We start from the raw sequence: 60948 nt of genomic DNA, 5'->3' as shown, positions 1-60948 counted from the left end.
AGCTTTCCTTACAGACTTGGTGACTAGCTGACTTTGTGAGAATGAGTCATTATGTGGGAAGAGCAGAGTATGGCCCCTGGTCTGTGGAGGTGGTGATCTCTGGACATTCCTTTCTGGCTAATGCATAATGGACCCATTTGTATGTTTGGTTTTCTTCTTCCTGCCTAGGTTTACAGATGAAGCATAGGGCTTCTTGTTTGAGTACTCTTAACAACAAGACAACAGCTCCCAAATGGAGTTGCTTATGTGAACTAAAAAATTATTCATAACCTAAAAGTTGAGAGTTATGTTTTAATTGGCTTGAAATTTTTAGGACTTCAAGCCTGGAAGGCAGCATCTCAAGTAACCCCCAGAGAACTGCTCTGAGGAGATGAGGGGATAGTTAGGACACATAGGAGTTTTGCAACAAAGAGTAGGTAGTAGTGTTACTGAAAGTGGGGGTCTGGCTGCTCACTGCTCAAAAGCCAATGAAGAGGCAGGTTTGATGGAAAAAGAAGTTTGCTTTATTTTGGATGCCGGCAAGCAGGAGTAAGGGGGATGGGAGGGTGGACTCCTGTCCAAAGGCCAACTAACCGCCCCCGCCCCCCCACCCCCACCCACTAACAGTCAGTGGCAAGAGATTTAATACACAAAGGGATAGGGCTCCATGCAGAAGTAGCACAGTCAGCTTTGACAGTCAGCTTGAAATCATCAGTGGGCTGATCAGTGTCATCTTGATTGTTTTATGTACAATTACTCTTTGGTTCCAGGGTTAGTTTGTTCCCATTTCCTTGAGGCCAGTTCTTGGGATTGTGGAAGCTTATGTCATGGCTACAGCCTGGTCATCATGTAGTTAACTTTTTCCACTTAGTGGGGGTTTCAGTATCTATCAGACAGCTCACATGATATGGCTCAGAATATTAGCTATAGCCCTTTGTTAGGGGACCCACTGACTGAAACCACCTGCCCTGGCCAGGCACCATAATGACCACTTGCACAAGTTATCTTAAACAAGAGGTCCTGGTAAGGAATGCAAAACTAACAATTGGCCAGAGACAACCCAGAAACTAACCCCGTTACCATAAAACCTAAGACTGCAAGCCACGTGGCAGAGCAGTTCTCCTGGGTTCCCTTAGTCTGCTGTTCTCCACCCGTGCGCCCCTTCTCAATAAGTCTCTTGCTTTGTTAGCCCATGTGTCTCTTCAGACAGTTCATTTCTGAGTATTAGACAGGAGCCCACTGTTTTTGTGGGGGGCCTGGAAGGAGTCGCTGTTTTCCTGTAACAGTTGGAAGAGAAAGCCTCTCCATCACTGTCTGACTGCTTCCCCCTTGGCATCTGTCTGCTTCTTCTTGCCGTGTCTCTCCAGTTCCTTTTTCCTGCTCAGATCAGCGCAGAGAAGAGCAGCAGATTGAGGCACATGCAAACATGTAACTGGGGGGAATCGATGAGACAGCAGCGTGGAGGAATGTAATAGCATTCTCCATGTAGGCTGAGAACCCCCTACTCTAGCTTCTTTCCCTCCACCAATTCTCATAGACCAGTGCTATCCAATAGAACTATATGCAATACTGGAAATAATTCTACTTGTGTGCTGTCCAATGCAGTAGCACTGACTCCATGTGGCTATTGAGTGCAAGCAATATAGTTAGTGCAACTGAGGAGCTGAAAAAATTTTATTATATTTAATTTTAATTAATTTACATTTAAGTAAATTTACGTTTAAGTAGCTGCCTGTGGCTGGTAGTTACCATATTACGCAGCACAGTCGCCTGTTGGGGGTGGGATGACCACTACCACATAAAGTTGGCTTAACCACCTCTTATAATGGTTCTTCAAGATGTGTCTGGAGGCTGTGGTTAAGTAGTCTTTAGACTTCGGGTTTGCTTTTGTTTTTGTTTTATTTCAGAGACAAGAAATAAAACTTCCAGTTACCATCCTGGTATCCATCAGATGGATACGAATAGTTGTCCATTCTTCAATCTCAGGCAATTCGCAACTTACACAATGGTCTCCTTCCCCCCTTGCAATGAATAAATACTATTGAACTTTCCTTTCCCAATTATGCCCTCTTTTGTTCATTCTTTACTGAGTTCTCTTGACCATACCCATGCTGCATTGTCTCTTGTCCTTTAAAACATCTTATCTTGACCTCATTTGCCCCATTTCTCTGCTCTTTATAGTAAAACTACTCCCAAAGAGTGGTCTATTTCCCTCCATTTGCTCAGTTTCTGTTTGTCTTTGAACCTACTCTGACTGGGCTTTGACTCTCCCTAGAATCATACTTGGAGAAGGAAATGGCAACCCACTCCAGTGTTCTTGCCTAGAGAATCCCGTGGACAGAGGAGCCTGGTGGACTGCTGTCTATGGGGTCGCACAGTCGGACACGACTGAGGCAACTTAGCATGCCTGCATGCATTCATTGGAGAAGGAAACCGCAACCCACTCCAGTGTTCTTGCCTGGAGAATCCCAGGGACGGAGGAGCCTGATGGGCTGCCATCTGTGGGGTCGCACAGAGTTGGACACAATTGAAGTGACTTAGCAGCAGCAGCAGCAGAATCATACTAAAGCCTCCTATTACCAAACCCAGTGACCAGGTCCCAAGTCTCACCATGCTCACAGCAGTGTTTGACATGGCTGATCACACTGTCCTTGAAATATGTTTTCCCTTTGTTTGTAGTTCACTATCCATTCACTGAATGACTATTTATTGAATGTTACTTGATAAAATTGGGAAAGACTTTGACATGGAAAGGGAAGTTCTAGAGTGTTCTTCCAGAAATAGTTTGAGTTGTCTCTGCCTATCATTGATTTTTAACTAGTTTATAACTCTGTAATTCGTGGAAAACTGATAACAAAGCAGGGCTTCCTGCTTTGGTGGGTCAGTGGTAAAAAAAACCCTCCTGCTAATGCAGGAGACCTAAGAGATTTGGATTGATCCCTGGGTCAGGAAGATCCCCTGAAGTTACTTGATGGCAGTGGGTCAGTGGTAAAAAACCCTCCTGCTAATGCAGGAGACCTAAGAGATTTGGATTGATCCCTGGGTCAGGAAGATCCCCTGAAGTTACTTGATGGCAAGTAACTTGGCATCCCATTGGCAACTCACTCCAGGATTCTTGCCTGGAAAATCCCATGGACCAAGGAGCCTGGCATGCTACAGTCCATGGGGTCACAAAGACTCAGACACGACTTAGTGAGTAAACAACAAATGGTTGTTTTAGTTTCAGGAGTATTACATGGTGACTTAACATTTGTATATATTGTGGAATGATCACCACAATAAGTCTAGTATTCGTCCGTCCCTATATAAATTAGTAAAATATTAGTGACCATATTCCTTATGTTGTATAATACATTCTCGTGGCTTATTTATTTTATAATTGGAGGTTTGTGCCTCTTAATCCTTCATCCATTTCCCCCCACACCCCATTCCCTTGGGTTCTGTTGGTCCTTTAATGGACCAGAACCTGGTGGTCCGGAGTTGATGAGAGAATGAAAGAAGTAAAGAGGCTAATATTCCCTGGGTTATGCAGCCAGCTTCTGTGCTGCAGGGAATCAGTCAGAAATAGAGAGAGACAGAGAAAAAAAGAAAGAAAGAAAGACACGGGGACCAAAGCTCTGATGGAGCAAAGGTGTTTTAATCAACATGGAGTGGGCATATATACTGTAGTTATTCTCAGCAAAGATGAAGATTAAAATTCCAGACTTACAAAACACAAGGCGATCCCTATTAAAGAGAGAAGAGGGTACTTACCACCATAATGAGAAACTAACAAAGGAAGTGCCTGGATTCCTCAGCCCTGGGAGAGGCGTGCCTCTCCTCTTAATTAAATTAATAAGGGCCAAACGTTTCCTGACAGATCCATAAACAGCACACGAGAAGCCTCCCGTTAAATGCTTCCTGACAATTCCCCCTGTTTTATTATATTTGTAAAAAAGGTCCTGACCAAATGAGTTTGGTTAGTATTAACCAACCTTATAGAAAGGCAACGTTAAACAATACAATTATCAAGACAGTCACCAAAGTTACAGTTCTAGACCCGATGCTGTGGGTAATACTTTGAAACCATCCTTGTGGGTTTAGCCCAGATAATTTGTTCAGCTAAAGTTTCCAAATTAGTGGAAGAGGGCAGACGTTTAGAAAAAGTTTCAAAGATTTTCTTTTGCAGTAATTGTACATTCAGAGAGGTATTATGTTCCCAGTTGTAAGTACTATGATTGAATTGAACAGGAGTAACACAAAATTGGCAATTAATACAACTTACAGATTAAATTGTAAGTGGGACATAGGCCTGTATAAAATATGACTAATTATAGCGAAAGAAATAGTTACTATGACCACGACTGGTCCCTGTGAAATGTCCGGTCCGAGTCCCAAGTTCTCTGGTGTTGGCAGCAAGTTTTTATGTTTTATATATGTCTCATAGTTCAGGCCCAATTTGTCTATCAAGGATGATTCCAGGAGGAGGAGGAGGGTGTCATTCCACTGTCAAGCATGTTTTTTGTTCTTTCCCTAAAGTTTCAGTAGTATAAATATGGTTCACAGACAGAGAAAGGGCAGCAATGTCCGAAATGTTTCTTTTGGAGGTGGGATGAAAGCCCAAGTTTGTCAGCTGATGTTTTTGGTTTTGTTTTTTTTTTTTTTTTCAGCTGACTTTTATGCATAATTTTCCTGGGCCCAGGCAATGAAAGGACTTCATAGCCTAAAGAAATGTTAGTTTTCTCTCCTCCCCAGGGTGTGAGGGTTCCAGGGAAGGGGCATATGGGTGGAGTCGTTGGTTGATATGATCAGTCTATTTTCTGACCTGTAATAAAGGGTGGTTGGGTAAGTAAGCCCAGTTAAGTCCGGGAGACACAGGCTAGCAGGAAAATGTATTCAGGACTCTGAGGCATTCTCTGTTGAGAGACCAAATTTTCAGCTTCATTAGTAAGTGTTTTTATCTGTCCCCAGGAGGGGAGGTCATAGGGTTGATGCCGCCAAGGGCAGTGCTTTCTGGAGATCTTTAGAGCCACCATGGCCCGTATTGGAATTTTCTTCCTCCCGGGGTTCTTGTTGTTTTGTCTCCATTTTGAATGTCGGGGGACCCCTTGGATCGAATATTCCGAGGAAAAAGTTTGTTGCATCCATCTGGGGAAATATAAGCATATCCCTTTCCCTGTAAGATTAATTTCCCAGATTTCTATTTATTATTGAACCCGTCTTTGTACCAAATGGGCAGAGGAAGAGAAGAGTCCTTCAGTGCCTCGAAATGTCTTTCTGCTCTTGTTAAAATATTTCCCTGTGGTAGGTTTAAAAAAATTAAAACAAACAAAGCTGTATTAGCAATAGTTATATGTTTTAGAAAATATCTTATGTTGGAATCTAGTAAAGCCTGCTTTGGATAAGGAAGACAGTAGTATATCTGTGTATTCCCCCTCCTTTAATTTTTTATTTGTAACTTTAGTGTGTGATGTATTCGTTTGACTATGTCTTGTGTCTGGATTATAAGGGATATCTGTAATATGTTTAATAGAAAAAGATCGTAAAAATTGTTTAAAGTGTCTAGAAATATAGGCAGGGCTGTTGTCTGTTTTAATAGAACTAGGAATTTATGGTGGAGGTTTCTATATTTTTTTAAATTTTTTCTATATTTTTTAACATAAAAACAATATATAGAGTCAGAGACTATATTAATGGGGTAAGGATATAGGCAAATAACTTGAATCAGTTCAGTTCAGTCGCTCAGTCGTGTCCGACTCTTTGCGACCCCATGAATCGCAGCGCACCAGGCCTCCCTGTCCATCACAAACTCCCAGAGTTTACTCAAACTCATGCCCATCAAGTCGGTGATGCCATCCAGCCATCTCATCCTCTGTTGCCCCCTTCTCCTCCTGTCCCCAATCCCTCTCAACATCAGGGTCTTTTCCAATGAGTCAACTCTTCGCATGAGGCGGCCAAAGTATTGAAGTTTCAGCTTCAACATCAGTCCTTTCAATGAACACCCAGGACTGATCTCCTTCAGGATGAACTGGTTGGATCTCCTTGCAGTCCAAGGGACTCCCAAGAGTCTTCTCCAACACCACAGTTCAAAAACATCAATTTTTCGGCGCTCAGCTTTCTTCACAGTCCAACTCTCACATCCATACATGACCACTGGAAAAACCATAGCCTTGACCCGACGGACTTTTGTTGGCAAAGTAATGTCTCTGCTTTTTAATATGCGATCTAGGTTGGTCATAACTTTCCTTCCAAGAAGTAAGCGTCTTTTAATTTCATGGCTGCAGTCACCATCTGCAGTGATTTTGGAGCCCCCAAAATAAAATCTGCCACTGTTTCCACTGTCTCCCCATCTATTTCCCATGAGGTGATGGGACCAGATGCCATGATCTTAGTTTTCTGAATGTTGAGCTTTAAGCCAACTTTTTCACTCTCTTTCACTTTCATCAAAAGGCTTTTTAGTTCCTCTTCAATTTCTGCCATAAGGGTGGTGTCATCTGCATATCTGAGGTTATTGATATTTCTCCCGGCAATCTTGATTCCAGCTTGTGCTTCTTCCAGCCCAGCATTTCTCATGATGTACTCTGCATATAAGTTAAATGAACAGGGTGACAATACACACCCTTGGCCTACTCCTTTTCCTATTTGGAACCAGTCTATTGTTCCATGTCTAGTTCTAACTGTTACTTCCTGACCTGCATACAGTTTTCTCAAGAGGCAGGTCAGGTGGTCTGGTATTCCCATCTCCTTCAAAATTTTCCACAGTTTATTGTGATCCACACAGTCAAAGGCTTTGGCGTAGTCAATAAGGCAGAAATATATGTTTTTGAATAAGAGCATATAATTCATTTTGTTGAACAGAATGAAATTTAGTAAAAGATTTTATGTTTTTTAAGACACCAGAGTGAAGCTTTGGCGTTTTTAGTCCCATCTATATAAAAGAAATGCGAGAAATAATAAATTCAGTGTTTTTTAAGAAATCCCACAGCTTACCAGAAGGATAATGAAATGAAATTTCTCTAAAATATTTTAGAAAAGTTAACTGGAAATTGGTAGAAGTTTGTAATGTGTTCTCAAATTGAATAAAGTTTTATTAAAGTATAAGGGAGATAGAGAAAGCTTCTGACATAGGCATCAGAAGGGGGCAGAAAGAGTGCCCCCCTGCTAGTCTTTAGCCAGCAGTCTGCTTAATTAGAGAAAGGAAATGTCTCAAAACTGAAGAGAATAGCACCAGGCCCCTCACCCACAACATGCATTTTGAGATAACCTTGGCACCAGGTGAGTTGTCCCGGGCCACAAAATGATTGAAATGAATCTTGAAGAAAGGCAGGTTTCCAAGCAAATAGTTTCATTAACATAGCTTAAGAGAACATTTGCATGAGTAGCACATTAAGATAGCTTAAGACAAACATTTCCATGAGAAAAATGCATTGGTTAGCTCAAGGTTTGAGAAAAGTTAAGTTCAGGTGGAACCAGGTGTTGTTATGGCAACACAGTATTTTAAGAGAAACCTCCTTTTAAATTTGTATAGAGAAGAAAAAAAAAAAAAAAAAAAAAGAAATATCACTCGTTTGTTTCCTCCTGCCGCTTAAGAGAGATAAAAATGTCTGACACTTGCAGCCTACTTTCTCCATTTGGAGACCCCTGGCCTTCCTGCCTGTTAAGTCAAACTAGATTGGCCAAGTGAAAGACCGAAGGTTTGTGGGGGCAGAGGCCCAAAAAGTTCGGTAGGTATTCTAGAGGGGACTGCTTGAGGATAAAGGAGAAAGTCATTTAGGGCTGGTATATCGACGGCAGCACTGCTGGATGTTGAGGGTTTGAGGGAAAAGATGGAATTTGCCCCTGGTTTTTGTTGAAGGGGACCTGGGGGATCTCCTGCTTGGAGTTTCCTGGGATAGGTTTCCCTTCAATATCAAATTTAGATTTACACTCTTTAGCCCAATGCATTCCTCTACAGCAGTGGGGGCAGATTTTTTTTTTTTTTTTTTAGCTTTCTTAGGGCAGTCCCTTTTTAAATGGTACTTATCTCCACATGTAAAACATCCTTCATTTTCCTTTTCTTAAGGCAGCAACCATTGTTTTAGCTAGCATTTGCATCTTTTGAGTTTCTGATCCTAGTTTGCGACAAGCCTTCAAATAATAAAAAAAGTCCATGTATCACGAATTGAGGCTATAGCCCTTTGACATTCCTGATTTGCATTATCATAAGCAAGTAATTTCTCTAGTTGCCTTTTATCTTCTTTTCCAATTCCTGTACGGGAAATAGCAGTTTCTAATCTAGCTAAGAAATCAGCATACATTTCATTAGGTCCCTGCAATATTTTAATGTAGCTACCTGTAGGCTCCCCTTGAGGAGGAATTCGATCCCAAGCTTCAAGGGCCACTGTTTTTAGTTGATCATGCAACAAAGGAGGGCATCATATTTGAGTTTCTATAGCGTCAAATTGTCTGGTGCCAGTTAACATTCCAAAAGTAATTTGATTTTGGGGAGCGCCAGCTCAAGCATTTCTGTTAGCATGATCTCTGGCTATATCTTGAAACCACATTGTCCATTGAAGAAACTCTCCTGGTTTAAGGAGAGCTTTTATTAAAATTTGCCAATCATAGGGAATAAAGGTTCCAATAGAAGACAACCATAGCATTTAGAATCAGTCTAGTAAAAGGCGAATGTGGGCCATACATAGTTATAGCCTTTTTCATTAGTTGCATATGAAGAAAGTTAATACCTTCATATTGAGGTGTTATTTGCCCTTGAGCATCAACATTTCTTAAAACTGGAAAGGCAGAAAAACCATGGCTTCAGAGACTTGTAATTGCAAAGCCAGCAATTCAGAGAGCCTCTGTTCCAAGGGAGTAGATTATTGTTATTCAGAAAGGTGTTGTCGGTTTTAATGTTAAAAGGTGTCTTAAGGGAGTTGTTGTCAGAATCATTAGGTTTTATCATGGGGGAGACTTTGGGATATGTGCCCTCTGGCAGGGGAGGAGCGCTTGGAGCAACCGGATAGGGTTGGTAGGAAAATCTTGAAATATCTTTTGTTGTTTTAATTGGGCCTTTTGTAAGGTATCATCGTCTAATTTATATTCATGTAATAAGTGTTCTGCCTGTTGCCGAATATCATGAGAGCTAGAATTACCCTGAAATGGCAGAATCACAGCTTCAATGAGAGCCCATAGGGGCCAGAAATCTATCGGAACTACCTTCATTAGGGAACCGAGGGTTACATTCAACCACTGTCTGAAGGCAAACCTCTGTTCTCTGGCGTGAAACCTAAAATCCCTGAACTTTAAATAAGTGCTGATGTGAAGTAGAAAAGTGAGGGGACTTTCCAATCGATTGACCCATGTCTTAGTACTTACCGGCCTCAATAGGCCCTTGGGGTCACTCCGTCTGAATCTTGCCACGTGTACCAGAGTCCCTGTTTCTGGGCGCCATTTGTTGGTCCTTTAATGGATCGGAACCTGGTGGTCCGGAGTCAACGATGAGAGAGTGAAAGAAGTAAAGAAGCTAATATTCCCTGGGTTACGCAGCCAGCTTCCGGGCTCCAGGGAATCAGCCAGAAATAGAGATAGAGAGAGAGAAAAAAGAAAGAAAGACACAGGGACCAAAGCTCTGATGGAGCAAAGGTGTTTTAATTAACATGGCGTGGGCATATCTACTGTAGTTATTCTCAGCAAAGATAAAGATTAAAATTTCAGACTTGCAAAACACAAGGCGATCCCTATTAAAGAGAGAAGAGGGTACTTACCACCATAATGAGAAACTAACAAAGGAAATGCCTGGATTCCTCAGCCCCTGGAAAGGCGTGCCTCTCCTCTTAATTCATGAATATTCAGGAATTAATAAGGGCCAAAGGTTTCCTGACAGATCCATAACAGCACACAAGAAGCCTCCTGTTAAATGCTTCCTGACAGGTTCTTTTCTTCTCCCACCATTATTTTCTATATTTCTTTTTTGGCTGCACTCTGCAGCCTGCAGGATCTTAGTTCCCTGACCAGGGATCAAACCTTGGTCCAAGGCAGTGAAAGCATGGAATCTTAACCTCTGGACTGCCAGGGAACTCCCCCACCATTATTTTCTTAGGGCCTAAAGAGTACCTGGCACACACAGTAGGTGTTCAATCAATATTGTGCTCCAAAAAATACTTTGGAGTCACCAACTTAATAAAGGGCATCAATGAAAAACTCACAGCTAACATCATGCTCTATGGTGGATAAAATGCATGCTTTCCCCCTAAGATCAGGAAAAAGACAAATATTATCTACTCTCACCACTTCTATTTAACATGTACTGGAAGTTCTAACCAGTGCAATTTGGCAAGAAAAATAAAAGGCATATCCAGATTAGAAAAAAGTAAAACTATCTCTTTTTGCAGAAGATATAATCTTATATATAGAAAACATTTCTTAAAAATTCATGAAAAAACTGTTTGAACTAAAAATGAATTTGGCAAGTTGCAGGACATATGATCAATATATAAAATCAATTTTATTTACTTGCAATGAGCAAACCAAAAATTATGAGAATGATTCCATTTATAGTAGCATCAAAAACAACAGATACTTAGGAATAAATTTATCCCAGAACTGCAAGAACTTTACATTGAAATTATGAGATTTTGTCTAAAGGAATTAAAGAAAAACTCCATAAATGGGAAAACTCATGGTCAAGAATTGAAAAAATTTAATATTCTTAAGATGGCAATTCTCCAAAAATTGATCTATAGATCCCATTTAATTCCTTCAAAATTCTGACTGCCTTTTCTTTTTCTTTGCAGAAATAAACTAACCCTAAATTTTATATGAAATTGTAAGATAACCCAAATAGCTAAAATAATCTTGAAAAAAGAAGAACAAAGTTGGAGGACTCAGACTTCCTGATTTCAAAATTCACTGTAAAGATGCTAATCAAAACTGTGTTGCTGGCATAAAGATAGATACACAGATCAATGGAGTAAAATTGAGAGTTCAGAAATAAAACTCATCCATCTATGATGGATCCATCTATGGTCACTTGACTTCCAATAAAAGTGCCAAGATTATTCAATGGGGGAAATAATATTATTTTCAACAAATGTTTCTGGGGCAACTGAATAGCCACATGCAAAAGAATAAATTTGGACTTCTAGCTCACACTAAAAGTTGTGGGAGGAAATTGTGCTGGAACCCAATTTGTGTTAAGGATACACAGATCGCAGGCTTCACTGGTGGCTCAGTGGTAAAGAATCTGCCTGCTAATGCAGGGTACACGGTTCAATCCCTGGTCTAGGAAGATCCCACCTGCCACGGCGCCACAACTATTGAGCCTGTGCTCGGGAACCTGGGAGCGCCACAACTATTGAGCCTGTGCTCAGGAACCTGGGAACCCCAACTCCTGAGCCCTGAGCCACCTCTACTGAAGCCCCTGGGTCCTAGCGCCTGTGCTCTGTAGCAAGAGAAGCCCCCTACTGAGAAGCCCGTGCACTGCAACCAGCGTAGCACCCAATCCCTGCAACTAGAGAGAAGCCCAAGCAGAGAGCGAGAACCAGCACCGCCAAAAATAAATAAATAAATAAAATTTATTTATTTGTTTGTTTACATGGAAATACATAGACCGTGACCTGCTGAACAAGGAGGCACAAAGTGGGTTGGCAAGTAGCTCCCTCAGCATCCAGGTACCCATTCTGAGGACGTGAAAACCCCAGGGTCATTTTGATTGAAAACACAGTGTCAATATACTCACATAAAGAAAGTAAAGTTACAAGATTTATTACTTACAAATCCCAGAAATGGGGCCAGGGACACAATGAACTAGGGGAAGGGCAGTCTCCCACTTGAGTCAGAATTAGAGAGCAGGGCAGCCAGCACTTGTTACTTACAAACTGGTTGTGATGGAAGTAACAGACTTTTCTCTGGCTCAACTCTAAGCGGTCATTTTAAATAATTTTCCCAGAAAAGGAAAGTGGTAAATTGAAATATTATTTCATATGCAAATACAAAAATAATAGCAATAGTAAGTATTGGAAAGGATGAAGAGAAATTGGAATCCTAGTACATTGCTAGTGAGAAAGTTAAATGATACATCTCTTGTGAAAAATATTTTGACTGTTCCTCAAAAAGTTATAGTATTACTATAAAACCCAGCAATTCCACTATGTTTGTACCTAAGAGAAATGAAAACATGTTCCACCAGTGAATGTTAATACTATCATTATTCATAATAGCCCCAAGGTGGAAACAATCTAAATGTCTATTAACTAATCCACAAATAGACAAAATGTGGTATAACTGCACAATGGGAGATCATGCAACCTGTAAAAGAAATGAAATACGTATATATGCTGTAACACTGATGGACCTTGGAAATATCAAGTGAAAAAACCAGACCAAAAAATGCTACATATTATACAATTTCATTTATAGAAAATGTCCAAAATAGGCAAATCCGTAGAGGCACAGAGCAGATTAGTGTTTGCCAAAGGCTGGGGGCAGGGCAAAATGGGAAGTTACTGCTTAATTGGTACAGGGTATCTTTTTGGTTATGGTTGTACAACATTGTGAATATACTAAAAAAACAAAAAAAAAACACCTCGAATTGTACACTTTAAAATGATTATTAAAACTGGATTTTAAGTGGTACAAATTTTTACTTCAGTTAAAAAAGAAGAGAAGGAAAATGAATATGGCATAGAGAAGAAAACTGTTAAGGAGACAATTGTGTGGCCCGTCTCCACAGCTACGCTGAGATTAGATGGAGGACGGGAAGGGCACGGGTCCCACAGGTTTACAACAGGAGCCTTCATCCTGAGTGGTCTGTATGCTGCTACGATTTAGGAACTTGCTACTGAAGGAAGGAGAACACAGATCTAGGGAATCAGCTGGTGGTCTCTCTCAAATAGCCCTTCACTGCTTTATCTTTAATTTTTTCTTGATAAAGCCACCAACAAGGAAACTAAACCCAGGATCATTAAAAGGCTGAGGTTGGCATTTCTGTCAATCATTCCAGTAAGGAAACACTTCATGCCAAGTTGAGGCTTTGTTAAGACCCGGAACTTTGCCTTCATTTGGATCAGCTCATGCATTTGGTAAACCCTGTCTCTTTGGGTACATTCTCTGTCATGAGAGAGATTTGAGCAACTCTTGCAAGCATTACCACTCAGAGCAATGGAGGAAGGAGGGCTCACTATTTCTGTGTAACAACCCTCTCTTTAAAAAAAAAAATTTTTTTTTTAAAGATTTACTTATTTATTTGCTGGCTGTGGTGGGTCTTCGTTGCTGTGTGAGGGCTTCCTCTAGTTGCAGCGAGCAGGGGCTCCTCTTCATTGCGGTGTGTGGGTTTCTCATTGCAGTGGCTTCTCTTGTTGTGGACACGAGCTCTGGGCATTTGGGCTTCAGTAGTTGCAGGGCATGGGCTCAGTAGTTGTGCCTCTCTGGCTCTAGAGTTTGGGCTCCGTAGTGGTGACACACAGGCTTAGTTGCTCGTGGCATGTGGGATCCTCCTGGACTGGGGATCGAACCAGTGTCCCATGCATTGCAAGGCAGATTCTTAACTACTGGACCAGCAGGGAAGTCCCAACAGCCCACTCTTAAACTTCGTGGTCCAAAACAACATTTTGCTTGCCCATAAGTCTGCAGTTGGGGAAGCACATCTCTGCGTTTGAGTCCCTAGATCAGCTCAAAGGCTGGGGGCTGGAATTCTCTGAAACCTTGCTCATACACATGGCTGCCGCTGCTGATACTGATGTTGGGTGGTCAAGGCTGGGTTTGTGGCCTTTGCATGTGACTGGTAACAGGATTCCCAGGTCAAGGATCCCAAATGGGCCAGTGAAAGCACTGTTGCTCATTATGACCTATTTTTGGAAGTCACATAGCATCCTTCCACCACCTGGATGCAAAGTGAAGGAGGAACAGAGACCCACCCCTTGATGGAGGAGAATCTATGTCCATTGAAAGAAGAGTATGCAGAGCAAGTGGGACATGATCATGGAACCATGTTTGGAAAATACAATCCTTCACTGAAGGTATGAGAGTTAGATTATTCCTACCAACTGCCCATATCGTGTGTGTGTGTGTGTGTGTGTGTGTGTGTGTGTGTGTGTACTGTGTTTTTCCTTTAACCTACTCATATCCATGGCTCCCTGCTGTCTGGAGTCTGACCTTGGAAAAAGCCCCTTATCTCTACATATTCTGGGCCATGGGACACCTTGGGAGAGTGTCAGGCTTTATTTAGCACTTTTTAATGAAATCTGCAGAGCTCCCAGGGTTATAAATCATGTGCCGAAAGTTTGGGCTTTGTGCTTAATGGCAAAGCTAAGACGAAATGCCTTCCTCTTGGGTTTCCAGCACCTTATTAACTGGCTTAGAAATATTACCACTCAGCCATTTCCAAAGTTTTCTTTCTAATAACCCTTTCATCCTGTTAGTACATTTAATGGATCTCTTCCCTTTTTTTCAGAATGAAGAAACCTGTTATCTTTCTCTGATCACCCTAAAGTACTTACTTATTCCAAGATTCTTTATAATTCTTTATTTCCATCAAGCAGCCTGCTCAATCCCCTTCCTTTAGCCCACATGCCAAAGTTGTCACAAAGCTCAAGTGAGCTTGCATCACGCACATAGCAGAGTCCTAGCAATGCTATTTACTTGCTTATTTTAGTTTTGGCTACACTGGGTCTTCATTGTTTTTGTGCGGGCTCTCTCTAGTTGCAGTGAGCAGGGTCTAATCTTCGTTAAGGTCTGCAGGCTTCTCTTGTTGCGAAGCACAGGCTTTAGGTGCGAGGGCTTCAGTAGTTGCCGCATTTGCGGGCTCAGTAGTTGTGGCACAGGGGCTTAGTTGCTCCATGGCATGTGGGATCTCCCTGGACCAGGGATAAAACCTGTGTCCCCTCCACTGGCAGGTGGATTCTTACCCACTGTGCCACCAGGAAAGTCCAGCAGTGCTTATTAGTTACAGATTCATCAGGCTGCAGATAACCAAACTCCCAGTAGCTTATCGGATAGTGATTTGTCTATTTCACATGAAAAGTCCACAGATGATTCCTGCTTCTAGCAGTGATAGACTGGCTTATTGCTCACCAACACTCTCACCAAGAACAACCAGAAGAGCTGCAGAAAATATATGGAATATGTCTGAGCTATCAGAGAGCCAATGAGGCAGTGGGGACTTAAGAGCCAGATCCCAGAAAGAAGGGAAGTGCAGAGAGGGGAGTCCCGCTAAATTTGTGCCGCAGCCCTCAGAAGGGAGCAGAGTCCTGAGGACAGATCCGGTTCTGGGTATTAAATTTGTAACTATTGGAGGTCCTGGTGACCCCAGGGGAGGAGCTGTGAGGGGAGGGTGGCCATGAAAGGACATTCAAAGAGCTTCAGGGCAGCGACTGCACACCAACCAGTAAAAGTATTTCAGGCTTCCCTGATGGCTCAGTGATAAAGAATCCTCCTGCAATGCAGGAGATGCAGAGGGCTCAGGTTCGATCCCTGGGTCTGGAAGTTCGCCTGGAGGAGGGCCTGGCAGCCCACTCCAGGATTCTTGCCTGGAGAATCCCATGGACTGAGGAGCCCAGCGGGCTATCGTCCATGAGATCACAAAGAGTCAGACATGACTGAGCACAGCAAAGCACAAAGCAGTGTTTCAAAAATTTAACGAGCACCAGTGAATCTAGGAAAAATTAACTGCCCACCATAAATCTCAGAGAGGCAAAACCATTTGTTAAATCCAGGTATGTCAGAACATCATTTTTATAACAGGTAACAAGTCCAACAAGTTTCTGCACAGCTTTGATTAAATCAGGTGAAGATGAGAAGAGGTGCTGGAACTTCCTGTTGTGGAGAGTGTGGTCAGAGGCTCAGGAAAGCGCCACACAGCATCCCGGCCTCTTCTTTCCCTTGGTCCTTGGACAAATGTGTATTGTGACTGCTTCAAGGCTTGGTGATGTATCATACTTGACACTAAGAAAACCGGAGTTTCTCACACCTGGGTGTCTTCCCCTGCAAGCGGCTAGCCATTCCTTCCTCGGGCAGAAAAGCACCTGTGCTAATATACCTGTGAAATGTCAGGTTTCTGGCCCATAACAGGTTTAAGAGCGGCTGCTCTAATCCCCAGTCCACCTGTCCCCTGGGGAAATAGGACCCAGGTCTGGCAATCTGGAACTGGGAACAGGTGCCGTGAAGGAGCAGGGAACTTAGCTGGGTTGTGCTGGGAAGGGGGCCTTGGGAGCTTTTTTCCTGTTTAAATTTGAGGCTGTGCCGAGGACCAGTCTAACTGCACTCCTTCAGTTACACTTTCATCTTTGAGAATAATTGCATTTCTAAAACAGACACTTGCACTTTTGAGACTTTGACAGAAGAAACAGATGTCCACTTAAAACCAGTCTTCTCCCCCTACTTTTTTTTTTTAAATACCTGTTTCAAGCTGTTTTTATCTTTCTCATTATATTTTGGTTTGCCCTTTAAGTAAAGACCTTTCTTAACCTAGTGGCCATTTTATTCAGCTTCCCGACCTGAGAAAATGTTCCCTGCTTGTGGAGTACTAGGGCGTTAAGCCAGTGTTTGCCTAACCTTTGCTTCAAGCATCATCTTACCTTTTAATAAAACACACTCCAAAGGCTTCACTACAGGTTTTTCGTAGCTCAGAATCGTGTTCATACAAGGAAGAGGAGAAATTAAAGAACTATCTTGTTTGAATAGTAAGTCCTACCATGATGAATCTGAAAGTGATGCGGGTCTGGAAGTCAAATAGTATTCTGTCTTCCCTGCAGGGATGGGAGCTTATGGGGAGTTCTGACCATGGACAGCTTAGAATGCTTGCCCTTCTGAAGTGGGAATAGCTTGGGACAAACCTGAGCTGTTGGGAGGGGAAGCTATTTTGGCTTTTCTCTGTTTAGGAGTGGGCTGGGCTGGAACCTGAAGGGAAGAATCCCAACCTTCTACCACCCTGTCTTCCGCCATCTCTCCTTGGTGGAGGAATTGTAAATCTGAGTGTCAGTTGGCAAGACCCTCACTGCGCTAAGCCCTACTTCTACATGAGGACCGCTGGGCTTATAAGACATATGGCTCTGCCAGCTCCTTCTTTTTCATCTCCTGCATCTTTGCATGCCAGGCTTTCTTACATTCAGTTTTGCTTCCGGCTTCTCTGGAGAGGGTGTGCCTGTTGAGGATGGAACTGGTTGTCTATCCTTTTTGTCTTGGTTTTGGTTTCCCCAAGAAACAGACCCAGAAACAAGGATAGGAATAGAAGTAATTTCTTAGAGAGATGATTCCAGGGATCAAGATAGGGGAGTGGGAAAGTGACAGGGGAGAAGAAGAGACAGCCACGAAGTGTGTGTTATCAAGGCAGTCATCCCTGTAGGCACCTGGACCTCAGTTTCACTCGGAACCTCTGGCAGATACAGCTAGGAGTTATCCCCTCCAAGGGTGAGGTGCTGATACACCAACGCTTTCAGTCACTGGTTAAGGGATCCTTCGATGGGCCTGCGTGCTAATTTGATTCAGTCATTTCCGATTCTTTACGACCCTATGGACTATGGCCCACCAGGTTCCCTTGTCCATTGGATTCTCCAGGCAAGAATATTAGTGTGGGTTCCCATGCCCTCCTCCAGGGGATCTGCCCAACGCAGGGACTGAACCTGCGTCTCCTGCATTGCAGGTGAATTCTTTACCACTGAACTGCCAGGGAAGCCCAAGGGATCCTTCTAAGGGGTGTCAAGCCTCTGGTACATCCAGACTGCCTGGAAGTGTAGAGCAAATTCAGCTGACCAAAAAGGCCATCATGCAAAGAGATGCAGATGTCACAGAGTAGGTGTCAGGAGTACCTGCTCTTCTTCCTGTCTAATGTTGTGACTTCTCCATCGAAGTTGAGGGGGCTCCACCATTTGTCCACACAGTCAGTTGAATCCTGTGCCACAGACTCAGGCAACCAGGACTCGAGGAAGCAAGAATGTGGAAACCTGGCTGCCCATCTGAGCCTCGCTCTTCAACCCTGCCTATGATACAGAAGCCCTGTATGAGGAGATGCGGGCATCACTGGATGCTTGAAAGTAAGAAAGTGATAGTGTTAGTTGCTCAGTCGTGCCCGACTCTTTGCGACCCCGTGGACTGCAGCCCACCAGGCTCCTCCATCCATGGGGTTTTACAGGCAAGAATACTGGAGTGGGTTGCCATTTCCTTCTCCAGCCTTTGGATGCTTGCCCAGTGGTTAACTGAGCTGATATTTTGCCACTCACTTGGTTCTTTCACCTTGTGGATGCCCCTCCCTTGACAGGAATCTCAGGAGGGGAGAAGGCACGAGAGTATAGGATTTGGAGGACCCAAACCCAAATTCTAGCTCCTAGTGTGTATTTCAGCCATCTTTTGCTTTCCTTCTTTTCAGATTGTCAATTTTAAAAATTGTAATACTCTGTCATATGAAAGCAGGAGCTTTTACAGAGATGGGCAGGACTGTTTTCCTTCTTTTAAATTTAAATTCAATAGCAACTTCAAAAAAAAAAAAATCACACCAGCCCCTTCAAGCCATGAGCCAAGACAAGCAGAGGTTAAGTTTGAATTTTGTTCAAAAGTCTACATTTGTATATACTTCCACTATGAGATAAAGTAACCAATTTCAAATTGCTGCTAAGTCGCTTTGATCATGTCCGACTGTGCGACCCCATAGACGGCAGCCCACCAGGCTCCCCTGTCCCTGGGATTCTCCAGGCAAGAATAATGGAGTGGGTTGCCATTTCCTTCTCCAATGCATGAAAGTGAAAAGTGAAAGTAGGTCTCCAATTGCATATCATTTTTTTTTCTTTTTTTTTTTTTTTATTATTAGTTGGAGTGCATATCATTTTTAAACAAACCCACAATTCTAACAGATGAGAGCTGCATGGTGTATCTTTCTCCCCTTCTCAGCTTGGATAGTCCCTTGCACATTTAGTTATTAATGTTTAAGTAAATTCCTCCTCTAAGGAATGAGAAATGTCAACATTAAGCTAAATGTTCACTGTTTAAATTTTAATTGTATCCACAAGTGTACAGAGACTCTGTAAATATAATTGTGTGCCTAGGAAGCTCTCCCCAGAAAGGTTAAACAGGCTGACAACAGCAAAGGAGGGGAAATAAAGGGGAAAGGAGATCCATGTCAGGTAAAGGCAGCTAGCGCTGTTGAAATTGACAGTACGTATATTACCGAGGGGTAAGGGAGTGCTGTTTTTGCTTGAAAAATAATAGAACATTGTAATCATCTTTTGGAAGAAGCTGTAAAGCTAGGAGGACATAATAGCTGTTTGAAAAGTAATCAGGCAGTCTCCTAGTCCTCCAGGAGTGAAAATAAGTGCTGGAAGAAACGCAGACAGCCTGCAGCCCTCCTCATGCCTCAGCCCTTCACTAGCCCTGAGCCCTTCCCGAGCTGATGAAGGCATTTGGCGGAATGTTACACGGGGAGCTGGGGCGCGCATAGCTAGCTGCATGAAGCAGAAGGGCTGTGTTTAAAATCATTGAGAAAGGAATCTGCTGACGGTCATCTGTAACAGGCGCATTGCAAAACGGAGGTTCTCTGTGCTGTGTCCTTTCGCTGGAAGGCGTGTAGGGATAAGCCCGCACAGACCCATTTCTCAGGTATCCAGCTCTACCCAATGGTTGCTTAGGAAAAAAAAAAAAAACGCCTGGCTGAACTCGGACCAGATCATTGCTTAGGCTTTCCTAGGATTTACTGTTCTTTCAACGTTCATTTACTGATGAATATCACCCCTTACAGTAGACTTTCTTAACCTGGACGCTATTGCCCTTTGGCTCTGGCTCCCTCTCCGCTGGGGCTTTCTTGAGTCTAATGGGATGTTTAGCAGCGTTGCTGGCCTCTACCCACTAGAGGCCAGTCGTGTCCATCCACTTGTGACAATCAAAAATGTCTCTGGATACAAATCAACTTACAGAGACAGACTCACACAGAACAGACTCACATAGTTCCCAAATGGAGAAGTGGGTGGGGAAAGGACAAACTAGGAGTTTGGGATTAGCAGATACAAACTACTCTATATAAAACAGATAAAATGTACAGCACAGGGAACTCTGCTCAATGTTATGTGGCAGTCTGGGTGGGAGGGGACTTTGGGGGAGAAGGGATACATGTATATGTGTGGCCGACTCCCTTGCCTGTTCACCTGAAATTTTCACAACTTTGTTAACTGGCTATACCCCAATACAAAATATAAAGTTTGGAAAAAATATCCTACTCTATAGCACACAGAACTACACTCAATGTCTTGTAATGACCTATTAATGTAATGGAAAAGAATCTGAAAATTTACATATATATTTATGTAACTGAATCATTTTGCCCTACACCTGAAACTAACACAGCATTGTAAATCAACTGTGCTTCAGTAAAAAGAAAAATGTCTCCAGACATCGCCAAGTGTCTCCAAGATTGAGGTATGGGGTCAAAATGCGCTCAGTAGAGAACTGCCCTATTAGCTCAAGTAGAAATCTAGACTTTTTTCTTTTCTTTGATCATATTCCTGTGTGATGTTGTGGACAGCTTGTTACTTGAATCCAGGGTGTCTAACTGCTTTCCCCGCCCCCACACTTTATTAAAAAAGTGATCTTGGACATTGAGTCCTATGCCTTCAGCCACCCCCATGACGCCTCTGCTGGGGAGTGGGTGTCATGTTAACTGTTTTCTAGAGAAGCGTCTACTCTCTGAGCTCAAGGTGCTATTCCTGCTTTCCTACAAATGAATTAAATCAACTAAAACAATTTATAAACTATGCAGGGCTCCATCATTAAGGCAAACATACAAAATGAGTCAAAGTGAAAAGTCAGCTTTCCCCTAAAGTGTGACTTTTTAAATTAGTTGAACTGATTACAAGGTCAGCAATAATGGCGTATTAACACCACTCTGATCCATGCTGTGTGACAGGCAGATTTTAAGAGTGTGGGTGGTGGAGGGGAGGGTGGAGTGTGTAGTCGAGTCCATTCCAGGAGGTGATTCTGGACGCTGTGAAGGAGACTCACACCCTGACTTGCAGACTCAAGTTCAGCAATTTCTCTCTGTATGCCAGACCCCACGTCCACCACTAGATGTCACCCTGGTCCCACCAAAGTCTCACTAACGCACATCATAGTTTCAGGGTCCATGGAAGCCGTGGAGAAGGAAATCAAAGGCCTGATTCGCTGCCTCTTGCCCACAAAGGATGCCGTAGGTACAGGATGCTTTCCGAGGATGAAATGAAATGGAGCACACGGTGCGGAGCTGGGCTGCAGCAGATAAAGTCGGTGCTCGCCCCAAGCGCCCTGAAAGTCCCTGTAAGGGTTGTCGTGTACCTCAGCTCCCAAATGCAGAGAGAACCAGAACTGCCTCGAGGTGACATCCCCCCACTGCAACCTTTAATGAAGATCAGTGGGCCAGAAGAACATTCAGCTTCTCGACTGGGTCCCCATGGCCCCTAAGACGTCACTTTCTGCACCTGAGCCCCAGGTGGGACGGGGCAGAAGCCAGGGCTACAAGGCGTTGCTGGGTTTGCTCCTTGTTGAACTCCTGCCCTGTCCTGCTGCCCCTCTCTCCCTCACCTGCTTCTCCTGGGAGTCATTCTTCCTTCAGTCACTGTCCATGAACCCTCATCTCAGGGTCAGCTTCTGGGGAACCTCCTATAAGATACTGGTTTACAGTCGATATGCAAAATAGTTGGTTCCTTTCCCCACGATCATCTATCTGTCTGCTTCAGGTAACAGTGGGCTTTGTAAACTCAATTACCCAGGGTGGTCCCAGCACCCCCTGCCTTTTTGTGCAGGAAGACCAGCATTGCCAGTCTATCCGGGTGACCCACTTTACGTCTACTGTCCCCCGAGCACAGCTGAGGCTGGCTCTGGGAACCAATGTGTCTCTTGTGTCTTTGGGAGTCAAGGCTCAGGCTTTTGTCTGTTGATCGGTTTGTGCTGGCACTGATACCAGTACCTTCCGGCTCAGGGAAAGATCCAGAAGCAGATTATATGATCCTTAAGTCATTCTGGAAGCAAGAGGGACAAGAGGGAGGAGAAACAGCAGGAGAGCATTAACGAGGGCTGAGTGGCTGCGGGTCCAGGGACCACGACTCAGGTTTCCGCCTTGGGTTTGTGGGAATCTAAAAGCTGGCATGGGATTGTTTTAAAAAGTAATTTTATTTCATTCAGTTTATTGGCCACACCACAGGGCTTGTGGGATCTTAGTTCCCTTACCAGGGATTGAACCCATACCCCTGGCATTGGAAGCGTGGAGTTTTAACCACGAGGGAAGTCCATGATTTTTTTTTCCCAGCTTGACATAGGATGGCTCAAACAAATTAACATTCCCATCTCAACTGGTTCATTTGGCCAGAATAAACTCACGTGCTGCAACAAATAGGGAGAAGGAAGAGGGAAGGTAAGAAGAAATGGGGTGGGGGAGAAGGGGGGGTAGATTTAACAGCTCAAGCTCATTTTTTATCTCCCAACCATACTGACTTTAGTGTAGCTTACTCTTGAGAAAAATGATTAAAACAATTGCTCACAGGTGATAGAAAAGTCATTTCCATTTAGAAAAATATTTAAATCATGGTTTGGGGAACGTTCCCTGTCTTTGTTAATAATGGGTTAGAGGGTAGGTTATATAAAGCATGTGGATCAATAGATCATTTTCCTGATTAAATTACCTCTACACTGTGGTTTTTGTAGGTGATATAGCTGAGAAGACACCATACCGTGGAAAGGCCTTTAAGTCATAAAAATTCTATTTCAAGGGTACAACATGGAATAGATAGTATTAGTTTGTGTGATTTCCCTTCTCTTTGCCGCGCCCCCCCTCCCCCCATCAGCATTCAGATATATAAGGCTGCTTGTTGAAGAAATGAGATTTTTTTTTTCTTTGTAGTGCTTGGTCCTATGTCTTCTCTCCATACGGAGCTGAAATACCCACTCCCTCCAGAGATTTGTTTACATGCGACATGAATGAAGCTTCCTACTTCCCTGTATGGAATTGGGGGCACGGCCGATAAACTTGAGAAACAATAAATGCCCACACTTATCAAGGGTCAGGAGCCCATGATGCTGAGTGCTGGCATCTTCAATTTACCTCTTTTCTAAGCGTATGAAATATGCTAGGGTTTTCTAAAACTTGACTGTGCAAAAACCACTGCTGAATTTAACCACACTGTGAACATTGAATGAAGTCAACTGTGACTCAAGTATTTTTTGCACAAACTGTGTCTACCAAAATCATCAGGGCAGGGAAGGAGGTGGGGACCCTAATAATCTGGATTTTCTGGTAGAAGTTGACTGGAGGCTTGATTATCCTGACAGTCACATCAGTTACTCTGTTTCACTTTGCCATTTCACATAGCAAGTCAGAAAAAAAAAAAAATTACTAGGACTGGTGGGGAAAGGGTTTTAAGAATTCACAGCTGGGAATTGAAAAACTGGGTCTCTATTCTTAAAATCTGATTGAGATTCTGATTTACCTTCTGCAGGTTTGCAGAGAGCAAAAGCAGCTTGCCCAACCACAGGCCCCTTGAACAAGAGATACGACTTTTAACAAAAAGGAATGCACAAGACAAGTGCTCGGGCCTGGTGCGCTGGGAAGACCCAGAGGAATCAGGTGGAGAGGGAGGTGGGAGGGGGGATCGGGATGGGGAATACTTGTAAATCCATGGCTGATTCATGTCAATGTATGACAAAAACCACTACAATAGTGTAAAGTAGTTAGCCTCCAACTAATAAAAATAAATGAAAAAAAATTAAAAAAAAGAATGGTATTACAGCAGAATGTGCTGCCCAACGGCAGGAAGAGATGAGCTCATGGTGTTTTCAGCAGGTAATGAAAGTGGTGCCTTAAATTGCCCTTTCTTACCATTTGCTGAATGTTTGTTCCAGGGAAATAGCCAAGAAAGGGAATTCTACAGCCTGTTCTCTGAAAATGAGGTGCCTCACAGATCTATGGGCTCATTAATTAGGTCAGTCTTTGATAGTTTCTGCAGGACAGCAAGGGATTTACTCTGAAAGACCTCTAGCCACTTCTTTATTAGCCATCCCAAGGATATGTCACAACTTCAAGCACTCAGAAGGAGCGGCTAAAATCAAGCAAAGTCGCTCTTGGCTGGACATCAGATAGCGGGAGAGTCTGATGGCCGCCTGCCATTGGCAATATCCTTTGAGGACACGGGAGGGTGACAGCGGGAAGGACTCTAAGAAAGAGGGCATTGAGGCTTATAAGGGAACAGTATCTCCCTGGTGCCCAGGTGTTTTTCAACATCTCTTTGACAGAGCACCAGAAACATTTCCCCGGTAATGAAGGTAGGAAAGAAGTGCCATCCCAGACGTTAAATATAACATTTGTCAGGCTTGTGTATGTGTGTGTCTGCATCTTCATGCTAAGTATTTGCAGAATGCCTTGCAAACAACTTCCAAAAACCTATGGAGAAAGACGGAAGTGTTCTGGAAATAAAAGATGTGCAAGATATACTTTTGATTCACTTAGAAAAATCTGTAGTTCTTCCAAGGTTTCAGAATGTTTTATGCTTTAAAAAAAAAAAAAAGTATTTATTTGGCTGTGTCCAGCCTTAGTTGCGGCGTGTGGGATCTTTGTTGCAGCATGCAGGATCTTTGTTGCAGCATGCAGGATCTTTCGTGGGGCGCACAGACTCTCTAGTTGTGGGGCAGGCGCTCAGTAGTTCTGGCCTACAGGCTTAGTTGCTCCTCAGCATGTGGGATCTCGGCTCCCAGACCAAGGATGGAAGCCATGTCTCCTGCATTACAAGGCAGATTCTTAAGACCTGGACCACCAGGGAAGTCCCTCAAAAAGATTTTAAAAGCCTCTCATTTTGAAGTTAATTTTACTAATGTCTATTACACACCTCCTGTGTACTGTGCACTGTGCTGGGTGATTTTACAAACAGTATCTCACTTAATTTAATCCCCTTAATCACCCCCACAGTTAGTTACTGTTATCTTCAAAGGCATTGTTATTCCCATGTGTAGATGAGTAAAATGGGAAGCAAGAGTTTCAATGACACTAACCTGGTGACAAACAGCAGAAGTCTGAGCCAGCGTCCCACGATCCATGTGATAAGGTAGAGGCTCGAGGGGTCTGAAATCTACGACAATTCCATTGCAGAAGTTCCACTGGCTTTGACATAACATGAGGAACCAGCCAAATGCAGCCTGTTAGATTACTCGTATTAACTGTATTTGCGGTGACAAAGATGTATCACATATAACGTTATGCATCCTAGTAATCTACCCAGAATAACCTCCTCCTTAGTATGCATTCATGCCTTTTTAGAAAGTGAGTGGAAACCACAGTACCTCAGTCTCCACGTGGGTCCCTGTTGTGTTCCGAGGAGGGGTTCTCTCTCCCCAGTGGCCCCTGGGCTGTCGTGAGCTTTGGATCCTATACAGGGCTTTCAACAGAAGGAGGGTCAGAATGTCTGGCCAGGGACTTGAGCTTCCCACCTCCAGAGAGCAGAGGGACAGCCTACGGCCCGGCAGATACAGCGACTGCCCTCAAGCTGTGGACCCCAGGGACTCACGCTCTGGCGGGGCACCCCTCCCCCACCATGAGGTGGATTTCCCAAGAGGCGCTGCTGTTTACACCCCTGCTAGGATGGAGATACACAAATGAGACAACCCTAGTATGATTAGTTTACACGCGGACACTTACCTGACTCTAGGTCTCACGGTGAGCCATACGCATACACATACATGCTGATCTTTCTAAGATGTGGCGACCTTACATGCTGATGCTGCTGAATGGCTGTGACCAGAATTGGGACCTCAAATCTAAATTATACATGCAATATGTGAAAGTACATGTGGCAGAGTTAAATAAACAAAAAATAGTCTTAAAAAAATTATACGCACATATTTCATACCATGTCCCTGAATGGCTGGTGAAATGACTTGGGACTGTCAGACAATTTTAGGTGATTTTTTTTTTAATTAAACTACAAAAAGTATGCAATCTGGAAAGTGTTCCAAATATCTTTGCTGTAGACGTTCCAGATGGCCCGATGGGGAAGTGCAGTGTCTGATCAGTGAAGCATCTGGTAGGGTACAGCACAAGTGTAGGAGTGGAGGGCATTGTCCATGGAAATCCTCTGGGGTCAGCTCATGGTGACTGTCGCTTGGGGGTCCTACCGGGTGCAGACCCTGTGCACACATTGTATTTAAACCTTGCCGCAACTCAGCCACGAAGTTGTCATTAATCCCTTTTATTATTTATTTTGTATTTATTTTTGAAAACCTTTTTATTTTATATTCCAGTATAGTCAGTTAGCAAGGTTGTGATAGCTTCAGGCGGACAGCAAAGGGACTCGGCCATACACATACATATACCCCTTCTCCCTCATGCTCCCCTCCCATCCAGGCTGCCAGATAACATGAGCAGAATCCCCTGCGCTGTACAGCAGGACCTTGTTGGTCTTCCATTTAAAATACAGCAGTGTTCATATGTTGATCCCAAGCTCCTTAACTGCCCCTTCCTCCCATCCTTCCCCACTGGCAACCCTAAGTTTGTTCTCTAAGTCTGCATTTATTATTATTATTATTATTATTATTTTTGCTACACCATGTGGCATGTGGGATCTTAGTTCCCCAACCAGCAATTGAACTCATTGATCCTGTCTTGGAAGCATGGGGTCTTAACCACTAGGCTGCCAGGGAAGTCTGTAACCCCTCATAGCCAAGAAAATGGAGGTTCCTCGAGGTTAGAACCTTACTCAAGCACATGCACAGCTAGGAAACAGCAGCACGAAGCTGTGCGGCCCACACTCTCCCTGGGTGCCCTGGGCTCTGCTTTCATCACTCAGCTTTTCTGAGCCACCAATTCCACACATCCTTTGAAAAATATTTCAAGTTTTTGCCTGCCAGCACCCACCGTTCCCTGACTCTTCTCACCTTCAAGGGCTTTCTGTTCTGGCCTCATCCTGAACTGGTACCCACTTTAAAAAAAAAAAAAAATTAATTTTATAGTTTCAATTAAAAAATTTTTTAAATTTATTTGGCTGCACTGGGTCTTAGTTGTGGCATAAAGAATCTTTTTTAGTTGAGATCTATGTGATTTATGTGAGATCAGTTCCCTGAGTAGGGCTCAAATATGGGCCTCTTGCATTAGGAGCATGCAGTCTTAGCCACCAGATCACCAGGGAAGTCCCTCACTTGCACTGGTACCCACTGCCCTGCCCTAGGCCATCTCCCACTCTCCCTAAGTGGGCTCATGGAACCGAATTGTCTGTGCTACCCATGTCCAAGTCTCATCTTATTTCCTTATCCTTCCATAAATCTTATGAATTAAATGTGTATGCTTTTTTCCTGTTCACCTATCCTACAAGTTTTAACTCAGGTCCAGCCACAGAGTCGAGAAGGGTAGAAAGAAGTTTTTCCCTTCCTACGATGTGTCCGTGAATCCCCGAGGGTCTTGTTAAGATGCTGGTTTTGATTCAGAAGGCCCACGGTGGGCCCTGAGACTCCACTTCTAACCAGCTCCCAGGTGAGGCCCTACCCCTGCTGGTTCAGGGATGACTTTTTGCTGTCCCAGACCCTGGATGGTATTTAAAGTTCCTGCAAGAGCTTTCCTTCTTTTCCAGCAGGTAAGCCCCCAGGAGATTTGAATCAGTCAATGAGCTCCGAATTTCTGGATGAGACCAGTCCTGGGGGTGGGAGCAGATTTGGGCCAGGAGGGAACCTAGAGCTGGAGGCCCTGTACCTGCGGAGTGAGGCTGGATGCCTGAGACTGGGCGGATGCGGGTTCTGGGTGGACTGAGCGCACACTGGGGATGCTGGATGTCTTGAGAGGTGATGGGTATCTGGAAAAGGGGAGGGGGGGCAGTAAGTAAGAGGCAGATAGAAACAGAGGTTGGCTAAATGCCTCTTACCTTAAAATTGTGTTGAGAGATCTAGATGCTGCCTGAAACATTTTATGAATAAAGTGAGATAGAAAAAAAAAAAGGTTTGGGTTTAAGAGTCTTTTTCTTGGGGGGATACCATTTTATTTGCCTGACCTCCATAAAAGTTTGGCAAAAACATATTCACCCAAAGTCACAGTGGACACACCTGTAAAATCACCCTGGGGTCCAAGTCTCCAACCTGTCCTAAAAATCCTCCTCTCTATGCCTGTGGGATGATCAGACCCCAGAAAACGGGGACAAACCTCATTCCCAACTCCCACCTCCCAGACTTTCTATTCCTCAAGCTGAAAGTGTTTTTAAACATTTTTGACTCAGAAATTGTGAAAAATTTTGAGTGTAGCACAGGCATTTTAATTACATGTAAAACAAACAAAAGCTCATGGCTACATCAAAAGAATTACATTAGTAACACACAATCAAAGCTGATTTCCAGTTAACTGTGGAAAAACTTGTGGGTCCATCAGGATCACCAAATCTGTATCCCCTCACCAGATCTCTTAACATATTACCTTTGACTTAGGGAAGAGGATATTCAAAGTTGAAATAGAAGTGGAGAAAATAACCCACAGACTTTTTAAAATTTTTTGATTTGAAGCTTGAATAATATCCAGTAATAGCACATAATAAGGGGAAATTATTATATTACAAATATTTCATAAAGTACCCCACCATCACTTAAACTAATTTAAAATTTAAAAGTTTAATTTAAATTTAAAATTATTTAAACTTTATTAAAATTAAAATTTTACATGATTTAAAATTTTGGGAGAGGTAAATTTGTTGTTTAGAAGGTAAAGTTATTGAACTGAAATAATTTGTGAGACCTTTTTAAAAAAGAAATTTAGAAGCATAGTCCAAACAGTTCTTTTTCTCCTCCAGCAGCTTCACATCCCAAAGGCATCAAATATTAAAAGTAACAACAATCCTAGAATACTCCTTGATGACATAGTCCATTGGGGTACATTATAATACTGCAGTTGGCCAGAGAAACTAGTAGAAGACATCATGTCCAAAAAAAAAAGAATCATGACCTTAAGTTTATTCAAGGATCCAAAGAGCTGGGAAAAATTACTATTTAGACATAACTATAAATGAACCATCTTCTAGTTGATCCCCTTGTAAGAAGAGGCTCTAGGCTGAAAAAATAATTCTCTGCTTTCAACTCACCCACTTGAGGCAAATATCATCCAGTTCCAGGTAGCCTGGAAGATCAGACCTGGAGAACATTCCCCCTCCTGTTTTCCTTTCCTTCTTCCTCCTCCACCCTCTCCTCTCCCCTCCCCTTCATCTGCCATCTCCAGCCCCAAGTCAAACCCTTGAAACAAAAGTCAGAAATTAGTGACATGTATTTTTTGGTTGTTTTTGTTTTTTTCTTTATTTCTGATGTTTCCTTTCTATTGGCGAATTTGTCTAACTTCTTACTCGCAAAAGAAGTCAATATCCTAGGGGGGAAAAAAAGCGAAAAAAGACTGAGCTGAACATGCAGGACCAAAAAGCAGATGTAGATTCTTTATTTAAAACCATACATAATCAAAGGGAAATTTGGATTTAAAATAAGTAAAGCTTGAACCCCGAGAGTATGACACAAGTTTTACTTTAACTCAAAAACTACTTAAAATGAAGATTCTCAAATACACTTCTAATTTATGATTCTTTGACACATTCAAGTTCAATGCTAAGACATGATGACAAATGAGTTGCATTTGTGTAGGTTGGTCAAAGTTTTAAAGTTATTTCGCACAGCGATTAGCTCCAGGAGAATCATTTCAAAATAACCACCTTGCAAAATCACTCAAAAAGGATCTTTTATTTCTGTTCTGGTTATATAAGACCCCAGGGCATTAGGAAAAGTACAATTCTTTTTCATACATAAGTAGAGTCTCTCTATCACAAAAACAGGCATTCAAATTTTTTCCAGAATGTTTTGATTTTATTAAATTAATAATAAATACAGGTGCTGATATTTTTCTCAGCCTGTCTTTAGTTGATAAGTGAGCCTGTCAGTAAGAGTCAGTTAATACTATTTTGGCTTCTTTCTTTGTGACATGGAGTCATTTTCAAAATAACTTGCAACTGAAACACTTTCTCTAGTGATAGAGAGGGTTCACTAAACTTTCAACATTGATAGTAGCTATAAATGCTCCCCCAAGTCTTGTTGTCTAGAGATATCACCCTTGGAAGTGGGGGGCTTTACTTGATGCAGCTTGTAAGTTGCATGATGCATCTTTTTACACCTGCCTACATCTACATTCTGAGTCCTTCTTTCCCCTCTCCCCAGCCCCAGAGATGCTTACCGTGGTAGGAACTTCCTTAGTGGCTTCTTGGTACACATGTTGTTCCTGGACCAAGTTGCTGGGAAAATAACCCACGGTTCCCATTTCATCCTCAGACTGATTGCCATAGACCTGAGTGCCCAGAAATGTAACAGAGAGGGGAAAGCAGGTGTGATACTCCTTTAGAAACCCTCAGGCATCCTCTTTGCTGTCCCCGAGAATCATATAACTACCAATGCCTTGCTTCTCAGCCTGGATTCTGGGGGGCACAGACCCAAATCTGAAGTTCACCCACAGCAACTAAGTCAACCCACAGAAACTTGTGTGTCTGTTCTTTTGTGGCCCACTCTCACTGGCCCCCCTACTTTAGCCTTTCTTTGTGCAATCTGTGAGCTGCCCAGAAATCTCTTTTGGAACCCATAAATGAAGTCTGTATCCTTTTTTTTTTTTAAGTAAATAGACACTGTTATTTTAAAGAACTTGTAAAGGACGCTCCCCATTTTTTAAAACTCAAATAACCAGATTCTTGAGTGCATTTCAGATTTAATTCTTGGTTACTTGCAAATATATCTCTGGAGCTGGAGCTGCAGTGGAGGACAGTAAATCAGTTCAGCTTCATCCCTCCCCAGGGCCCATCCCTGCATGTTTTAACTGAAGAAAGCAGATTCTTTGGAGTGAAAGAGGGTGCTAAAGTTTCCTTAAAAATATTGAAATGTAGCCTGACTGCCAGCACACATGCCTTTTACTTGGCAAATCCACTCAAGTATTTTTGAATAAGGTTCAAACTCTTTGGGATGTTCACGCCCCCATGTGTTTGACTAGATTTTCTTGCCAAAACAGCAAATAAACCTACAATGGGTTTTGTGATGAAATTTTCTTTGTTTCTTTAAAATGCAATAAAAGCAAATATACATGAAGTTTTGCATAGCCACAGCTTCTCTATTGTTCTTAACAGCTAGTTTTAAATATTAAAAGGCATCAAAGATAGGTAACAGAGGAAAAGTTAAGGGCAACACATGTCAAGATATTTTATATATTTTAAATAATCTCATCTTACGCTGCCAGCCCAGAATTCTCCAGCTTCATTTTCTTTTACCAGTTTTGAGTAAACATAGATCCGCTGCCCCTTTTTAACATTAATGAATCTACAGTCTGGAGCATTGTAATCTTCTTGAGCTCTGGCCAGAGAAATAGTATCTGGAAGAAAAAACCATGAAATAGCATCTAGAAGAAGAAAGCATTGACTCCTGAGTTTTAAAACAGTAAAAACCTCAGAGCATATCAGAAGACTAGGAAATCACAGTGACTAACACCTCCTGGTTTATCACTCACATTCAATTCCAGAAGATAGCTAAGGTTATTAAGCAGCATCCAACAGAATCTTAGCCAAGTGAATTCTTCATGCTGAGACACAAAACGCACAGACCCGGAGAAAGGACGCTAATCGCATGCACATTCACTTCCAAATGCAATTAGATTCTATGCTATTAGTGGATATTTCTTTTTCAATTATATAATAGAAAGGTAATAAAAGGCGTAAAAAAAGTCCTTACAGACACACTCATCATCTGCACACAGCTTCTTGGAAGCAAGTCTGTCCATAAATATTCCATGCACGGCACATATGGCCACAAGACCTGGGAGGAAAAGTAGCAACAGTCTTGCCATCTTCCTCCTTTGCTGTTTTTGCTTTCGCCCTTTGAGTGGAAGTGGAGACTGACTTCAGTGCTTCCTGTCTTTTATGTGAAAGCCAGACATCTGGGCGAGTCCCCTGCAGCCAATGGGGAGGTGGCTGCCCATGCCTCAGCCTCCAAAGCAGTGACTGGGCTCTAGGGGTTATTTAGCATCAGATTTTCTAGAGGGTCTCAAATGCTGTGTCTTTTTTTACACACAAGTGCTATCCAAAATAGTCCACTATTTTAAAAACACTTTTTATTTTATAGTGAAGTATAGCCGATTAACAATTTTGTGATAGCTTCAGGTGGGCAACAAAGGGGCTCGGTCATACACACACATGTATCCCTTCTCCCCCAGACTCTTCTCCCATCCAGGCTGCCACATAACATTGAGCAGAGTTCCCTGTGCTGTACAGTACGTCCTTGTTGGTTATCCATTTTAAATTCATTCTCGAAGTCTGTAGACCTATATCTGTTTTGTAAATAAGCTCATTTGTATCATTTCTTTTTAGATCCTTCACATAAAGGATGTCATACAATATTTCTCCTTCTCTGCCTGACATACTTCACTCAGTATGACAATCCTCCACCCTTGTTAGACTCACTTTTGCTGTGGTTTATTGCATCAGGAAGACATGGTTGAAAGAACTATGAGAATCTTAAGTCATTCAAAAAATCTCTTTAGTTCACTCATCATATTCTTTCAATGTATGAGAAGATGTACTAATCGTAGAAAACTGTTGAAAATGTGATGTCTATATCCTTAATACAAATTATTTCGATTAAGCATCTAATAACATCTGGATTTATATAATAGATAAGTAGAGGATGCTTACATTGAAAATCATTCATGATGGGATCCTTAGGAGTCATGTATATCAGGTCAGACATGGATTGTACCAAGTTCAAGACCCTAGTAATGGAGGGAGATGGGGTAGGTGGTTTGGGAAAATGGAGCTGACTTTTTTCTGCCTCCTGTCTTGGAGAGTTTTGAAATTCAGTCTCCAATGTTCATGGCTAATAGAGAAGGGGCTAAAGCTGGAGGTTTGTGTTTCTCCCTGAACCCCATCCCTGCCTGGCCTACTTCCAGGCATCTTTCCTGTGGGAAGAGGGGCAGTGCTATGAGTCATCAAAGCTGAAGCGCTAATACTTGGCTCCATGCATTCAACAGCTATTTCCTGAGCACCTGCTCTGTGCCAGGTGCTGTTGTAGGCACTAGTGATAGGGAGAATTTAAAAAGACCCAGTCCCTAGGGTTTACTGTCGGGAGAAAGACACAATCGGCTGCTGCTTGTTGGAGGATGTCTGGGGCCACTTCTCTCTCTTAAAGTGCCCCTCCCCCATTATTTCCAGGTTTTTTATTTTTGGCTGCACCATACAGTTTGTGCCACCTTAGTTCCCTGACCAGAGATCAAACCTGCACCCTCAGCAGCGAAAGCCTGGAGTCCCAACCACTGGACTGCCAGGGAATTCCCTAGAAATCATCTTTGAAAGCAGAAGGCCAGTGCGGTTTTCCTTTCTATAATCTAGAGGCCTGAGAGGATCTCGGGGAAAATGAAAGCATTGATCAAACCCTCGTAATACTGATCCGGCAGCTGTTTCACAGACTGTAACAGTCTCCAGCCAGCCCTTGACACAGGCGAGTTCAAAGACAATTGCCATTTAAGAGGCACTTTCTGGAATGAGGACTACACAAACTCAGCCAGGCCCCCTCAAAGCAGAGTGAAACATTGAATAAAGCCACCTCTGAGTCACAAATAAGCCAACTAAGCTGAGGCTCAGAAGCCACCATGGGCTGTTCAAACGCAAAGAACTAAGAAAAGAGAGATGCCAGCCTCCCGAGGGTCACTTGAGCAGGCCTGGGATGTCCCAGAGTTCTGCAGTAGGAAGAGATGGGGTGGAAACTAGAAGCTTCTCTGTAAAAGTTTACTCACAAATAGGAATTCAAATTACAACTCAGCAAGCTATTGTGAGTTGGGATCTGGTGGGGTGGGGGTAGGGTGGGGCTGGAGGTCCAGAGATGGACTGTGCCCTGAACTTCCTTCCCTCCTTCTTCTGGATTTTCAAATGGACTCTCTGAACCTTTAATCCCCCAAAGACATTTTATTTTTTTCTTTAGTTCCTAAATTAGCTTCTCAGTCTGGGGTTCTTAAAATGGAGGCTGTGGCTCCTTTAGGATGCAAAAATAGGCTTGGACAAGTGGATGGGATGCAGGCAGCCTCCTTGCCATGGTGTCCAAGGCCCTGCAGGATTTGTCCACCTCCCTCCGCCCTCCGGAATCAACTTCTGTCACTGTCCCTCCCCGGCTCTGTTCCTGCCACACCAGCCACTCTGTATTTTGAAAACGCGAAGCTCATGTCTACTTCATGCCTTTTGGGCTTATTGCCTTTTCCTCCAGATACTGGCCTTCAGGCCTCTGATGGTCAAGATGGCTCAACAGACAGACCAGTTTAACAGAGACACTTGCATTCCCCCAACCCAATCTGTCCATCACGCAAAACCGTGGACCCTGTCCTAATACGTTTCACTACCTGACTTGGCTTGTTCACTTACTTGGTGGCTGTTTGTCCCCTGATGCCACAGTGAACACTCCACAAGGTGGGGACCTTTTCCATCTTGTCCATTGTTCTACTTTTAGCACCCAGAAAAATACTCAGTATTCATAAATTGGTATTCATTGAAAGCATGCATGATTCCCCCCAAATTGTATGCTTAGGTGTGTACGTGCATGTATACTCTCCCCCCACCCCACCCCTTATAAAGTCTCTCAGACCCTACCCCAGACCTGCTAAATTGCAAACTACTTTTTACATGATACAGAAGTGATTTGTATGGACATTAAAGTTTGAGAAGTGCTGCTTGAGGGCAATCAAATATGGCACAGATTTTTAGCCAGGATTTCACATTCACTATTATGCGTTTGCTGGATTCATTTTCAAAAGACAAAAATGCCTATTAAATACCCTAACAGAAAATACTTTAACTAATAAGAACCTACTGTATAGCATAGGAAACTCTGTAATGACCTGTATGGGAAAAGAATCTAAAAGAGTGGATATACATAAAACTGATTCACTTTGCTGTATAGCAGAAACTAACACAACATAGTAAATCAACCATACTCTAATAAAAATTAATTTAAAAAACTTACATCCACACAGAAACCTGCTCAAAAATCCTTTAAGCCTTTAAATTCAGTGTTTGTTGCAGCGGGCAGGATATTTGATCTTCATTGCAGCATATGGAATCTTTAGTCGTGCGTGCAAACTCTGAGTTGTAGCGTGTGGAACCTAGTTCCCCAACCAATGACCAAGCCCAGGGTCCCTGCACTGGAGGCGTGGAGCCACTGGGTCACCAGAGAAGCCCCAAGCCTTTAAGTTTAAAATGGAGATAGCAGGGGGAGGAGAGGGTAGGACCAACCGAGAGAGCAGCGCTGAAATACACACACTACCACGTGTGACGTAGACAGCTGATGGAAGCCGCTGTGTAGCGCTGGGAGCTCAGCCTGGGGCTCTGTGACCTGGAGGGGAGGGATGGGGGCGGCGGGAGGGAGGTCCAAGAGGGAGGGGGACATGTATACTTACGGCTGATTCGTGTTGTTGTGTGGCGAAAACCAGCAGAACATTGTAAAGCAATTATCCTCCAATTAAGAAAAATGGAGATGTGAGCCTCTCACAATAGTTTCCATTTTGACACTATCTTCTATTTATCAATAGACTGCATTTAAATCTAATCATATAACCTACTTCATAAAGGTAGAAATCTGCTTTGTTAATTCTTAACATTGACTCAGGTTAGAATTACGCAGAATTCTCAGAGCTTGAGAAATACTGACGACTGGGTTTCACTCCTGGAGGCTGGGATTTAGTTGATGTGGTTGTAGGTTACAGTTGTTCTTAGGTCATGTCTGACTCTTTGGGGACTCCATGGCTGTTGCCCGCCAGGCTCCTCTGTCCACGGGATTTCCCAGGCAAGAATACTGCAGTGGGTTGCTACTTCCTTCTCTAGATCCTCCCCGACCCAGGGATTGAACCCGCACCTGCTACATTGGCAGGCGGATTCTTTACTGCTGAGCCACCTGGGAAACCCAGTTGTAGGTTAGGTCTGAGTATTTGCAAATATCTTGCAGATGATTCTAATATGCAGCCAAAGTTGAAAGTTAAATTCAAGTTGAAAACCACTATATTTAATGATGACAACATCTGCTCTCTTCAGACATTCTGTACAGCTCCCACAGATGAGTAAGGTAAGGACGGTCAGAAGATCCTTGTTTGATTGAATCATCTTCAAAATATAGCTAATAAATACAGGAAGATTAATGGGCCTGGAGGAGAAGAATAGGTTACAAATAAGGAGATGGGGAAGGCGAGAATAAACCCGGTGCCATGGGGTTGCAGCCAGAGGTACTGTTGCAAATGCATTACTGTTTAATATAATTAAATAGATATATCCATAGACATATAGTTGTGATATCACTATAAAATTAGGATCCTGAAAGGCTTAGGACAGGCTGAGGAACTGACAGGAGACTAAAAGAGACATGACAACTACACTCAACACATGATCCTGGATTTGATTCTTGGGTCATGATTGGGACATCAATAAATCCATCCATCAATAAATGAATGCTATTTCTTGATGTTGCTAGTCATCTTGGAGTTATGTTAGGGAGTAGTCTTGTACTTAGAAAATACACCCTGAAGGATTAGGGTGACGAACAACTAGGTTCACACACTCTCAGATGGTTCTGCTAGGGTGCAGGAGGGCTCCCCAAGTAAGCCACAATGGTATAGTGATTAGTTTGAATTAGTTACTTAAAACACAAGCAGCAAGAGTGACACTCTGACCCTCATTTCTGTCCCCCAGAAAGCAGAAAATAAATCTCTCATGAGAAAGGTGTACCATCCAGGGGTAAGACACCCTTTTCACCAGAGAGAGGGAATTCAGGTCAAGAAACGTATAATCCTTATTACTTCTTGAATTTACTACCAGGGACAAACTGCTTAGATTCCTCACTATTTGAGCACCGAAGACCCAGGTTTCTTTGTCCTGTCAATTCATCTCTACTTTATTGTTTCTTTCTCTAAAAAGGTATAAAGTTGCCTGCTTTCAATTTTTTAATAGCTTAAGTTACAAAGGTAATGCTAAGACATATATATTATATACAATTTGTTGAAAAATCAAGAAGGGAAAATACTATGGATCATCTGTAAAGTAATAACAATGATTTCTGAAGCTGACTTAAAAGTTGCCAAAATTAAATTTAGCATTTGCCACTAATTTAAGACAAATACTGTAATTTATAGAAAAAAAAATATTGAAAAAATAAAAAAGTTTGCTTTGGCCACTATTTAGGTTTTCACTTCTATGGGACCTCTGTGCACATGAATTAACATTTGTATTTTCTCCTGTTAATCTGTTTTGTGTCAATTTTATTATTAGTCCAGCTAGAAGAATTCAGGAGGGGTGGCTGGGAAATTTTCCCTTCTTGACAGTTCAAAAACATTTATGGGAATTCTGTGTACTTTTTTGGCTACTTTCATATAAATTGGAATTTTTTTCAAAATAAACAGCTTTCAAAAGTAATCAGATGTCACTTCTCTGCTTGAACTCTCTCACAGAACTTATGTCCCAGAGACTTGCATGTGAATGTTCAGAGTCACTTTATTCACAATGGTCCCAAACTGGAAAGAACTCAAAATGCCCATCCACTTGCAGAACAAACTGCTGATCCATGCAATAGAGATAAACCTCAAAAGCATTCTAGGGGACTCCCTTGGAGATGCAGTAGATGGGAATTCACCTGCTCATGTGTTGGCACAGGTTTGATCCCTGGTCTGGGAGAATTCTGCATGCAGAGGAGCACCTTAGCCTATGTGCCACAACTCCTGACGCCCATGTGCCTAGAGCCTGCGCTCAAGAGAAGCCACCACAATGGAAGCCTGGCGCACCTCAACCAGGAGGAGCCCCCACTCGCCACAACCAGAGAAAGCCCATGCGCGGCAACCAAGATCCAGCACAACTAAAAAGAATAGCAATGATAATAATAATAAAAACATTCTACGAACTTCCCTGGTGGTTCAGGGTTTAAGACTTCACACTTCCACTGCAGGGGGTGGGGTTCAATCCTTGGTTAGGCAACTAGGATCCCACGTGCTGCCCAGTGAGGCCAAAATGTTAAATAAAAGCATTCCAGACAGGGCACAGTTGCAGCGACAGAAAGCAGATGGGTGGTTGCCTAGGGTCGGGATGGGGACACTGACTGCAAAGGAGCACAAGGGAGGCGTGACGGAATGCTCTGTATCTTGATTATGACCTTCGAACAGCTGTATACAACTGCCAAAACTCACCAAACACTAACATGGGTGAATGCTCACTGTAACTCAGTTTACAAAATCCTGTAATAGTTCCCCACTTCGGAGTGTAAGCATGCCCTTAAAATGGCCTACACAATCCCCTTTTCCATCCACCCTCTCCTTCCCTCCGACACCAACCACTGTGGCCAAGCTCCCCTTAAACAGCCACTCAGAGCAGGGCCAGCCTGTGTTCTGAGACTGAGTACAGTTACCCGGAGCAAGCAGGAAGAAAATGTACTAGCAACTGGGACTGCTGTCAGCATACAAGAGCAGTCTTTTTTTCGAGAAGCTCACTGTTAATATATTTTATGGACGTACATGAATTTGACAACTAAAAAGTTTTTCATAAGAGTCAGACTCTGCAAGTGGTGAAGTTTAAGGAATAAAAACTATTTTGCTTTTTCCTTACATACACATGTGGTAAAAATCTACATAAGCCTAACAGTGGTCTTAACATATATTCCACAAATACATTAAAAAAAAAAATCTAAATGATAAGAAGTCTTGTTTCACAAAATATTAAAACAGGAACACAAAGTGACCAATAGTGTCACTTTACCATGTGCTATACATAAAAAATTGTCCACTTCTAAAGACACCCATGGTTTTGCTAGCAGGGGATTGAACTGATAGCCTTAAGTAGAAATCAAACACTACAGAAAATGAACTTTGGAAATACCTGAGTATTAGTGTTTAAGAAGCACAATGAGGCAGCAAGGTTAGGATTGGCAACCGTTGGTTTAGACTGCTAGTCTTCAAAAAGATTAAACATCTTTCCTTTGGAGATCTTTCAATCAAGAGGTATTAACTGAGTAGGTATTCCTTAGGAAACACCCTATCTCAAGAGGGTAAGAAGACAAGATGTGAAGTTTGAAGACAATATTCCCTTTTTCTCTGTTTTCCCAGAAAACATTTAATAGTTACTCTTAAATGGTCTTTATTAAAGTAAAAAATGAATGAAAAGATTTGTGAAATGCCTACGACTGGCTCATTTGACTCTGAAGATGAAATTCAGATCCTGCCCAGGTCTCATTTTCTTCTAATACGCAGGATGATCATCATTGCTATTAGTACAAGAGTAACAAAGGGACTTCCCTGGTGGTGAGGAGGCTGACTCTGTGCTCCCGAAGCAGCAGGGCCCAGGTTCGATTCATTCTCAGGGAACTGGATCCTACATGCCACAACCAAAGATCCCACATGCTGCTAAGAATCAGTGCAGCCAAATACATACATACATGAATGAATAAATATTAAACACAAAAAACTGAACTCCAGGATGGCAGTTCATATGCATAAAAAATAATAGAAAATCTAATCAAGTGCTTGATCTAATTCTTTTACTTTTATTAAAGTGTCTCTACCATTAAAGTTTCTCTACCATTAGCTGCTCCAAGATAACAGTAGAAAAGCATCCAATTACAGTTTTATATACCTTAAGATGTGTTCTCAACTAGCACCAGCATTTGATGACAGGGCAATGGGCCGATAAATGAAATACTAGGTAAGGAATACAAATAAAAATTTTATTGTACAAAATTAAGGCCTTCACAGTTCACTAAGGCTAAACAGAGACTAGATAATCTTTTAAATCCTTTACAAAAAGTTCACATACACTTCCCCTTTCCCAACTATTAAAATGAACTGACCAAATGTTATCAAAACAAAAGCTATAAATAACAGAGTCCTTTAAAGACAGCTATCCCAAATGTTATTTTTTGGCATAGGTGATCTTCATGGCATGGGACGGTGTGATCTTAAATCCCTGCAGAGCATCCCTGGCAGCCCCAGCCTGTCCATCATTTTCAAATTCAACAAAAGCGATGTCATGCCTCCCAGGTACCAAACGTACTTCCTTGAAACCAGGGAACCTATAACGAATTAAAACAATGCTTACATATGTAAACAATTTCTATATATGCAAATATAGAAATGACATCAAATAAAAAATGTCTATTCTGTATTTAAATTTGTTAAGCAACATCATGATATATGTCCAGGAAAATGATCACATCCCACCAAGAATCCTGAGAGGGATGGAAGAGCCTGAAATATAATTAATACCTGAAAAGAACTACAGAAATCATGTAAGCTATTTCTATTTCTGTCACTTCATCAAAGGTTTTGTCTCCTATTATACTTATCAACTAGAATTAGTAATTCAAATGTTAGAGGTAATTTAGCTTTTTATTTGCTTAATCTGCATACTGGTTTCAATTCATAATTAATCCTGGAGCAAATCAATGAAGCCATAAGGAATTATTGTGTGATATACAAATGGATTCAACCCAGGGAGGTGCTATCTGTCCTGTCGGGAGGCTCTCAGAACACAGACTTGTTTATGAAAACACTTACTGATTAAACAGCATGGATAGCATCATCTCATTAGTCTCTTCTGGTAAATTATTAAGGAATAAAATATAGTTTGGAGGGTAATCAGGGACCTATTAAAAAGAAAAGGCCAAGTTAACTTATAAGTATAAAAAATACAGTAAGCCATTTTGGTTCTTACATTTAAATATAAACTTCAGAGAATTACATTCCACAGTTTAAGGCTTATGAAATCTTACCACATCAAGCACTAAAGGTGAAAAACAGTGACACCAGAGAAGTAAACAAAACCTAACAGTAATTACGATCATAAATCTTATTAATAGTTTTTAAGTATTTAATTAACAGTATTTAAATAATATTTAAGTTTTAAGCATCTGGAGGCAGCTGGAATAGAAGGGTTTTGTCATCTGGATTACATAACTGGTTCTAACAAAACCAGATTCGGCATTGGTGTCACCCGTCCTCAGCTGCTTAACCGTCACATACTCAATCCTACTGCATACTACCTCCTAGTATGTGAGAAAATTTTGAAAAATAAAAATTTCCACTTAGTGCTACAACTTTGGAGCCATGCTCTGCAACAAGAGAAGCCACTGCAATGAGAAGCCTGCACACCGCAGCTTGAGAATACCCCCACTCACCACAACTAGAGAAAGTTTGTGCATAGCAATGGAGACCCAACGTAGCCAATAATAAATAAATTAAAAAGCAAAATTTAAAAAGAAAAAGAGAAAGATTTCCATGTAGAACCTATATTTGGCAATTTTTAATGTTTTTTCCAAGTAAATGAGAGTAAATTTCATGGGAGAAAAAAGATGAAATGTAAAGAACTTAGGGCTTAGAGAATTATGTGCTGGACTATAACTGCTGAAAGTCTTCAAAGTAGTAGAAAATGCAAGTAACTTAAAAATCAGAGGAGGAAAACCTCAGCGGTGCAAGGAATTCCCTGGATGCAAGGATCCTGTCAGACCCTAGTACATAAGGGACCAAGTGGGAAACCATTAGTGTATAACTCAAGCTTTCTGAGGCCTTTATTGGGAAGACTTGGTAGAGTCTTCTGATAAATCTATATTGTGCTAAGTTGCTTCAGTTGTGTTCGATTCTGCGCCCACATGGACTATAGTCGCCAGGGTCCTCGGCCCATGGAATTCTCCAGGCAAGAATACTGGAGTGGTTGGCCAATTCCCCCTCCAGGGGATCTTCCCAATCTTGGGATTGAATCCAAGTCTCCTGCAGTTCCTGCACTGCAGGCGGATTCTATACCGTGGAGTCACTGGGTAAAGATCTGTATCAGGAGACTTAAATATATATATACTGAGGAAATAAGAACAAAGGTAACTATAGAACAACTTTGCTCTTTGAGAAAAGATGGGTTAGTGCTTCAGTCAATGGGAATGGATTCCAAGCAACAAGCCTGGAAAGCTCTGGGCCACATCATGTGAAGAAAACAACCATTCTGCTTCTTGTCTTCATAGGGCTTAGAATATACCATTTAATCCTGTCATTGATCACTTTGGGAAGCAAGGAGTAAAGACAGGTTTTGTTTTCTTCTTCTTAAAGAAAAATAAAATGTTTTGAAGAAGAAGGTTCCACATTATTGTGGCTTATAAATGGAATCATTTTCAGTTTTTGGAGACATGAGGGTTGTTGTACATTACTACTATTGTTTTGTAATTTTATTTTAAAGTATCACATGGGAAAAAAATTACCTGAGGATTTTGTGTTGCATTTCCTTGGGTATTAGCTGAATTTGGTGTTCCCTAAATGAAAAAAAGTGAGAAACGGTTAAAACTTCCAATCCCTCTAAAAAAGTAGCAAGTGTTTAAAATTACTGAACTAAAAATAAGGTTAACAAAGATTTTTTTACTCATTTTCTTTGCGAATTTACATCTTAAAACTCTGACTCAAACATTTATGGTATTTATAACGTCAAATATTTTTGAAAGGTCTATATCATAAAAGTCAACCTCTTAAGTTTCAAAAATATGGAGAAATATATAGGAGAAAAATAAAGGACCAGTCTTTCTCACTTTTCTTTTTTAAAACAACTAGAAAAAAAAAGTCAAGCATTATACTTGTTAAAACTGATTTCGAATTACTTTCAATCCCAAAGTAACTAGTTTTTGGATAATTTCACCTTTATCTGGAATTTTCAAATTAGATTTTGAATTTATGAACTGTTCAAAGGCTGATTTCAGTGGAATACTAATAAAGATAAAAACTACAGTATTATTTATATACAGAACTTGAAAAATAAGCCAATAGATATTAACATATTTTGGAAAATGATGGAGTTAAACATCATGCAAATTCAAATAAAACTGTCTGATATACAACAACAAAATATGAACATTTATCCATCTTACCTGACCAGGCTTTTTGTTCACGGTTGTTGCAGTCTGTTCCACAGTTTTGGCTTTCTTCTTTTCTTTTTTCTTTTCTTTGTCAGCAAAAGTGCCACGCATTTTAGATATTATATCAGAATCTGTTTTGGCATACTGGATTCGCTGTTTTAATTATTAAAAACAAGTTACTTTTCATTATGCTGAAGGCTATTTACACTTGTCATTAATATTTCAAATTTCATTACACAAATATGAGCTAATTTTAAACACATCCTGAAGGAAATCTGTCAAGTATGCTGAGTGCCAAAAGAAAATAAATCGTGGCTCCTGATTCGCAACTGAGACAAAGTTAGATTCAACTATGTTTATTAGAAGAACCACAGATTTTCATACGGGAGAAACAGGACTTTGAAAAATCTGCACCACTTATCCTCTCCATTAAAAGACAGAGAAGAGTGCACTGGAAAGCCGTATATGCCTTACAGGGACACTCGACAGGTCAAGATGTGCGCGGACTTTGTTACAAGTTAAAGTACTGAAGACTGAGAATGACTTTCCTTTGAATCTGGACTATTACTTTTATTTTATTTATTTTTATTTATTTATTTATTTTGGACCATTACTTTTAAATGAATAATGAATAGTGGCATCAACTTAAATTTAAAAAGCTTTGAAAGGAAATAATAAGATGGCATCACACTGTGCAACCAGGCCACTTGCATGAATAATGTGCCATAGGCAGTGTAAAACTTTCCTTTCCTGGGATCCAGAAAGCTGAAACTACCTCTCTGATCATATCGAAACACCAGTTCTACCAATTCCTCTCTACAGTTGTCTTCTGTGGCAAGACTTTGATCTCAGTATGAAGAGACCAAGTGACACCTTACAATAATGCAGGTTTGCTCAGGGAACAGCACTCAGTGCTGTGACCTAACTGGGAGGGAAACCCAAAAAGCGGGGAGTATGTATATGCAGGGCTGGGTCACTCTGCTGTACAGGAGAAACCAACACAACACTGCAGAGCAACTGTACTCCAGCAGAAATTAATTTTAAAAAATAATGAAGGTTTGAAAACAAAGAATTTGTTAAAACCAACAGCAGCTCTTTCCCTTGCTTTATGTTAACTAGAGATGACTATATGGGAGAAACAAGAGAAGAGCAAGCCTCTCACGACATCTCTATCCCTTCAGTCAGTTTAGTCGCTCAGTCATGTCCTACTCTTTGCAACCCCAGGGACTGTAGCACGCCAGGCCTCCCTGTCCATCACCAACTACTGGAACTTACTCAAACTCATGTCCGTTGACTCGGTGATGCCACCCAACCATCTCATCTTCTGTCATCCCCTTCTCTTCCCGCCTTCAATCTTTCCCAGCATCAGGGTATTTTCCAATGAGTCAGTTCTTTGCATCAGGTGGACAAAGTATTGGAGTTTCAGCTTCAGCATCAGTCCTTCCAATGAATATTCAGGACTTTAGAATGGACTGGTTGGATCTCCCTGCAGTCCAAGAGATTCTCAAGAGTCTTTTCCAACACCACAGTTCAAAAGCATCAATTCTTCGGTGTTCAGCTTCCTTTATAGCCCAACTCTCACATCCATACATGACTACTGGAAAAACCATAGCTTTGACTAGACAGACCTTTGTTGGCAAAGTAATGTCTCTGCTTTCTAATATGCTGTGCAGGTTGGTCATAACTTTTCTTCCAAAGAGCAAGCATCTTTTAATTTCATGGCTGCAGTCACCATCTGCAGTGATTTTGGAGCCTGCAAAAATAGTCTGTCACTGTTTCCCATCTATTTGGCATGAAGTGATGGGACTGGATGCCATGATCTTAGCTTTTTGAATGTTGAGTTTTAAGCCAGCTTTTTCACTCCCTTCTTTCACTTTCATCAAGGGGCTCTTTAGTTCTTCTTTGATTTCAGCCATAAGGGTGGTGTCATCTGCATATCTGAGGTTATTGCTATTTCTCTCAGCAATACTGATTCCAGCTTGTGCTTCATCCAGCTCAGTGTTTCTCATGATGTACTCTGCACATAAGTTAAATAAGCAGGGTGACAATATACAGCCTTGACATACTCCTTTCCTTATTTGGAACCAGTCTGTTGTTCCACGTCCAGTTCTAACTGTTGCTTCCTGACCTGTATATAGATTTCTCAAAAGGCAGGTCAGGAGGTCCAGTATTTCCATCTCTTTAAGACTTTCCCACAGTTTACTGTGATCCACACAGTGAAAGGCTTTGGTGTAGTCAAGAAAGCAAAAGTAGATGTTTTTCTGGAACTCTCTTGTTTTTTTGATGACCCAAAAGATGTTGGCAATTTGATTTCTCGTTCCTCTGCCTTTTCTAAATCCAGCTTGAATATCTGGAAGTTCACGGTTCATATACTGTTGAAGCCTGGCTTGCAGAATTTTGAGCAGTACTTTCTAGTGTGTGAGACAAGTGCAACTGTGGGTAGTTTAAGCGTTCTTTGGCACTGCCTTTATTTGGGATTGGAATGAAAACTGACCTTTTCCAGTCCTGTGGCCACTCCTGAGTTTTCCAAATTTGCTGGCATATTGAGTGCAGCACTTTCACAGCATCATCTTTTAGTATTTGAAATAGCTCAACTGGAATTCCATGACCTTCACTAGCTTTGTTTGTAGTGATGCTTCCTAAGGCCTCCTTGACTTCACATTCCAGGATGCATGGCTCTAGATGAGTAATCACAACATTTTGATTATCTGGGTCGTGAAGATCTTTTTTGTACAGTTCTTCGGGATAGTCTTGCCATCTCTTCTTAATATCTTCTGCTTCTCTTAGGCCCATACCATTTCTGTCCTTTATTGTGCCCATCTTTGCATAAAATGTTCCCTTGGTATCTCTAATTTTCTTGAAGAGATTTCGAGTCTTTCCTGTTCTACTGTTTTCCTCTATTTCTTTGCATTGATCACCGAGGAAGGCTTTCTTCTCTCTCCTTGGTATTCTTTGAAACTCTGCATTTCCTTTTCTCCTTAGCCTTTCACTTCTATTCTATTCACAGCTATTTGTAAGGCATCCTCAACCATTTTGCCTTTTCGCATTTCTTTTTCTTGGGGATGGTCTTGATCCCTGTCTCCTGTACACTGTCACGAACCTCCATCCATTGTTCTACAGGCACTCTATCAGATCTAATCCCTTAAATCTATTTCTCACTTCCACTGTATAATCATAAGGGATTTGATTTAGGTCATACCTGGATGGTCTGGTGATTTTCCCTACTTTCTTCAATTGAAATCTGAATTTGGCAATAAGGAGTTCATGATCTGAACCAGTCAGTTCCCAGTCTTGTTTCTGCTTACTGTATAGAGGTTCTCCATCTTTGGCTGCAAAGAATATAATCATGATGTCCATGTGTAGAGTCTCCTCTTGTGTTGTTGGAAGAGGGTGATTGCTATAACCAGTGCATTCTCTTGGCAAAACTCTGCTAGGATTCGCCCTGCTTCATTCTGTACTCCAAAGCCAAATTTGCCTGTTACTCCAGGTGTTTCCTGACTTCCCACTTTTGCATTCCAGTCCCCTATAATGAAAAGGACATCTTTTAGGGGTGTTAGTTCTAGAAGGTCTTGTAGGTCTTCACAGAACAGTTCAACTTCAGCTTCTTCAGCATTACTGGTTAGGCCATTACAATGGTCATCTGAGTTAAACTCACCCATTCCAGTCCATGTTAGTTCGCTGATTCCTAAAATGTCGACATTCACTCTTGCCATCTCCTGTTTGACCATTTCCCATTTGTTTTAATTCATGGACCTAACATTTCAGGTTCCTATGCAACATTGCTCTTTACAGCATCAGACTTTACTTCCATCACCAGTCACATCCACAACTGGGTATTGTTTTTGCTTTGACTCTGTCTCTTCACTCTTTCTGGAGTTATTTTTCCACTGATCTCCGGTAGTATACTGGGCACCTACCAACCTGGGGAGTTCATCTTTCAGTGTCCTATCTTTTAGCCTTTTCATACTCCATCCCTTAGGCTTCCTCCGATTGCAGGACTTCCTCCAAGTGTTAACCCTGCCAGCAACTCTGCTAGTCTCGCACATCATCTAACCAAAAGGAGCAGGTCTGTATTAACTCTGACTCAGTCCAGGGATTCTCTCCCAACTCCCCTGGGTCTTCAACCTTCTTCCTGACCTGAGAAGATCTTGCACTGACTCTGTACTTGTCCCTATGGCCTGTGAAAAACTCTCACCCCAGCCCTCCCTCTTGGCTGGCTGGTCTAGAGCAGCAGCTCTCAACCTAAGGAGAATCTGCCCACCAGGACACAGCTGGCACTGCTGGCTGGAGACCCTGCATTGTCACGCTAAGTGGGCAGAGGCCAGAGATGCGTTCAACACTCTCTGATGAACCAGAAAGCCCAGACCATAAAAAAAAGTTATTCAGTTCAAAACGTCAAAAGTGCCAGTGCTGAAAAACAGTAGACTAAATACTGATGAGGGATAAAAATTCACCTGCAGCTTAGAGAAGGTGCAAGATTTACATTTATACCAGAGGTTTCATGACAGACACCCTTAGGAAGGTGGTTTCACTTTTCTGAGGTATTTTTGGAATTAAAGAACCAAATATCCTTGAATCACAGAGAATAATTTTGTTCTGAGTTCCAAGTTGTAGACAGTTTTGTTCATTTCTGATCTGGTATGTTGGCATTAAAATAGAAGAGCAACTGAAACCACCTAAGTAAATATAAACAAGATAGCTCAAGGAACATTCTTTTCCTTCTTCCAGGATGCTGGAGATTTGGCAGTACCTCCTACTTTGCTGAAGGCAGAGAAGAGACCTCCTAAAATACCTTCAATATGAGATCAGTCTAATGGGCTTCTCCCTTTGATTTTCAGTAACTAGCTAGCAAGGTGAAGCCAGTGCCAAATGCAGCAAACAATTTCCAGCTTTCCTGGACTTCAATCCCAGGCACATGCAAACGTGTCATCCCAACTTAACAAATAGTCCTAAAACCCTTTATGGGAATAAATGGCTTCTTCATACTAACATAATTTCAGATTTAAACTAAAACCCAGCTACTACTACCAGCTGAGGTCTCAATTATGCTAGTTCTTCATTCTACTGAGAAAGATACGTTGGTTTCAGGAAATGCCAATTTACCGTAAGTTGCGGTAGATAGGTAGGTACTACCCCTCCTCAGTTTTTCTGGAATACGACTTTCCAAACATACGATGGTGGGAAACAGTCAGGTGGGAAATGATGGGAAAAGGAGAGTCGGATAGAGGATGGGCAGAAAATGTGAGGCAGTTTAACAGACAAAAAGTGCTCAGTCCTGAATTAAACAGTGCAGTACTGAGGTCCTTGGAGTGCTGACTATGCCAACACTGCCTGGTATTGTGTGTGTCTTCTTAGGACACAGACGCACCCTTCTATCTGCACGCCTTCTATGGCTGCTTCTCCAACTATAAAGGCAGTTTAAGGAGCTGCAAAAGAGATCATCTGGCTCGTAAAGCCTAAAATATTTACTATCTGGCCCTTTACAGATCAGATTTCTATCCTAATTGGGGGGTGGGGGGTGGGGGGGTGGGAAGTCACAATATTGGATGTCAGATTAGCTTTCAAGTCCTGACGATGCCACTGGTTACAGTAACATAAGCTTTCTGTGCCTGATTCTTACTTTACAAAAAGAGATCACAGCAGTGACCTACACTACAGATTATGGGCCAAATCCAGCCCATGGCCTGTTTTTGTATGGCCTATGAGTTAAGAACTTTTTTCTTTCTTTTTACAATTTTTAAAGGATTATTTAAAAAACCACACACACACACACAAGGAAATGCAATACAAACTCTATGTGGTCCACAAAGCTTATAATATTATCTGGTCTTTTATAAAAGAGTTTTTGCTTGCCTGTAAATTTGACCAAAGAATATTCAGTCTGCTTATTCTTTTTTTTTTTTTTTTTTAACAGGTGGTGAAACGGAACATGCACAAAAAGTCAGTTAATGGCAGAACCAGAATGAGAACATAGGACCCTGAAACTCTCGGCCTCAGCTCTTTCCCCAGCACCCCTTCCCATCACATTCCAGTTCCAGAAGAAAAGTACTAAAGTCCATACCCAAGGTAGAAAGTACCCATTCAAACACCAAGAGCCCCCTGGATTACATACTCTGTCTCCAGCCTGATCCAATCCTCTACCATCTCTGACTTATACCAATGCCTGAGTTCCCTACTTCCCTTCCCACAATTCAACTTTGACCTAGCAGCTAAATGTGAAATCTCAGGTCATTCCTGAGTTTAAAACTGTCCTTAGATCAGTGCTTTGACCGCACAGCTTCTAAAGTACAGTATTTCACTATGGTATTTTCTGAAATTTTGGACTGGATTTCCTCTTTGACTCATGATTTTGGTTTTGTGTTGTTTTACAAGTTTACACACAGAGGTTTCTTTTTAATCTTCTGAGTAATTTACTTCTAGTTCTCAGTTCTTTTGAGATGACAGTATTGCCTATACTGCCATTGTTCTTAAAATATTCTACATCTCTGTGTATTTTGCTTTTGCCTATCTGAACTATTACAACTCAAGAAATGAACATAATAAACTCTACTACTAATGTGTTTCTATAGAAATAAATACATAAATAAACCCCAACCCACTACACAGAAGGCACAAAGAAACAGTCACACTATCAAGGGTATATTTACAAATCTACTATACCATTAATAGTGATTAAAGCCAAAATAAGATTGATTTACCATTGGTTTGCCATAAAATGGAAATCCTTGTAACTGTCTCAAGGCATTTGTAGATGAGCCCAGTTCCTTAAATATAACAAAGGCTTGTCCCCTCATCTTCATCGTCTTCAAAGCAACGATATCTACCACGTGGCCAAATTGAGAAAACAGGGCATACAGGGATCTCTTCAATTCTGCACAAAATTAGAGAGGAAACAAGTCATTTGTGGATGAAACTATGACTGAAATTCTTCTTAAAATGACACTGCACTGAGTGCACCCCACTCATTTATTTATACAAAGTTACATATTTTCCTAATAACATACTATTCCCAATGGCTGTTTAATTTTAAAAGTTTCTGAAATCATTTCATCTGAGTGAAAACAGATTCAACACATCTTCAGCCCCTACCTATTTTTAATCTTTAAAAAGCCTTAAAGTCTTTACACAATATGGGATAAACCATTATCTCAGGCAGTGAGAAAGATGACTAGATGAGAACTTTTGAAGCTGTATAATTTTTAAGATGGTAATAAATAAACACACTTTAGTTTGTTTTTTTAAAAAAAAAAACACTTACCTTCCTTTTTAATTTTGTCATTCATATTGTTGATATAAATTGTGTGATTTGGTCTGATATCCATGTTTTGGGTTACACTGTTCCAACAGCCTAAAGAGACAATAAATATTCTGTTACTAAATAGGGAGGATTCGTTCACATCATAGGGTGGCATTAAGGACACAGCACAAAGGTACTGACTTTTCAACTGTTTCAACCGCAAATGTCAGTTTGAAAACTGAAAATATCAGATTGGCAGTAGTCTTTAAAACCTAAAACTTGCTAGCCCTCCTTTTTAAACAAAAGAACAGTTCTCAGGCTGAAAACTTGGTGGTGCACCATTATCTAGTCAATTTTTAATAATATAATTTTATTCCATACATTTATTTTTATAACCTATTTCTCTTATGACAAGTGAGACTGTTTTTTTCCATCTGCCTATTGAAACAACTTTCCTTTTTAAACAGTATTTAAAAATTGAATAGATTTGGTGAAAAATGAAAAAAACAAGCTAACAAATGCACGTTCAGTAAAAATCATAAGACACAGAACATTAATGAAGTTTGCCAAGAACCCTTTCATGGGTACTCTCATAAAGCACTTCCATGTTATTAATTTATATACACCATCACCAACAGTCCTGACTCCAAAGTCAAATCGAACGGGCTTGAAACGCTGGCCTACTACTGCATGATGGTTAAGAACTCAGATTCTAGTGCCAGTGGATCTGAATTCAAATCTTTCCGTGCTTCTTACTAGCTGCTTGATTGATGGCAAGTTCCTTAATCTCACAGGTTCACATCTGTAAAATGGGGATGGTAATTTGCCCAATAGAGCTCGGAAGACTAAATGAGATAAAATTCTTTGCAGCTTTAGAATGAGCAGTAAGCACTTACAACAGCTGTCACTGCTGTCTATTACAGAATAAAGTAGGGATTCCCAGGTGGCTCAGAGGTAAAGCATCGGCCTGTCAACGCAGGAGACTCCGGCCCAAACCATGGATCAGGAAGATCCCCTGAAGAAGGAAATAGCAACCCACTCCAATATTCTTGCCTGGGAAATCCCACGGATAGAGGAGCCTGGCGGACTATAGTCCATGGGGTCTCAAAGAGTGGAACATGATTTAGTGACGAAATAACAAGAAGTTAATGCAAGTCCTTGACAACGGTTTACATAGGTGATACGCAGAAGGCCTGAAAATTCAACCCTTGTTTTCTGTCTCTTGCACGTTTCTTTCACACCCACCACACTATTTCATTTTCCCACTGTTTTAGTCGCTAATTGGGACCTTGCTTTATTTCCTTGGTGGCCCACATAGTCCTTCATTTCACGAACATTTACACTCATAGTACGTGCACAGCATAGGATGTCTGACAAGCAAAACGCCGACAGACGAGGACTGTCCTCGTGCGGGTAAACACGTGAAAGGTAACGCTTCTCAGAGGTCTGAGACCCCCTACACTGAAACTTGGTGGACTAGTGACTCGAAGATAATGAAGAGAAGGAAGTGACAGGGATCAAACTGAGGAGGGGCACCGGGAGTCGCCTTCCGGATTCAAAAGGGGAGCCTCTGGGAGGCCCCTGAGGACCCACAGCGCGCTGTAAACGCCTCGCATCCATAACTTAACACGCGCGAGGGTCCCGCCTCTCCAGACGCAGCAACATCCGCCCACGGCCTCCGCCCGAAGCCCCAGGAAGCGGCCATCCCTTGCCCGGCCCCGACTTGTTCCCGCCTAAGACAAGCTAAGTCCAAGGGCCTCGCCAGACCCGAGCGTCAGTTTCCAAGCCTTCCTCAGCGACCCACCACAAACCCTCGGTTGCATACATTCTGGCCCCAGCGCCACGGACCGCTTATTCTCGGCTTCCGCAGGGGAAGGTTTGGCTAAGCCGCAACCCGCAGCCAAAAGAGAGAAGAGAGCGATGAAAAAACCCCGCCAACTCACCGAACAGGTACACCTCGTCCTGTAGGAACCACAAAGCAGAAGCCGGAAGCCGAATCAGCCACCGGAAATGACGTTCAAAGTGCCTCAATCGAAAGCCGATCAGTCAAGAAGCCGAGCCCAGAGTAGATCGATGCCCGTCGATCTAGATGGCAGTAAGTAATCGCTCTGAGCATGCGCACACCTGGTGGGCGGGGAGAACAGGTGTGAAGGGGAAACGGGGTAAGGGAAAGAGCTTTGGGGAACTTCTGTGGGTTTAACTCGAATTCTGGGGGAGGGCAGTAAGAGTATAAGGATAGACGGTGATCAGTTCCGTCACAATGAGTTTGCGCTGTTCAACACAGAACATCCTGATAACACATCTGTGGGCTTCCCTAGTGGTTCAGACCGTAAAGAATCAGCCTGCAATGCGAGAGATCTGGGTTCGATCCCTGGGTTGGGAAGATTCCCTGGAGGAGAGGGCATGACAACCCACCCCGCTATTCTTGCCTGTGAAATCCCATGGACAGGGGAGCATGGTGGCCTGCACTCTGATGGTACAGCTGGACATGATTGGACACGACAGACACATCTGTAAGTTGAAAGCACTGTAAGATGCAAATGCAAATACATGTAATAACACCTAACCTACCCAGCATCACACATTTAATCCAGACCTATCACAAACGTGCTCAGAACACTCACATTAGCCTTTTTATTGTTCAGTCGCTCAGTCGTGTCCAACTTTTTGCAGTCCCGTGGACTGCAGCACGCCAGGCTTCCCTGTCCTACAACATCTCCTGGAGCTTGCTCAAACTCATGTCCATTGAGTTGGTGATGCCATTCAACCATCTCATCCTCTGTCATTCCCTTCGCCTCCTGCCTTCAATCTTTCCCAGCCTCAGGGTCTTTCCTAATGAGTCAGTACTTTACATCAGGTGACCACAGTATTGGAACTTCAGCTTCAGTATCAATCCTTCCAATGGATATTCAGGACTGATGTCCTCTAAGATTGACTGATTGGCTCTCCTTGCAGTCCGAGGGACTCTCAAGAGTCTTCTCCAATACCACCGTTCAAAAACATCAATCCTTCGGTGCTCAGCCTTCTTTATGGTCCAAATCTCATATCCATAAATGACTACTGGAAAAACCATAGCTTTGGCTAGATGGACCTTTGTTAGCAAAGTAATGTCTCTGCTTTTTAATATCCTGTCTAGGTTGGTCATAGCTTTTCTTTCAGGGAGCAAGCGTCTTTTAATTTCATGGCTTCAGTCACCATGGGCAGTGATTTTGGAGCCCAAGAAAATAGTCTCTCACTGTTTCCATGTTCCCCCATCTGTTTGTCATGAAGTGATGGTACTGAATTCCAAGACCTTCATTTTTTGAATGTTGAGTTTTAAGCCAGCTTTTTTATTCTCCTCTTTGACTTTCATCATGAGGCTCTTTAGTTCTTCTTTGCTTTCTGCCAGAAGAGTGGTGTCATCTGTATATCTGAGGTTATTGATATTTCCCCCGGCAATCTTGATTCCAGCTTGTGCTTCATCCAGCCTAGCATTTTGTATGATGTACTCTGCATATAAGTTAAATAAGCAGGGTGACAATATATAGCCTTGATGTACTTCTTTCCCAATTTTGAACCAGTCTGTTGTTCCATGTCCGGTTTTAACTGTTGCTTCTTGACCTGCATATGGATTTTTCAGAAGGCAGGTCAGGTGGTCTGATATTCCCATCTCTTTAAGAATTTTCCACAGTTTGTTGTGATCCACACGGTCAAAGGCTTGAGTGTAGTCAATGAAGCTGAAGTAGATGTTTTTTTGGAATTCTCTTGCTTCTTCTATGATCCAACGGATGTTGGCAATTTGATCTCTGGTTCCTCTGCCTTTTCTAAATCCAGATTGAACATATGAAAGTTTTTGGTTCATGTACTGTTGAAGCCTATCTTGAAGAATTTTGAACATTACTTTGCTAGTGTGTGAGATGAGTGTAATTGTGCAGTAGTTTGAACATTCTTTGGCATTGCCCTTCTTAGGGATTGGAATGAAAACTGACCTTTTCCAGTGCTGTGGCCACTGCTGAGTTTTCCAAATTTGCTGGCATATTTAGTGCAGCACTTCAGCAGCAGCATCTTTTAGGATTTGAAATAGCTCAGCTGAAATTCCATCACTTCCACTACCTTATAGTTGGGCAAAAATCATCCATACAAAGCCAATTTTATAATAATGTGTTGAACATGACATGCAATTTGTTGAATACTGCACTAAAAGTGAAAAACACAATAGCAGTCTGGATACAGAATGTAGTTCACCCTCATGATCACATGACTGACTGTATTGCAGGAAAATGGAAGGATGGTCATAACTCAGGTCTCCAGGGAGTCCCTGGGAGGGGCCACCATTTAAGCGTCCTTGGCTTCATGCAAGAAAGATTTCAAGAGTCATGGTGGTAGAGTGAAAGGAGGTTTATTAAGAGAGATACACATTCCATAGGCAGAATACAGTCCAACTCAGTCGATGACTGTGGCGCTGGGGGGGGGGGTAGTTTTTTATGGGCTAGATAACTTCATAGGCTAATAAGCGGGAGGAAGAATCCAATTATTTTAGGGAAGGAGGTGTTTCTAGGACTTGGGGTATTGCCCACTTTTTTAGTCTGCATTGAAGCGGTCATAATGCCTGTGGGCATGTTATTTAGCATATGATAATGTATCACAATGAGCATATAATGAGGCCCAGGGTCTAGTAGGGACTTCCCAGGTGGTGTAGTGGTAAAGAACCCACCCCTAATGCAGGAGATGTAAGAGATGTGGGTTCAATCCCTGGGTCAGGAAAATCCCCTGGAGTAGGAAATGGTAATCCACTGCAGTATTCTTGCCTGGAGAATCCCATGGACCGAGGAGCCTGGTGGGCTACTGTCCATGGGATTGCAAAGAGTGGGACACGACTAAATGACTTAGAGCAGCAAGGTCTACTAGACGTTGAATCTTCTGCCATCTTGGGTCTCATAGTTTCTAACCAGTTTTTGTCGTATCTTTGATGGCTATGTCATTCTTTTAATGGTTGTGCCCTGCCCCTTCCTTCCTTCTAAACTGGGAGCTGTGCTTTGCTGCCCAGCATTAGGACACAGTACCTACTGCATGTTGTTAGCACAGGAAAAGCTCAAAATTCAAAATTTGAATTTTGGTTTTTCTTGAATGTGTGTCATTTTCACATCTGCATAAAGTCAAAAAATTGTAAGTTAGATGATCGTAAGTTGGGGACTGTCTGACTGAAACAGAGCTGGACCCTATGGTCCTTACCCCTCACCTGGCTGTCCTGGGTCTTCCAGAGGAGTGCTGTGGCCATAACAGGGTATGAGCCTGGTGCTGCTTATGGCTAGCTAACCCAAGTAGGGGATTTGGGGGACGTTCCTAGCAGCTGCCAAAATCATTTGTTTTGAGGATCCTCCCTGTTTCTCCCCTCAGCACTGGCTGCCAATTTATGCTTTTCCTTGGTGACATGGAACTTTGTATTTGGGATGAGCTGACAAACTCCAAGACCAGGTAGGTTCACCATTGTGCACACAGGCACCCTTCCCATCTGTGAGTTCTAGCGATGTTTGGGCATTCTTGTCAATTTGTTCTAATGTCTGCCTGCCATTGAGGAGCATTTGTAAGTGCCAGTGCTATTTGGTCATTCTTACCAGTTGGTTCTGATGTGTGTCTGATGTTGACCACTGGTGAACACTGACTACTACTGGGGCACTTTTCCCAGCTGGTTCTGATTTATGTCTGTCTGCCATTGAGGACCATTTGTGAGCTTGAGGTGCTAGTTGGGCATGCTTGCCAATTGGCTTTGATGTCTGTCTACCGCTGAGCACTGTTTGTGAGCACTGAGTGTCATTTGGGCATTTTGCCAGTTGGTTCTGATATCAGACTACCATTAAGGATCATCTGTGTTGGGCAAGTATTCATTTGGGACTTGGTACCAATAACCCTCAGAGAGGGTTTATGATAGATCTGTTGTTTGGTCTGTGAGTGTATGATTGCCTTATGTAAAATGTGACATTTAGGTTCAATTCATCAAGAAAAATTTTAGCTATGAGATTATGACTACAAAGAAGAAAGATTTTTTTTGGACAATGTATGGCAGCAGTATTTTTTAGACTCTCGAGAAAATTGGTTAAGATAAAACTCTTGAAATTCAAAAATATTGGTTTTTTGGCATATGCTGTTAGGGAAAGCTAGCTTGATAAAACACTTTTTTTAGACCCTGAGAAACTAAAAATATGACTGGGAGAAACTTTGAAGTTAATGCTTATCATATCCTTGAAATACAAACAAAGTTCACTTTGCCTGGATCTTCAGCCATTACACCTGCTATTGTGGGCAAGAATCCTCTAGAAGCAATGGAGTGGCCATCATAATCAGCAAAAGAGTCCAAAATGCAGTATCTGATACAATCTCAAAAATGACAGAATGATCTCTGCTTGTTTCCAAGGCAAACCATTAAATATCACAGTAATCCAAGTCTATGCCCCAAGCAGAAATGCTGAAGAAGCTGAACTTGAATAGTTCTATGAAGACCTACAAGACCTTCTAGAACTAACACCCAAAAAATATGTCCTCTCCATGATAGGGGACTGGAATACAAAAGTAGGAAGTCAAGAGCTACCTGGAGTAACAGGCAAATTTGGCCTTGGAGTACAGAATGAAGCAGGGCAAAGGCTAACAGGGTTTTGCCAAGAGAACACACTGGTCATAGCAAACACCCTTTTCCTACAACACAAGAAGACTACACATGGACATCACCAGATGGTCAATACTGAAATCAGATTGATTATATTCTTTGTAGCCAAAGATGGAGAAGCTCTATACAGTCAACAAAAACAAAACCGGGAGCTGACTGTGGCTCAGATCATGAACTCCTTATTGCCAGATTCAGACTTCAATTGAAGAAAGTAGGGAAAACCACCAGACCATTCAGGTATGACCTAAATCAAACCCCTTATAATACAGTGGAAGTGAGAAATAGCTTCAAGGGATTAGATCTGATAGATAGAGTGCCTGAAGAACTATGGACAGAGGTTCATGACATTGTACAGGAGGCAGTGACCAAGACCATCCCCAAGAAAAAGAAATGCAAAATGGCAAAATGGTTGTCTGAGGAGGCCTTACAAATAGCTGTGAATAGAAGAGAAGTGAAAGGCAAAGGAGAAAAGGAAAGATATACCCATTTGAACGCAGAGTTCCAAAGAATAGCAAGGAGAGATAAGAAAGTCTTCCTCAGCAATCAGTGCAAAGAAATAGAAGAAAACAATAGAATGGGAAAGACTAGAGATCTCTTCAAGAAAATTAGAGATACCAAGGGAATATTACACACAAAGATGAGCACAATACAGGACAGAAATGGTAGGGACCTAACAGAATCAGAAGATATTAAGAAGTGTGGCAAGACTACACAGAAGAACTGTACAAAAAAGATCTTCATGACCCAGATAATCATGATGATATGATCACTCACCTAGAGCCAGACACCCTGGAATGTGAAGTCAAGTGGGCCTTAGGAAACATCACTATGAACAAAGCTAGAGGAGGTGATGGAATTCCAGTTGAGCTATTTCAAATCCTAAAAGATGATGCTGTTGAAGTGCTGCACTCCATATGCCAACAAATCTGGAAAACTCAGCAGTGGCCACAGGACTGGAAAAGATCAGTTTTTATTCTAATCCCAAAGAAAGGCAGTGCCAAAGAATGCCCAAACTACTGCACAATTGTACTCATCTCACATGCTAGCAAAGTAATGCTCGAAATTCTCCAAGCCAGGCTTAAACAGTATGGGAATTGTGAACTTCCAGATGTTCAAGCTGATTTAGGAAAGGCAGAGGAAACAGGAATCAAATTGCCAACATATGCTGGATCATCGAAAAAGCAAAAGAGTTCCAGAAAAACATCTACTTTTGCTTTCTTGACTACACCAAAGCCTTTGACTGTGTGGATCACAACAAACTGTGGAAAATTCTTAAAGAGATGGGAATATCAGACCACCTGAACTGCCTCCTGAGAAATCTGTATACAGGTCAAGAAACAACAGTTAGAACTGGACATGGAACAACAGACTGGTTCCAAATAGGAAAAGGAGTATGTCAAGGATGTATATTGTCACACTGCTTACTTAACTTATATGCAGAGTTCATCATGAGAAATGCCAGGCTGGATGAAGCACAAGCTGGAATAAAGATTGCTGGGAGAAATATCAATAACCTCAGATATGTAGATGACACCACCCTTAGGAAGAAAGCAAATAACTAAAGAACCTCTTGATGAAAGTGAAAGAGGACAATTTTTGAAAAAGCTGGCTTAAAACTCAGCATTCAGAAAACTAAGATCATGGCATCCAGTCCCATCACTTCATGGCAAATAAATGGGAAAACAGTGGAAATAGTGACAGACTTTATTTTTTGGGGCTCCAAAATCATTGCAGATGGTGACTGCAGCCATGAAATTAAAAGACACTTGCTGCTTGGAAGAAAAGTTATGACCAACCTAGACAGCATATTAAAAAGCAGAGAGATTACCAACAAAGGTCTGTCTAGCCAAAGCTATGGTTTTTCTAGTAGTCATGTGTGGTTGTGAGAGTTGGACTATAAAGAAAGCTGAGCACCAAAGAATTGATGCTTTTGAACTGTGGTGTTGGAGAAGACTCTTGAGAGTCCCTTGGACTGCAAGGAAATCCAACCAGTCCATCCTAAAGGAAATCAGTCCTGAATATTCATTGGAAGGACTGATGCTGAAGCTGAAACTCCAATACTTTGGCCAACTGATGTGAAGAACTGACTCATTGGAAAATACCCTGATGCTGGGAAAGATTGAAGGCGGGAGGAGAAAGGGACAACAGAGGATGAGGTGGTTGAATGGCATCACCAACAGGATGGACATGAGTTTGAGCAGGCTCCATGAGTTGGTGATGGATAGGGAAGCCTGGCATGCCACAGTCCATGGGGTTTTAAAGAGTCGGACACGACTGTGTGACTGAACTGCACTGAGTTGAACTCAGCCCTGGGTTAATTGTAAAACTTCAAGCCAAGGGGGGAAGAAAGAGGGGAAGTCTTTTAAAATTGAGAATGTAAGTTTGACTAGTCTGACTATTATCCATAAACTGGTAAGTTTAATTGCAATCCCTAATTCATGAAATATAAAAAAATGAGGCCTCTGTTTGTCTAGATGTCTGTATGTCTCAATATGTGTTTTTGTCTTCAGATCATATTGCTGAGGTTAATTTGTAAAGAAGCTCTATTTAATTTGCTTTAAAAATTTATAAGCACTTACAAATCAAAACAAATCTAAATTTACCTACTTTTGTCTTCTTGTAAGACCAAGAGGGAAACTAAAGATATTTTGGTTTATTAAACCAAATTCATGTTGTACCACTGAAGAAAAATTACACTATGAAAAAACTGTATGTTTTTTGAGGTTACGGAATATGTTCTTAGTTTGCCAATCAGAAAATGCTTGTGTAACATTTTAATCTCTTGGATTGAATCTCTTCAATTTCTTGGATTTTTTAAAAAATTATTTAGGAGTCAAAAATTGTGATATATAAAATGATAAGAGAAACATTTCAGTGTATAAAGCAAATAGGATATGTGTTGTTGGCAAAGAAAATGTATAAAAATGGAATTATTTTTCTTGAGGAAAAATGATAATAATAATTTTGTTCTACAGCTCTTTGTTTCTGGATGAGGAAATACAAGACAAATTTGTTTGGATCCAGAAAATGATAAAAGGTTTATGAAAAAGGGCCTTTGGAAAAGAATTTTGTATGTTGTCAGGATTAAGATTAGACTGAATTTAATTAGGTATATGAATTTTGCTATTAACAGTGAACTGACACAAGACTGAATTTTTTTTCTCTCTGTTAAGAAAGGAAAATTATCCTGGAATATTGATCCATTTAGGTAACAGAGATTTCTAATGGAAAATAATTGTTTTGTTTCTAATCTTACTTTAGACCCTAATGTTCAGGATGGAAAAATGGTCCAGCAAAATTGTCACAGAGTATAACTATTCATGATGTGTAGCACTGCTGGCTTTAAGTTTACTACTTAAAGCACATGTACAATGTTTGTGTGACAGTTCGGTATAGATGATAAAATGTGTGGCCTATAAAGCATTTCCCTATTAACATACCATATCTAACATGGTATCTGATTAGTTTTCCCCCAATGCAGACAGCTAGACAAGTATATAAACAAAAAGGAGGCCTTGCACCCAGGGACATGCATGGACCCAGAGCAAGCAAAAGAGCAACGCTGGAAAAATATATTGATTATCAATGCTTGTCATGAAAGGAGTTACAATTAAAAGGGGGAAACGATGGAAGAAATGTTCACATATTGAGGTATGGACAAGTCATTCTGGCCTTTACATGATTTATTTAAACTTTAGGCTAACCAAAACAGCCTGTTTGTGTCCTATTAAATATACATTGTACATCTGCTTTAACCATTAAGAGAAAAATATGACCAGAGAAAAATACAAAGGTACATTTTTATTATTATCCTCATTGTAATATGACTAGTAATTTTCAAATGTTTGTCCAAGTACCATGAAAGTTTATTCCCTTTCTTTTCTCTGATTGAGGAGTATCAGAGAAAAGGAAGTTTGAAACGGAGCAGGACCCTATGGTCCTCTCCCCACCCCCGCCCCACCATGTCCTCTGCTTGCCTTTTGTCTGTGGAAAACTTTAGTCAAAAAATAACTTTAAGCAGAGAAGTGAGAAATGCGGAAACAAAGGAACACAAAGGAGACTAAATAATGATGTAGTTATTAAACATAGTCAAAGACCTTTAGTTCCTTCTCAAGGGCTATAGCTAATATTCCGAGCCACATCCTGTGAGCTGTCTTAAATATACTAAAATACCAGGTGGAAAAGTTAACTACATGATGACTAGATTGTACCCAGGACATGAGTTGCCACAATTCTGAGACTTGGCCAGAAAGAAATGGGAACAAGCCAA

The 60948-nt window shown here is 41.7% G+C and overlaps 2 protein-coding genes and 1 long non-coding RNA gene across 3 annotated transcripts; 1 reads left to right on the top strand and 2 right to left on the bottom strand.

Annotated features, from left to right (window-relative positions):
* Positions 1 to 12863: 12863 nt before the first annotated feature.
* LOC136157773 (uncharacterized) lies at positions 12864 to 23488 on the top strand. The gene is made up of 3 exons (XR_010661276.1): positions 12864 to 13952; positions 21024 to 21376; positions 23379 to 23488. It is a non-coding gene; the product is annotated as an uncharacterized lncRNA (long non-coding RNA).
* A 5742-nt stretch (positions 23489 to 29230) lies between these two features.
* On the bottom strand, positions 29231 to 31787 carry OTOR (otoraplin). Its single transcript, XM_065919546.1, has 4 exons — positions 31639 to 31787; positions 31143 to 31282; positions 30107 to 30217; positions 29231 to 29254 (listed from the first exon to the last, which is right to left on the bottom strand). The coding sequence occupies exons 1-4, from the start codon at positions 31751 to 31753 to the stop codon at positions 29231 to 29233; spliced, it is 390 nt and encodes a 129-aa protein (XP_065775618.1). The 5' UTR covers positions 31754 to 31787.
* A 7838-nt stretch (positions 31788 to 39625) lies between these two features.
* Positions 39626 to 52071, bottom strand: SNRPB2 (small nuclear ribonucleoprotein polypeptide B2). The gene is made up of 7 exons (XM_065920889.1): positions 51982 to 52071; positions 50060 to 50149; positions 49500 to 49672; positions 42814 to 42954; positions 42157 to 42207; positions 40469 to 40557; positions 39626 to 39984 (listed from the first exon to the last, which is right to left on the bottom strand). The coding sequence occupies exons 2-7, from the start codon at positions 50121 to 50123 to the stop codon at positions 39825 to 39827; spliced, it is 678 nt and encodes a 225-aa protein (XP_065776961.1). The 5' UTR covers positions 50124 to 50149; positions 51982 to 52071; the 3' UTR covers positions 39626 to 39824.
* Positions 52072 to 60948: the final 8877 nt, after the last annotated feature.

The sequence above is a fragment of the Muntiacus reevesi genome, chromosome 2 (genome assembly GCF_963930625.1).
Source record: "Muntiacus reevesi chromosome 2, mMunRee1.1, whole genome shotgun sequence".
Taxonomy (NCBI): Eukaryota; Metazoa; Chordata; class Mammalia; order Artiodactyla; family Cervidae; genus Muntiacus; species Muntiacus reevesi.
This window is presented reverse-complemented; position numbering and strand designations above follow the sequence as displayed.

What these genes read in the sequence shown, in the direction of transcription:
- OTOR (XM_065919546.1), bottom strand. Translation starts at nt 31,753, where the DNA reads ATGGCAAGACTGTTGCTACTTTTCCTCCCAGGTCTTGTGGCCATATGT. An exon ending in TGCAGATGATGAGTGTGTCT is followed by an intron (nt 31,283 to 31,638) that starts GTAAGGACTTTT and finishes TTTTTCTTCCAG; the next exon opens with ATACTATTTCTCTGGCCAGA. An exon ending in GAGAATTCTGGGCTGGCAGC is followed by an intron (nt 30,218 to 31,142) that starts GTAAGATGAGAT and finishes CTGGGCACTCAG; the next exon opens with GTCTATGGCAATCAGTCTGA.
- SNRPB2 (XM_065920889.1), bottom strand. Translation starts at nt 50,123, where the DNA reads ATGGATATCAGACCAAATCACACAATTTATATCAACAATATGAATGAC. An exon ending in CATTTTATGGCAAACCAATG is followed by an intron (nt 42,955 to 49,499) that starts GTAAATCAATCT and finishes TAATTAAAACAG; the next exon opens with CGAATCCAGTATGCCAAAAC. An exon ending in ATGCAACACAAAATCCTCAG is followed by an intron (nt 40,558 to 42,156) that starts GTAATTTTTTTC and finishes TCTTTTTAATAG; the next exon opens with GTCCCTGATTACCCTCCAAA.